The sequence below is a fragment of the Perognathus longimembris genome, chromosome 6, assembly GCF_023159225.1.
Source record: "Perognathus longimembris pacificus isolate PPM17 chromosome 6, ASM2315922v1, whole genome shotgun sequence".
Taxonomy (NCBI): Eukaryota; Metazoa; Chordata; class Mammalia; order Rodentia; family Heteromyidae; genus Perognathus; species Perognathus longimembris.
Window position 1 is genome coordinate 1,896,658 of NC_063166.1, and position 70,974 is coordinate 1,967,631.

At 53.4% G+C, this 70,974-nt stretch overlaps 1 protein-coding gene across 1 annotated transcript; it reads right to left on the bottom strand.

Moving 5' to 3' along the window:
- Positions 1-9,143: 9,143 nt before the first annotated feature.
- Fam83b (family with sequence similarity 83 member B) lies at positions 9,144-38,409 on the bottom strand. The gene is made up of 4 exons (XM_048347531.1): positions 37,957-38,409; positions 16,666-16,830; positions 15,883-16,007; positions 9,144-11,205 (listed from the first exon to the last, which is right to left on the bottom strand). The coding sequence occupies exons 1-4, from the start codon at positions 38,407-38,409 to the stop codon at positions 9,144-9,146; spliced, it is 2,805 nt and encodes a 934-aa protein (XP_048203488.1).
- Between the last annotated feature and the right edge of the window lie 32,565 nt (positions 38,410-70,974).

The following is a 70,974-nucleotide window of genomic DNA, read 5'->3' on the forward strand; positions in this document are numbered from 1 at the left end:
TGTAGCACAGCGTTTCCTAGAATTAAGCATCATTTTCTTAGCTTCACTGGAAATTCATCACTCAGCAGCCCAACCCTCGGGGTCCCCGGGGCTGGTGGCCAGAGCGCTGCCCGGGGTTGCCCGCTGCCCGCCCGCTGCCCAGGATGCCCGCTGCCCGGGACGCACCGGCTTCGTGGCTCTTGGCTTTCTCTCCAGACTGACTGCCTCAGAAGCCTGGCCCCCTTCCAGTGGCGCGCGGGGCTGAGAAAGCGCCAGAAAGCTCCGCTTTGGTGAGCTCTCCAAGCAGGAGGTGCAGGCTCCAACTTCAGAGCCTTCGGGCGAAACCAGTTCTCATCACAGAGAGCGGTTCGGTTTCGGTGCCAAGGAATCAGCCGCAGCCGGGGGGAACTCGCCGGTGAAGTCCCCGCGCCGCGGTCGTGTTCCAGACGCGTCGAAGTCACCGGGTTGCTCCACTCCTTTGGCCAGCCCTGATGAACTTCCCTCCTCCACAGTTTCTATCCCAGTCTAACTGCGGTGTTGGAAACGGAGATGGATCAGGTGATGAGATACTCAGGATCATTTTAAGCAGCACGATGACACGCACTGCAGTCACACTCAAGGCTTGGCCTGTGCGACGGTGTCAAAGGACCCAAGGCCTTCGTTTGGGGAAAGAACAACTACTCACTTCCTTCACCTGAGATCGCCTCTCGCGGGTGGAGTGCCCACGCAAGCGCCGCCTCGGGCGTCCTGCTGTTCTACAGGCTGTGATAATTACGAAGCAGATCAGGCAGAGACTGCAAAGCATTGGTTTGGACCAGCATTCTGGGTGTTTGAATGAATGTAGAGAAAGCCCAGCTCGTTGGAGAAGAGGACAACCAGAGGGGCAGACACCTGTCAGGGATCATCCCGTAGTGTTCAGGGCCTAAGGGTAGCACTGCTTTTCAGATCTGCCTTGAAGACAGAGGAGACACGGTCACCAGCAAGCCAATCACTTCCTCGTCAGAGTTCCAGAAGGTGGAAGGAGTTGTGTGGTCAGTGATCTCCGGGAAGAACCACCCTGCGGCGTCACTGCTCTGAGATGAACGGATCGTCCTTTGCTGGCACCGGAAGCCCCCAGGTCGGTGCCCGCGAATGCTGAGTTCTGTCCACGACCATGGCTTGCGTCCTCCTGCTGTGACGGTCTACGCTGACTCTTATCGCCACGGCTACAGTGACCACAGGGCCCCCCCCCACCGTGTGCATCACAGAGCTCGCTTTCAAACGCCACTCTCTCTACTCTCCGCTCCTCCTCTTGTGAGATAGATGTGCACCTTTACTCAGCAAAGACGTTCGCTGAGCAGGCTTCTTTTTAGAATGTTGCACCGTTGAGTTTGAGTTTTCCTTATGAGAGGGAGCTGGACAAAGAGACATTTTGAAGACAGACCACACAGGTAGGGAGTCAACAGCCCCAAGGGGCGGCCCAAGGTAGACTTCATGCAGGCCCCCTCCCTGCTTGCTTCCTGGAAGCAAAGGCAGTTTTATGGCCCCTGCCATCTTGAGAAACAGCGCTGCATATGTATTCTCCTTTATAGCCTCAGCATAAATGTGGAAGCGGTATTTAAGATGCACAGCCAGACTCTCGGATTTTTAATCAGGAGTTTCACAGCGAAGGTTTCAGAACTGTCTTGGACTATTTAAAACACACAACAAACCGTCAGCAGGGAAGACCCATTTATTTTGTGGACCTGAGTGGAAAATAAAATGGCTGGAAAAGCACCACTTTTCTCCCTCCTCTCCTCTTTTGTAATTCTTTCACTTCTCTTTCCGTCTTCCCCGGGCCCCCGTGTGCTGATTCGTGTCCTTTTTCTCCAGGGCAGTTTCCACACACACCCCCACTCTCCCCTGAGCTCAGGTACATATTTGGCAAAGGAAACTTACAAACAAGTCTTTCATGGACATCTGACCTGTAACGCAACTGAGACATGGACATCTGACCTGTAACACAACTGAGTGACCCCGTGAGCACACACACACACACACACACACACACACATTCACACACTCACAGACACCAAGCTTACTTCTCCTCTAATGCATGTCAGTGAGGACACTGTGAACTGCCCCGAGCCGATAATTTCATAATCATCTAAAATCTGTCCCTTTTCTGCAACAGAAATACATTTAGGTATATTAGCAATATTTTTAGCTGGACTTGCCAGGGCCCAATCGATGCACCTGAGAATCAATGGCTCTGTCTTCATGGACACCTCCCACAGGGAGAACTCAAGCCTGGTTTAACTGATCCATTAAATAGAGAAAAAGTGAGACCAGTTAGTTCTTGTCACAGGCAAGCCATACAGAACAGCCAAGGTCTTCATCCACAATATCACATTTAGGAACTGGAAGATGGGAAAAATAAGTATGTAAACTTAGAAAGCGCTGTATTCTACCTTTTAAGTTGTTCTTCTGCAGGTCCATCATTTCCTCACATGTATTTGTGAGGACTCTGAGTCCCGTGGCATAGTCTTGGCTTGGTGCTAGGTAATTTAGATTATGCCTCTTCAATTAAATCGCCACTTCATTACTCTCCCATAGTGACAAGTACAGATAAGCTCGTTTCTGGTTGCAGAAAATGAAGTATTTGGGTAAGTACTGAAAAAGTTCAGCATGCAAATGATTGCCAATGGTAATAGATCAAAGAATATTATGGGGAAAAAAATCCTTGCATAAGTTAGATGAGTCAGTATGGAGCCTAACATGGAAGCTTTTGTAGCTAACCTAACTTCTATGCCACCGTGTAGGTAATAAGCAAGCATGGCTGCCCTTCTGTGTGAACACTTTGGCCGCTGGCCACTTGAGGTGTGTTATGATCTTGGTAGTTAGGCTGTCGTCACAACTTAAAACATTCTTAGGGTTCCCCCATAACATGAGATAAAGATATTTGAAGCTGGGCCCTGGTGGCTCACACTTGTCATCCTAGCTACTCAGGAGGCTGAGATCTGAGGATGGTAGTTTAAAGCCAGCCTGGGCAGGGAAGATGATGAGACTCTTATCTTCATCTCACTACCAGAAAACCCGAAGTAGTGCTGTGGCTCAACTGGTAGAGCGCTGGCCTGGAGTTGGTGCCCAGGCCCAGAGTTCAAGTCCCACGGACGGAAAAAAAAAAAAAGATAATTGAAAAACAACTTCCCAGGTTCCCAGAATGTAGATAAATGTTAGAATCTCCTAACCCTGACACACACACACACACACACACACACACACACACACACACGGAGCGGAGAGACCCTGAGAGGCCCAGCGGCTGGGTCCCTGCTATTCCCAGCCTAGACCTGGGGGTTCATCCACCTTGGATCTCATTAGAAAAGCACTTTAAGCAAGATGACATTTAAAAATACATTTTACTCTTAAATACTGGAACTTTTAATTCCCAGCATCTGAGAAACCTTCCTGTCAAACTTTGAATTCACTGGAGTGGATGATCGAAAGAATTTTAAAATGATCGCTATCTTTACCTAAGTAGAAATCAGTAAGATAATGCTATAGGATGTGTGGCTCTCACGGTGTCAATGTGTAACTTGCGCCCTTATTTCAAGGGGACTCAGATCACAAGGCAATATTTGCATACCCCTATGAAATCAGACATCAGTGTTAGTTAGTAGGAAGGAAGCCAAGCACAAAGAGACGCTATGTCAGAAAGTGGCTTGTCAAAGATGAAAGCAGTGTTCAGCCTTCCCCTTGCTCTTGGCTTTTTGTTCTATTTTTATCTAATTTTATTTTAAAACACTGTCTTTCACCTTCCCGTGATTAGAATGTGAAGTGTTCTTCCTTTGGAACTCAGACGAGATGAGCAGTGGCTGCTGTTTCTGGGGGTCAAGCAGAGGAAGCAAGCGCTTGGCGTAATCTGAAGCCTCCAATTTTGTATTGCAGGTAGCTGACTTTTAAAAATGGTGTGGCAAAATTAAATACTTATTTTTGTACTTAGATTAGTAAAATATAGAGTAGGATTTTCTTCTGCCATTAAAAGAGCAATATCATGCTTTGCCTGGAGGAGAAAAATGAGAAATCAAACCAAGAATTTGAATGTTCCCACTTATGGAAACGAGTACTTTTAGTTGCGGTGGTCGCTTCTTTTTCATTGGGATGCTTATTTTAACTTAATATTTAATTCATTAAGCGAGTATTTAATTTTACTGAAATGAAAAGTTTGACAGGTTGCGAATCAACCCAACTACCAAAAGCGTATAAACAAAAACAAAGGAGACTTCATGAAGAAGATGACGCGCTTCTGTGTGTTTCGGGAGTGGGCGGGATTTCGCTGCTTTGTGGTCGGTCTGCCCCCCTGTTCTACGCGCTCTTCTGCTCAAGCACTACGGAGTGCAGGTGAATTTTCCTGACTAGGACAGGAGGGGTGCCGGAGGACTGAGCTTCCCGGCTCCTCCCGGAGGTGGCCTTGGGCCCCAGCAGTCCACGCGCGGGACAAACGGCTTCTCCCAGCCACGCCGCAGGCTCTGTGAACACATCTGCCTGCGCACACTTGCTGGGCGCGTGTGAGCAGCCAGGCGTCCTCCCCCCCCGCCCCCCAATCCGGAGTGCACTAGGGAGTAGATTGCTGGCTGGAGGGGGCCTCCACGAGCGTGAACTCGGGCACGAGCAGAGCTGTGGAGACGACACAAGCCCTGCCATCTTGGCTAACTGGGAATGGGTCGCTGGGCCGCTGTCCCTCTGTCAGGTCATCCCCTGATCGGATCGATTCTCCGGGAGGAGGGGCAGGGCCTGCTCTCCTGCCTTCCCCCTCCCGGGCTCGGTCACTAAGAGCAATCTCGAGCTCCAACCAACGGCACGCACCCATCCTCTCCTTCCCACAGCCCCCCAAGGGCACGCCTGCGCAGTTACTGCACCCATCGACTCAGGGTTTCCTGAAACATCGCCATTTATGATAAACTCGTTTTCATCTCTCTACGTAAGTGGTTAAAAATCACATTTGCCTTTAACAGGGCACTGCTTTTCACTCACAGGGCGCGCTGCTGTTTCAATTACGTCCTAATCTGCTACGCGAGTCCTCGCCTCCTCGGCAGTGTTCAGCTCCCAACAGCCGTCACGTTGCAGGTGAGAGCAGACGCAGTAAAAATACACCTTCAAAATACTGTGCTCAGACCCAATTCGACCGAGTTATATGGAAGTCAGGCTCTAAGTTTTCTTTCAGAGATAGGTCAGGTTTGGAGTAACAATCGTTGAGTGTAACTGCTTTGTTCAGTAGCAACGGAAAGAGAGCAAATGCTGAGTCTCTTCCTAAGGGGCCACGGAGAATGCTGAGAAGTGCATTGCTGGGAATTTCCAGGATCACACGCACGCACACACATGCACACGCACACACACGCACACGCACACACACACACACGCACACACTGGCCTCATCCGGCTTGCTGCACACCCCAGCGGTAGCATGTGTGGCCACTGGTCCTGGACTACAATCTGCATGCCCATGACCTGGCCATTCTGTGGACAACTGTAGCCCCGTGGCACATGTGTGTATAAATAGCTAAGCATGGAGCAGTTCAACAAGACCAGACAACGGGCATTTTCGGTTCCGTGTATGGGACTCACCGTTGACCAACATACAGCTATTGTGTAGAAGAAAGTTCTGTTGGTGAATATCAATATGGAGAAAATAGAATTGCTAATCACAATAAAAGTGTTTTAGGCTAAGATTTCAAAGTTTGTGGAGAAGTATTGTAAAATGTGTAATAATCTAAATTACTGGCTAAAATAAAATTTCTAAGTGCAGAAGTGTTTGAATACCGAAACAAGGAGTATTAAAATTTAGAAAGAAATGACAGCATGTGAATTTTTGTACAAAGTCATTTAATATTCATTTTTAAAAAATCTAAAACCAAAAATAATTTGGAAGAATATTTCTTTACATCATTGTGCATGGGTATAAAAAGTTGACAAGATGACTCTTTGGCTTACTATTTCCTCTTTTTGTTTTAAATATTTTAGAACCAAACTGAATCCTAATCTTGTTCTTAAAAGACATCACATGTAATTTTCTATCATCATAAACTTGACACTATTTTATATCCCTTGGCCAAAGCCATAGTGGGAATTAACGGACAATCACATAATACAAATGCTGTGGAAGGTGAGTGCTAGGTTTTGAAGGAGGGTGAAGATGCGCCCATCCCAGACCCAGCCTTGCTCACTGCTTGTCTAGGTCACCTTGGACATCATCTTCGTGAAATTAAGCACCCGCTTCCACAAATGAAGACATGAGGTTCCTCTCTAGCCTAGGTTCCCCACCTAGCCTCATCAAGACTGGCAGCTCACGGGGCCTTCCAACCACATGGGGCCCGGACACTGCCTGGAAGCCAGCTGACAGGAGCTACTCTGAAAGAAACTACACCCATTCTCCTGAGGTTCTGCTTCTGATGAACTTGGTAGAGAACATAAACCGTTATCACCAAACTTTACCCGCAAAGCACATCTAAGTGAGATTATCTTTCCACCAATATTAATATGGAGAAGGAAACACAATGTCTGAAATGATGACATCTCCAAGCTTGAGGATTATCTATTTAAAGCAAAACACTGGTTAATTTTTTTTTTTTCTGAAGTAGTAGGTGTTTTCTCAGCCCACGTTCACCTTGGGAAGTTTCTCAGCCCAGTTTGGAAAGATATTTTTCACAGATTCTGATATGTGTGTGTTTCTGGAAAAAGCTAAGAGGAAAACAATCAGAGAAAAAGCGCAGAGGAGAATAAATATGTTGTGCAAAAGCCTAAATTACTGGTCAGGAATAGAAGAAATAAAGCATCCTGTTTTCCCCAATTTCATCCGGAAGAGGAGCTCAGGGGCTATGTGAAAGCATTTTCCTACAAGCTGTGTTTCCAGAAGCTACGGTCTTGGTACAAAATGCCAACAGGCTTTTTCTGACAAGTAAACATAATTGGACATTTCACTCTTTATCTCAACCTTCAAGTGACATCGCACCCAACGTTCTAGCTTTCAGCTGCCGGCCAACCATTTGTTCACTGTTCTCTCAGCTCTGAAAGACTCCTGGGCCAAGACGCTAGGAAAAGCCAGGGTAGCTGTGGAGTCATTCCCCGCGCTCAGCCACAAGTTCTAGGCACTGGAATGCGGGCAAAGCGCTCTGGTCCAGGAGGACGGAGGAACTGTGCTGAGGGCAAGATGATCCACATCTACCACTGAGCCCCAATTGTCATGCTTCTCAATAGTCTGTCAGAACGCTAACCAAATAATATTTCTCTTAGTGAAATAGAACACATCATCTGATTATAACCAACTATCTATCCCAAGGTTCTTTTCAAGGAAAAAAAAAATCTATGAACATAATTGACTTTCTTGTGATCAGTTTTCTTTAAAAGTAATTAATTTAGTAGGGAGTGTGCAAAATTTTGAAGAGATTCCACTTACGTCTCCAAAACAAGAACAGCCTGATGTTGCGGCACCTGGGGATTTCCTGCTCAAATGGGAGCTTTAACGCTACTTCTGCGAATGATTCCTCAATGGGCATGTATTTTGAACTTGTATTTATTAAACGCAATTTCTGTATAGCTGCTGACATATTGCCGCAGTTCGTAAAGCGAGACAAATTACTTTCAATCTATGTGCATCAAGCAGAGCAGAAGAGAAAGCAGCAAGGAAGGGTATGGAATGTACTAAAAATCTAGATCTGTGTTCAAATCCCTGCTCGGGCAGCTCTGAAATCCCTGCGGAGTGGCTGGTTTTCGGCAAACGGAGCCCTTCCCAGGGCGCTGGTGCACGTTTGCTGAGGAAAGAGACCCCCCACCCAACTCAGTCCACCTCACCGGAGGCTCCGGCGCCTGCTGCTCCCTGCCTCAACCGTTTAAGGAGATCCGAAGGGCTGCCTTGCCTTTTAGTACGGGAAGACCGTACTCTCCGTTACACCTGACCTCACCTAAGCCCGCTGGGTGGGTTGTTACTGAGTCAAGAAGTAAACACTGATTCCGTCAGAAGGCCATGCCACCTGACAACAGGTTAGAGACTACTGAGTGCCACTCCTTATAATCCAGTGACCTGGAACATTCTCTGATTCAGTGCTTTCAGTGTCATTTCAGTCACCTCTAAGTAATGGGGACCATATTTCCACACAATAGTGCTGCCTGTTAGGTGTCTTCAAATACAGCCCAACAGTGGCGAAGTTGTCCAGCTCATGGTCTGGTCGGCAAATGCAGACCACTGCTCAACACATGCTACATTTTCTTTCTCCATTAGTCATATTTCTTCCATGTTACTTATCATGGAACTTAAATAAAAATTATTTTTGTGACATGGAGATTTTAACTTACTTTAATGTCATACTCGACTGAATCTTATTTTTTAAAATTACAATATTCAGTCTCACAGGGCAACCTAGAAGATGTTAAGTAATAGATGTGAAGTAGTGTAAGCATTTTGCATTTTTCTCATGACCCTTTGCCCCTTGAGTTCCAGGCTTTGTGCATAAAACAAAGCCAAGTTAAAGTCTCTACGGGGAATGTAAACTTGTATTTCATTATGGGAGGAATGGCAGAGGGGATCTTTATTACCCGAATATCATGGCCAAAGTAATCTAGAGAAAGATTTAAGACCAACCAGTTTCCAGACTAGTGGAAAGTCCAAGCCTGGATCTTATTTTCAGCCTAGGACAAACTATCCTATCAAATTTGAGAAAAACTGAACGGGACGCTTCAGCATTGCTAGGCTAGTCAAATGTGAGCATTTAAGCACAAGTATATACTCCTTAAAAGTTATCTAAAAATAAAAAAGTGAGCAGACCCCCCCCCCCCTTACTTCAAATCCTGCCGATGTAAAATAAGGAATGGTTGCTGGAGAGTAGAAGGGAAGTTTGGGCCCATATTGTAAAATATCACATTCTAGATGGTTCTCGGAGGATGAGCTCTAGGACTGCAGGCACCGTGCAAAGGACTCTCTGAGCTGCACAGTTTTGGCGATGCTCCTCTTGCTTAAGAGTTGTTCAGTGCTTCATAGAAAAAAAAAATAGACTCTTATTAAAGAGTCCTGTCCTGGTGCCATTGCCATTTAAAAGTCATCGTGTTGCCCGGGAAGCGAGCAGGGCGGCAGGCCGGTTTGAGGGCGCGGACGGTGGCCGGCGGGCGGCGATCGGGCCGGTCGGGGCCGCCTCGGCCGTGGGGCCCGGGGCTCACTTGCTTTTGTGGATGAGGTTCCCGAACTTGTGCATGAAGCCGCGGAACTTGTTCTCGCCGCCGGGCGGGTAGGCGTGGAGGCCGCGCGCGCCCGCGGCGTAGCCCGGCAGGGGGCTGGCGCGGCCGGGGCCGTAGCCGCCGCCGCCCCCGGAGGAGGCGGAGGCCGGGGCCCGGGGCGCGCTCCCCGGCGCGGCGGCGCCCTCCAGCCTGCAGAAGGGCTCGAAGCGGCTGTAGACGCGCTGGTGGGCGGAGTGGGAGCGCAGGAGCTCGCCGGCCCGGGCGCGGGGCAGGGGCTGCGCGGGCGGCGGGGGCCGGGGGGGCGCGGGCGCCGCCCGGGCGTCGCGGAACTGCATCTGCTCGGTGTTGAAGCGGGGCGCCGAGGCGTCCCCGGGCCGGTCCCGCAGCGTGCGCTCGGCGGGGCCCGGCGCGGGCGGGGCGGGGCCGCGCGGCGGCTCGCGGGGGGCGGCGCGCAGGTCCTCGCGGCCGCCCGGGGCGGGGGAGGCGGGCGCGGCGGGCGCGGCGGGGGCCCGGCGGGGCGCGCGGGCGTCCTCGCCGCCCTCCGAGGCCAGCGACTCGGAGCTGCCGCACAGGCGGTAGAAGGCGGGCGCCTTGCTGCGCGCCAGGCCGTCCCTCCGCTCGGGCGTGAGGCTCAGCAGGGACCGGAGCTTCTGCGAGCCCTTCTTGAGGAAGCTCGGGGAGCCGCGGCCCTCCCTCCGCGGGCTCGGCTCGCCGCCCGGCGGCTCCTCGCGGTGGGCGTCCAGCAGGGCGGCGATGGAGATGGCCTTGGTGGCGGCGGCGCGGCCGGGCGGCGGCGGCCCGCGCGCGCCCGCCTCGCCCGCCTCGCCCGGGGCCGGGGCCTCCTCGGGGCCGCGGGCGACGTCGTGCAGGCTGCGGGCGCCCTTGAGCGGCTCCGCGCGGGGCGGCTCGGGGGCGCGGGCGCGGGCGCGGGCGCGGGTGAGCGTGCCGTACCCGCCGGGCTCCACGCCGGCCCGCGCCAGCTCGAACGACGGGAAGCTGCGCCGCTTCAGCAGCTGCTCGGCCGGCGCGGGGCTGGCGGCGCGGGGCGCGGGCTCCGCCGCGGGGCCGTGGGCGCCGGGGGGCGCCGGGGGCGTCGGGGGCGGGGCGGGCGGGGCGGGCGGCTCGGCGGGGGCGGCGCCGCCCTGGGAGCCGACGACGGTGGAGTTGGAGGAGCCGGTGGCGCCGCTGTTCCCCTCCCGCTGCTCGGGCAGCGTGGGCTTGAACACGAAGGAGGCGCGCAGCCGGGAGTGGGCGAGCAGCGCGGCGGGCGCGGCGGCGTCGGGCGCGGGCGCGGCGGCGTCGGCGCGGTCGTTGAGGTAGGACTCGAGCCGCCAGGTGCGCAGGAAGGAGCGGGTGGTGCGCTCCAGCGTGGGCATGCGCTGCTGCAGCCGCCGCACGTGGCTGTCGGTGCCGTGGAAGGACCGGCGCGCCGGCGCGCCCCGCTCCGCCCGCCGCTCGGCCCGGCCCAGGCTGGGGGCGCCGCCCCGGCTGGAGGACGCGGCGCTCAGGCTGAGGGCGTCGGCCGGCCGCGCCCAGGGGCCGGGCGGGGGCCCGGGGCGGGGCGGCGCGCGGCCCGGGGGCGGCGGGAACGGGGCCGCCTCCGTGGGCTCCCCGGCGTAGCTGTGCCGCTTCCGGTGCCCGTCGGGCGGGCCGGGCGGGAAGGCGCGCGGGGCGTGCGGCCCGTTCCCCAGCGGCGCCAGGTGGGGCTGGTAGCCGAGCGTCCCCACGCTGTACCGGTCCCGCTCGTGCCGGGCGAGGAGGCCGCGGGGCGGGAGCAGCCCGGGGTCGGCGCGCGGGGCCCCGGCCGGCCGGCTGGAGAGCGAGGCCAGGGAGGAGACGCCGGAGCGCGGGCCCAGCCCGTTCTCCCAGCGCGCCCGGCCCGCGCCCGGCCGCGCCCGGGCCGGAGCCTCGGGCGCCAGCGCGCGCGGCACGCAGGAGCGCGCGTACAGCGTCCGGAACTCCTCGTCGAAGCTCTCCACCAGCTGCCCCGAGATGAGCTGCGCCATGCTCACGTGCGCCTTCTCGAAGGACCACATGTAGCTGCGGGAGGGAGGGAGGGAGGGAGAACGGTCAGACGGTGAGCGCCACGGGCCCGCTTCACAGGTGACCCCTGCCCACACACTTTATCCTCCTACCGGGACGGTAACTGCTTTCAAAGTTCTGCATACAAGCTGAGCTTCCAATAATCTATCCATCAATACAAGGTTAGCATCAAATAATGTGTATCACCCAACTGGGGTGGATGCAAAAGGACCAAGAGACAGCGACACTCCCCAAATATACATATATATGTATATTTAATGAACAGAATAACAATTTAAATTACACAAAGTTTATATAAAGCAGACACATCCTGCTCAAGTGTGCAAAGAACGGTCCTCTCCAGGTCGGATTATGTTTAAATCAAAATCGAGTCTTAAGGGAGGTCGGACATTCTGCTTGCAGTGGAATGAAGCCAGAAATCAATAGCACGGGAGAAATTGGGAATTTCACATGTTTTCAAAAAGTAAGTAATACGGTTTGAAAACCCAGTGGATCAAAGAAGACTCAGGGGGACTTAGAAAATCCGGGGAGACAGGAAAAGCAGAAACACGCCCTATTCAAGTTCATGGAGTGCCATCAGAGCCCGGCTAAGCAGGCATGGCCCACCATTGCCATTGTCTTTTTAAATCAAAGCACACTTGAGAGATGGGCGTGACACCGATCAAAAGGCACTGTACGCACAGACTGACATGTTGACTTGAAAGACAGTAACAAAATAAATTCACTTGAAAGTGCACTTGGGCAGATTGTGGAGACAGAGAGACACAGAAAATTAAATAAGCAAAGATGGGACCTACAATTTAACCAATAAAGGAGGTACTATAGCTCATGACTTTCATGCTCGCTCCTCAAGAGGCTGAGATCTGAGGATCGTGTTTCAAAGCCAGCTGGGGAAGGGGAGTCCATTAGACTGTCATCTCCAATTAACCAGCAAAAATCCAATAGCAGAGCCTGGGCTCACATGGTAGAGCACCAGCTTTGAGTGAAAAGGCTAAGGGTCAGAGCCCAGACCCCGAGTTAAAGCTCCAATACACACACACACACACACACACACACACACACACCCCCCACACACACCCCACACACAGATTTACGAGATCGCTGATTAAACCACCCAGGAAGGTGGGACCCTGCTTTGCTCCTGATGCCAGGCCTGCTGGCCCAGACTGTACATCTCAGATTATTTGTTAGCAAATGAGCTTTTGGAAAAGTCATTCATAGGCTATAAAATCTCAGTGGCCAACTAGACCAAAATAAAAAACAACCCATAAAAATAGATAAGGAGAAAACAATGGTAAAAAACAAAGGCAAAAATAAAAATAGATATTAAATTTTTATTAAAAAAAAAAGTATCAGGGATGGCTCACACCTAGAATCCTAGCTATGTCAGAGGCTGAGATCTGAGGGCTGTGATTTGTGGCAGCCACGGCAGACAAATCTGAATGACTCTGGGCTCCAACTGAGCAGCAAAAAGCTAGAAATAGAGACACGGCTCAAGTGGCAGAGCTCCAGCTGTTTATGGAGAAGGCTGAAGGGGGACTTGAGGCCCTGGGTTTGTGCCCTGGTATCAGATACACAGGACAATGACACATACCACGTCACAACAAAATAACTCCACTGTTCACAATCGCTCGATTCTGACATAGTTCCAATAATATAAACCTGCATTTTTCATTTTACAAAAATCTTTTCTAAATGTATATTGGGACAAAAAGGACAGTGGATATTGATAAGAGCATTACAGACTTCATCAATTACCACAATAAGAAGCCGGGAGGCAACAACCCAAATTGGTGAGTTACGAAAGTGCAGTATAACCACTGTATTTAAGAGAATGCAAGAAAATCAGAAGAACCAGACACAAGAATTGAATGACTGCATCAGGAAGTCAGGACCAAGGGTGCTATCTCAAATCTTGTTACTATTTAAATTTTGAGCCTATGCACATATATTTACTGGTGTAAAAACATTGTTCCCAAATGCAAACGTATTGGTCATGAAGGCGGGAAGCCAGGGCGCATGACGTCTCAAAGAGTGGTTCAGAAACTTCTAGATTCCTTTCAGGAGGTTAGAAATTCAAGGCCAAAGGTTGTGCATAATTACTGCGTAGGGGGTGTAGCATAAACCTCACATATGATTATCTTCACGTCTGATCAGATATGGCTTTTGAGAGGCCATGTAACTTAAGCACAGCTCTTTAAAACATGAGATTAAAAATCAGACATTTATAAAAATCCTTTCTCAAGCTCAATTTTGTGTACACTATGCCATATTTACTAAATATCTTGCAGATTTCATAGGATGATGTGAGATGGGACGATCAAATCCAAGACATTACCCATACTCCCTGACAGGAAAGCCTGCCTGTCATCACTTCAGGGGTGGTTTCCTGCTGAAATTAAAAGCCATGGCCCAGTGAGGCTGAAGTAGCCGCACAGGCCCCAGGCCCCCGACAAAGGACCAGAAGTTGGGATCCCATCAAGTCCCACATCAGAACTGGAAGGGGAGAAGGGGTCCCGGCAGCCCGAGAGGGCCGGAGGAAAGCCACGGGGCCCCGGCTGAGGCTGCCTGAGTCACACGGCAAGATCCTCTCCCCAAAGCAAACCCCCCAACGGCCGTGGACGTCACCCCGTGGCAGAGCGTTTGCCTACCTGTGCCGGGCCCTGGGGCAAACCCCAGTGACAGAAACAGTGCTTAGCGCAGTCCATTCCTCCAGCAGTCAACAGTGGAAATACTAACATAGCAACGACAAGGGCTGTGGGCAACCAGAAGGAAACTCTGCCTCTGTTACATTTACCAGTAGGATCTGATCTCACAAGGAACCCTGGACCACAATCCGCCTAGTTAGGACTCCCTCCGAGTGAGGGTGACAGGGCCCCGTTGCCCTGGCCTGTGTCACCGTGACCAGCCTCTTCCTGATTGAGATGGGAGTCTAGAACTCATGTTTGGGCTGGCCCAGAAACACGAGCCTCCCAATTCCAGCCCCGCTGGGGTGTCTGAGATGTCCGGTGTGGTACCCCCGGGGCCCAGCAGGTAAATGGCCATGATGGATGGATACATTCTGTGTCCCGGGACGGTCCACTTGGGTCAGAGTTACGTCTGAGATGTAGGACAGAGACACTTGGGTCAGTGTTGTCCCTGGTCTGCGTACCACTGCCGTCTGCTTTTCTCTGCCTCAACCTAAAGTGGTTGGGACACCTTGGTCACACTTCGCCCCTGTGAATACCACAGGCGCCAAAACAAAGTGGAAGCGCATTGACTACTGAGAGCACCAGGAAAAGTCTAGCTAAGTAACAACGTAGAAAGCATTAATTAAGCTAAGCTTAAATGAGAGACGTCATGTTATAAGTCAAATAAATGCTCCATTTTAATTAAAATTTCCTTTAAAAGCCCTCTCCACGAAGCGTGTCTGAACAAACATATACACGCAAATGAGGCTTTAAAAGGACTCATTAATTCCAAGCCGTAGTTGTAATTTCTGCTCTTAATGAGTTTCATTCGACACGCCACACGGTATTTACCAGGAAGAACTTTAAAAGTTCCTGGTTTTAAAGAGAGCGTTAGCAGAAAATAACGGCCAGAGAAAGGCAGAGTCCCAAGAAAACGCCCGCCAGGCAGGGGGAGCTGGGGAGGGGTGGGGGGGGCGTCACGCGCACGCGCCCATGGGCGTGTCTCTAACCACTGGCACACCCCGACTGTGGCGTTCACCCAGGGCCGAGGTGGGGGCGCGCGAAGGGCCCCGGGCCGGGCGAGCCTCCCGCGGGGCCCCGGCAGCAGGGCCGTGACAGCTTGGTGAGAAGGAACGCTCACGCGGCAGGCTCCCCAGGCGTTGCACCAACAGCTTCCGCAGGCCAGGATTCCACGGGAGACACGCCACGTTTGGGTCAGAGAGCCGTGGACAGCCTCCGCCATCGCTCACCCCGCCTCCAGGAGGAGGAAGCCGAGCCTACACGGCCGCGGCCACTTGCTTCCCGCTCAGATATTTGTCTAAGGAGCACGAAGACCCACAACTGACACCCACGTAGCTAGGTCTCCCCTCTTCCCCCCCCCCCCAGCTCTCTGCTCTCTCTCTCTCTCTCTCCCTCCCTCCCTCCCTCCCTCCTTTTCCTAGTCCCAAGCTTGGGCTCCGGGTCTGGGCATGGTCTCTGAGCTCGTTTGCTCAAGGCTGGCGCTCTACCACTTTGAGCCACAGCACCGCTTCCATTTGCTCTTCTTTTTTTCTTTTGTGGTTAATGAGAGGTAAGAGTCTCATGGATTTCCTGCTCAGGCTGGCTTTGAACCTCAATTCTCAGATCTCAGCCTCCTGAGTACCTAGGATGACAGGCGTGAGCCACCAGCACCTGCCTTACCTTTCTTTCTTATTTTTAAGATACGACCCAACCAACCTTAGTAATGTTTCTAAAAAAATTAAAGTCATTTAAACAGGGCTGGGAATATGGCCTAGTGGTAGAGTGTTCGCCTCATATACATGAAGCCCTGGGTTCGATTCCCCAGCACCACATATACAGAAAACGGCCAGAAGCGGCGCTGTGGCTCAAGTGGCAGAGTGCTAGCCTTGAGCAAAAAGAAGCCAGGGACAGTGCTCAGGCCCTGAGTCCAAGCCCCAGGACTGGCCAAAAAAAAAAAAAAAAAGTCATTTAAACGACAAACCTGAAAACAACCCGACGCACTTACCTGTAAGAACCATACAACACTTTCTGGCAGTCGACTAACAGAAATTTCTGCTCCAGTTTTCCATGGAATTTTGCTCCAGTTTTTGAAAGGTAATCTTGGCCTTTTACTGTCCGTACTCGAATATTCTAAATTTTATATAAATGTAAAATTAAGAAAATTATGTCTGGAAGGGAGATAATTTCAAAAGTAACATATATATGTATTTTTTTGTCAGTATATTTGGAGTAAACTTAAATCGCACTAAAAATCCATGGAAAAGCAGTGTCAAAAAATATTTCTCCTAATTCAGATCCCCAAGGAAAGCATTTGCAAAGCGCATTTTAGTGCAGCTTAAATTGGAGCTGTTTCCACGGACACAGCGCGGGCTGCTAACCCCCGTGGGCTCCTCCACGAGAGTCCCCAGGAGCCAGCGCGTCAGCCAGGGGGTCACACCGGCAAACTCGGTCTTCCTCCCACCAACCAAACTCGGCTGAACACGCTTGGCCAAACGGTTCTGACAAAGCAACCCACGGCATCACAGTCACTCGCCAGAAGGTTCCAGGTCATCTGTGCGAAACTGATGCTGCGCTTGGCGGGCCTGGCGGGCGAGTCAGCTCAGAAAGGCCCAGCCAACACCCCGAGAAAGATGCGGCGGAGCCCCGGCATCCTCCAAAGCCCAGCCACACGCCCCCTCCAACACATACGCACCGCTCCAACGTGGCTCCCATCTACCCGAACGGGACGTCAGCCTGGCTCCCGTGAGAAGGGCACCGCAAAGTACCTGAGAAGACACGGAACTCTTACCCGGAGACGTTGAACTTGACAGCCCTGCCGCTCAGTCATCTTTAGAAAATGACCAAAGTTGGACTCGTCGAGTAAAATGTACACGGATACTCCTCGCGTGGACGCCTCCACTATTTCCTTGAAGATGTCCACATCCGTGAATATGTCCATCACCAGAGCAATGACCTGTGGACGATGAGAATGTGAAACAAGTTCAGGTGCACGGTCAAGATGGCTGCTTTCTGCCAAGTGGAGATGGCGGAATGCATCGCGAGGCACGAGGCGCCGGAGGAGCGGGTCAGAAGGGGTCCTCACGGCACGCGAGGCGCGGGAGGAGCGGGTCGGAAGGAGGGCGGGCAGGCAGGCAGAAGCTGCCCCCAGGGCAGAGGGGGGCTTACTGTGGGCAGAGAAAGGAGGAGGCGGCTAGAAAGACGCCAGGCAGTGAACCGGGCCAAACATCAACGAACTCATAAAAGCGAGATAGAAAAGAATTATAAAGGTCCAGGGTCTCATATGCACCCTAATGCATTTACCTCGCACCGCATGCATTTACAGATCCAAATGTTTCACCTCCTATTTGCCGCACATTACGAGACGAACACAAATTAAATGTGAATTAATTGTGGCCAAAGCTGGCTGACTGTTCCCATAAAACTAAAAAATTAACAACAATAATAAGGGACACCACTTGGCACTAGCATATGTCCGATGCAGTGCACAGCAAACAAAGGCCGAGGCAGCGGTAGGAAAGGGTCTGGATTGCGTTGGGGAGAGTCCGTGTGTCCAGGCACACTTGACAGGACATGAGTCCAAGTCCATGGCCAAGCTAACGTACAGCTTATCGGGAGGAAAGACAGGGAACTGGGCTTTGGGAAGATCTCCTACCTTACACTTAAATTGCATGGAACGGAGACTAGAGTGTTACTGGAGAAAGAACTGGAAAGCAGAGTCCAAAATGTAAAAAAAAATGGGAAAAGGGAATGCAGGGGAACAGGTTTTGTTTTGAAGAAAGCCTGACCAAAGGCTGCTGGCTTTCATTTCACTTCTTCATAGTGCATGTAAATTCTGCCTGAGGTAGCCCGCTCACTGGTGCTCACGTGGTACTGAAACACTACGAATGTCGCCAGTCAGTAAATGTGTGTCAGCTCACAGGCAGAGCATCAGCTAAGCCATTCAAGAAAGCATCTGATCAGGTAGTAAGCAATTCACTGTCACAGTAACTCAGAGAACGAAATGTCAATCTGTATGTGTGCGGATGTTAGGGGCAGGTAGAGAAATAGGAAATAGATGGCAGGGCTTTATTAGTAAATAAAGATGGTTTTCATTTAATTTGCGGGGGGAATTGAATCTGGAAAACTAGCATCACAAAGGCACGGAGGTAAAGACTAGAATGAAATGAAAATGACAGTAATACTTTTAACAAATGCATACTCGGTGAGCGTTGGAAGTTAAGCACAGAGGCCACTATGCGTACAACCACGGAGCGAGGTGTGATGAGCCAGTATTTATGTAGATCACGAAGCACCTTGGAAACCTGATTACATTTCATCTGGAGCACAATCTAAGTTTTGAAGAAGGTGTTACCTGAAGAGTATCTGGGAACTGGGTAAGAGGACGGGCATCCATCTAAGTTCTGCTGCATCACCTGATACACAGATGTGCAGCCTTCCTGACAACTTTCATGGTGATGTTCATGTCTGTAAGTGCACAGAAGTCCCCGCACAAGTGTAGCAGAATGGACACTTCAGGGCAGGGCTCATCAGAGCGCTTCCTCAGAACCAGGCTTCCGTGTATTTGATGCTCCGTGACCCTTTGTGATCTACTGAGATGCAAAGTATTGGCAGTGTGCTTTGATCTGCCCTAGATGCTTAATGAAATGTAGGTGAACTTCGGGTTAATGTTCTACTGTCAACGCTGTCATTATCACCCTCCGAATGGAGTGTGATACCTTTTAGGCTTCATTTGAGGGGACTCCAACAACTGTGGTAAGTGTCTGAATAGAGACATGAGCATTTATTTTTTTTTCCAACAGAAGAAAAACTAGTAGGGAGCTCAACTTCTTAAAAAATGATTAATAGAGCTCTATAATAACTGTATTTATAATAACATTGAACAAAACTGGAAAACTTTAAAGAACTGAGTAATAGAAATAAAGGGAAATGATCACTAAAGGGATATATATTTCAAAGTCTGTAAAAACTTGTCAAAAATAATGTGTTAAATGGACTTGGCTGGTATGAAGAATAGCTGCCTTTGGCCTTTGTTCAAACTAAATAAGAACCAATAGTTGTCACAATATATCAGCTGTCTTGGTCTGCCATCAGGGAGTCATCTGGGAAAGTCAGAGATAGTATATCAATAAAACCAGAGGAGAGCTTGCGTGTACCAGGCTCTAAAACTCGACCTGTAATAACTCCACCTCACTCCTGATGATGAGTATTAAATTAACATGAGTGATAGAATCTAGAGCTTTATCCTACCTGTTACCAGGAAGCTCCACTCCCACATGTGAAAACAAGAGAACTGCGCGGATGTCAAAGGATCTAGACAAAGGGAATGTCAGAAGGCATTGGAGACAAAGTTCATGTCAGAAGTTCTAGACGAAGTAGCTGTCAGAAAATCTAGACAAAATGGGTGTCAGAGGTTCTAGACAAAGTGAGTGTCAGAGTATCTAGACAAAAATGGGTGTCAGAGGGTCCAGAGATGAACTTCTTGTCAGAGGAGCTAGACAAAGTTGATGTCAGAGCATCCAGACAGACTAGGTGCCAGAGGTTCTAGACAAAGTGGATGTCAGAGGATTTAGACAAAGTAGATGTCAGGAGGCCTGGAGATGATGTACTTGTCAGAGTGTTTAAACAAAGCACATGTCCGAGGATCCAAACAGAGTAGGTCTCAGAGGTTCTAGACAAAGCAGATGTCCGAGGATCCAAACAGAGTTGATGTCAGAGGATCTAGACAAAACAGAGAGTCGTGAAAAGTGACGAAACCCAAGACTCACCTGCCCTCCTAACACCAGGATAAAGGAGCCATACAAACACAGGGCCCGCCTTGCAGAGAATAAGAGAAAGCTCTGGAAGGCCACGGAGGGCTCACTCAGGCCCACTCGGCCCAACCCACCCTTACAACGCCCCTAAGTGCGCAGCACTGCTCTAGCGTATGGGGGGGAGAGGGGGCAGGTTCTCCCACGAGGCTCCTGGTGAGGTCACAGTAAGCTACCGTCTTCCCACAGGGAGAGCCACCTCTATCTAGAAGACTGGAGAAGACCGGCGCTGGTGAGAACGAGGAGGAAAGAGACCCTTCTTGCCCAAGGTCTGGCCGGTGACTCAGAAAGACAAGCAGGCAGGGCCTCACTCACCCAAAGCAGCTGGCTGCCTGGACGCCTGGGGTCGCGGCTGCCACCCGAGGCGGGGGTGGGGGGGGAGACAGAGGTGGAGACGGAGGTGGAGGCCGACCCGCCCGCAGGTCGCAAGTGGCAGTCGGAGGGGGTCAGAATGTGCGGTCTGTCATTGGGGGGGGGGGGGGATGAGTGCGGATGGAGATGGTACACCTGGCACTTCAGGATGCAAGAGTCAAGGATGGTTGAGCTGTCTCCGCCATCAAGACGCCGCAGGTGTCGGGGAAGTGACGCTCAGTACGGATGCACTGCACACGGCACCCCGCCCGTAGGCACCTTTCGGTGCTTCGTGTGTTTCAGGTAACACGCACTTAATGTTCAGATTAAAAATGGAAACTGCTCCTATGCCATGGCAGAACGAGACATGACGCTTTTTAGAAGTGTTGCTACCCAAAAATGAGGATCACATTTTAGTAAAATTCTAGCAGTAAAATTCTTTACAGTTTTTTAATCAACAGGAGCCTGCATATCAAGTCTGTATATTCATTAGGAGGTAATGACAGACTCAGTACAAACCATGACACGCCTATCAGGTTTCACAGGGGACGAGTGTAGCTTTAAGATGAGAAGACACGGATTCCGGCAGGAGGAGCGTGGGGTTGCCTCGGGAGGAATGGATGTGTGAACCTGCGTGTCATGTTTACAGGTGACTACTGACATTTCATTTCCACCTTTATTATTAAAGCTTCCAAACCTACGGAAAAGCTGAAAATAAACAGCCAACTGCCGGCACTTTAAGTATACTTGCTCAAATTTTGTAACGTTTGATTTAATTTTTACCGGTATGTGCTGTGCGGCTTGAGATGGAACTGTAGGCTAAGATCAATGAGACGGTGGCTGCAGTTTGCAGTCGGCGCTGGGAGGGGGTACAGCGGGGGTACTTGAGGACGCGTGCTGAAAAGAGGGTGCTTGTCAGCCACCAGAGACCTTCATTAAAAGAATAAACATTTTGGTACTTAATTTCCTAATAGCTTGCTACGAACCTTTCAATTTCGCATCTAATTGTATGCGTAATTGGTTATTTTCACTGGTGATATTTAAAAGAAAACTTACCACAGTGAAAATGAATGTATTATAATATTCATTATTTTAAATCATTGTTCTGAATGAATTTTTTATCAATCATTAGGAAAGCAAAGGAAGTAAATTAAGAAACAAAGAATGATTTCAAGTACGGGAAGAAGCCAAGAGGGAGAGATTTGAAGTTCGATTATTTTTAAAACAGAATATTTCAGAATGACATGAAGACATTTTACGTGAAAAGCAAAACCAACAAGAACGACCCCTCTGAGTTAGACTGAAGCGTACCTGATCCTTACCAGGCCCGTGTGCTGTGATTACGGTTGTGTAGATTTTCCCAGATCTAACTTTACAAAGCTCAAGTGCATTGACTCAGTTATACCTGGTTTTGGAGTAGACTCGACAACAGATGCTCAGTAATAATAAACCGCAAGCCTGCGTGTGGTCTGCAGGGTCGTAACGCAAGGCGTCAACGCGATGCTTGCTGCCGTAAAGCGACTGCAAAGGACGCCGGGAGAATCGCAGTCTCTGACCAAACAAAAGCCCTGTGTCCGGCGTCAGCGCGTCCCTTCCCATCCAGTTACAGAAGGAAGAGGGCAGACCATCTCTAAGCGCTGCAACACAGTGTCCCTGAGCAGAAAGACGCGGGCAGGCACGGCAGAGCGGCTGCTGGGGGCGGGGCCATGGCGCAGCAGCGCAGGGGCGCCCTAAACCAGGGCTACGGTCGCCGTCGCCATCGTCCCCGAGGGAGAGTGGGCGCTGGAAGTCACCAACTGGATCTTCCGGTGACGTCGGCCAGGCCAGGTGCGCTTGGTTTCCTAACAGCATCTGGGCCACATGGTTTGCTTTTATGGCCCTCGAGTACCTCGGGGCTGCACTTCTACAGCCATAAACAGAAGGTGAGCCTGCTGGACAGCGGAACTCCGGCCGTGCGCGGAGCCCTCCGGGGCCCGGGCCGCGGAGCTCTGCTTTCCCGCCCCAAGTCTTCATTCTGAGGTGCAGAATCTCAAGCATTACAAAAGAACTAAGATCGACTTCTCCCAAGACGCCTTTAGAGGGAGAGAGGCTTTTTCCTGGGCCACGCACCACCGCCGGGCTGCAGGAGCTGTCTTCGGAACCTTGGCGACAGAAAGGCCCACCTGCCGGGAGCAGAGGCTGGAGGAAGCCCACAGACAGCGAGGACAAAGAGCAGGACCGGAGTAAGCACGCAGAAGTGTTGGGAAGGTACAGAATGCTGCACCGGAAGGGAAGGGGGCTGGGTAAGAGTTGCCAAAGCACTCTGGGTCTACAGAGCCCAGAATCTCCCGGCCCCATCCCATGGAGGAATGGAACCCTGCGGAGGAGGAATTAGCAGTAAGGCCAGAAGGATTATAATGCAAATGTGGTCCAGATGGTGGAGCCCCAGCCTCCCATCCTAGGCCAACTACAGATTCCAAGAGCCACCCAGAAAACAAGAGGCTTTCTAGTTTAAAACTGCAAAGCCCAAGAATTATGCGATTAAAGTAATACCTTAGAAGGTTAATGCGCTTGCACATATGGACGCCGCGAGCAAGTAGAGGGATTAGGGGTCCTCGGTGGCAGTGCGACATGACATCCAGATGTGGACGGCAGAGGCCGGACCAAAGGCCCAGGTCAAGCACCCAAGGGAGACCTGGCCAGGCTTGCCAGCTGACCGCTGTCAGGGGGAGGGAGGAAGCCAGCCAGCTCCCCAGGGCTTCCAGGCCTCTCCCGCAGGCTAGAAGCAAACCGAATGCTGCCATGTTTTCACGCACAGGGAGAGCCATCAGACTAGGTGAAAATGTGGTCGAAATGATACATTTCTCCTCTCTTCTCTGTTAGCTCCTGCGACAAGGATTTTCAGGCGGCGGAAGAAAGGGCAGTTACAAGCCCTGGGAAAGGGGAGCCGCACTCCAGGGAGATCTATGGACTGGGTGCGGTGAGCGCAGAAGAGATGGTCCTGGAGACGGGCCATAGATACATAATATAGATATACAATACACAGACATACAGTATGGACACAAGAAACAGCAAATTATCTTCCCCGGGGCTGAAAATGGCACATTTCATATTTTATGGGAAGTTTGTATTTTCAAGTCTTCAGAACGATGATTAAAATCTCCCTGTTAAATCTTAAATGTCTTCCACTAGGAAAATTATAAAATAGTCTTTATTTACTTTCCTACAGGTTCACAAAAAGAAACTTAATGTCCTGGAGGAAGACATTATTTTTGTTCACTGCATATTTTAGAGGTAAAAATTGATGTATTCAAAATTGAGACTGCTTCTAGCAAAAGCTGTAACATTATATGTATGTCAACAAACAATCTGTTAGACTACACTATGAAATTAAAGAAATTACACATCTTTGGGTATTCTCTCTCCTGGATATTTCAAATGGACATATTACCTGAATCTGGAATAGATTCCAAATAAATCTATTCTGGGGCAGAGTCAAGCTTTCAAGGCAGCAGAAATGGAGGCTGATGATTACAGAAGAGAATGGGATCATTAGAATAAAACAGAGGAGAAAGCCTCCGTCTTCTCTTGGAGCAACTCATTAAATCTGGTTACTGTACCAAAACTGAAAAATGGCATTTTAGAACCCTCTTAACTTTCAAGCATTTCTGAAGGCCGGTAACTCCATCTTGCATACATGAGGACACAAATAACACTGAGAAGGAACCACCATTCTGACGCGCAAAATCCAAGGTGGAATTCAAGCAAAGTGTAACTTTAATATGACCGTGGTTGAGGTTACTTGGGGAAACAAATCAAATGGCATAAGAAAATTGCACAAAGGGGCACTGAAACATTTATGCAAGTCACAGTAGAAGAAAAATGTATCCAAATTGTTAGAATATAAATGAGTTCAATAAGAAACCTAACCTTTGGTGTTGATTACCAAGTTGCTCAAATGCACGGGCGAGGCTGGGGGCTCAGTGCTCTGAGAGCAGAGGAGGAAAAGCCATGCAGAACACGCTGCTGCATTTATCACACGATAGAAGACGCCCTCGGTGAGTCACTGACGTTCACGTCGAAACTAAGTGACAGTCCGTGAGCACCTGAAAGTCTCTAACCCCCCATCCCTTAAGATCATTTTGACAGTGAGGGCACTTTCTGTAATTCTAAAATCTCCATTATAAAAACAAAACAGAAAGTAACATTCTTAAGACGTCTCTATCATACACACAGGAGTAAGGGAAAAGAAAGAAGGAGAGAACAACAGAAAGACAAGGATTATTAGCTATTCTCTTGTGCATTTTAGAATAAGGAGGGGGGAATACTAATTTCACAACCAAGACCATGTTTCTTTGTTCTTGTTTTTCCTTTCATTGTGGCATGTGGGCAATTTTGTTTGTTTGTTTTTTTTTTTTTTGCCAGTCCTGGGCCTTGGACTCAGGGCCTGAGCACTGTCCCTGGCTTCTTTTTGCTCAAGGCTAGCACTCTGCCACTTGAGCCACAGCGCCACTTCTGGCTTTTTCTATATAGGTGGTGCTTGAGGAATCGAATCATGTATACAAGGCAAGTACTTTAACACTAGGCGATATTCCCAGCCCCTGTGGGCAATTTTTTCTTACAAAACTGAGATTATTATATTTACCTGATGGCTTTGCGAGACAGTATTTTCCTCACTACAGGCTGTTGTAATATTACATGCACAAAAGACATTTCCTTACAACAGTGCAAAGAATGTTATCTGCACGCAAGGAGAGGAATGGAGACCTCCAGAAAGAAGACTCTAACTTACTCAGCGAGGGGGTTAGATCACTGGGGGCTCTGGAAGGAAGCCAGATTCTCTTAAATGTTTTCAGTACTGAGACATTTCTGAGAAGGTCCTGGAAGTGAAAGGAGCCAGAGAGCGAGAGCTAGAGCTCTGGCACTTCAGCAGAAAGAATAAACAACCACACAAATGTGAAAACAACCCTCCATCCTCCGTCCGATGGCTCCTATTGGTCAGAATAGAGTTGTGGACAGCACCCGGGGCAGATGAGAGACAGAACAGCTTGTTCTGCACTTCCTGTGCATGTATGTTGTTATACCAACGTGGACAGACGGAATCAACCTCAGAATATGAAAATCATTAGATGGGACAAAAGACAAAACAATGCGTATTTTAAGTCAGACTCGGAGTTGCAGCTAAGGAATCCTTGTTGTTTTTTAAACAAAATTACCCTTGCAGTTTTTGCAATACTCCCACTTCTGTTGTGTCGTTTTGTCTTTGCTGGTTTGGAGAGGCACCTGTGCACGGAGGGCAGGGTGTTACACATACATATCACAAATCACCTATTACATTTGTGAGGCAAGAGCCAGAATTACGGCTTAATCCCTGAAAATTCTTACAGAGGAAACACCTGGGGAGATGAGATGCATGAGACTAATTAATGTGTACTGCCCTTTATGCCTTCCTAAGTGCATCTCTTCCCTTTATCCTTTAACTCGTGTCGCATCTCACACCGAGTCAGAATCCACTGTTGCTATTTCTCGTTTTGGTTTCAGAAATACGTTGGACATGTTGGACATGAACACCCGCCTCACGGTGCGGTAAACATTACAGGAAATACGCAAGGGCGCTCAGCCAAAAGAGACACAGGAGAGGAGCAGTATCCGAGTTCGAATCCAGGATCCCGCACTTGACCCATGCCCTCAGTCCTAAGAGAAGAAACTTGACCTAAAGCCTGAAGAAGAGCACAGGTCCACGTCGAGAGAGGGGCAGGCGCTCCTGAAACGGGGCAGGTGGGAGACCACGGGTCTCTGCAGAAGGAAAGAGGCTCGAGGCCTGGAGAACGCGGAGCAGGCCTCGGTGACACACGCGGCAGGGGCAAGCGACGCCTCTCGGCGAAAGCCTGCGTGGGGCTGAAGGCGGAGGGGAGAGGAAGACGCGGGGGGAGCTCCGCCATCTCCACGCCGGGGACCCAGGACGGCAGCGCTGGAGCCGTGACAGGCCGGGCTCCTCACGGTGGAGCTGGCACGGGAGCCCCGGGAGCCCTCGAGGCCGCCATCGGGCGGGGCCCGGGGCTGCCACAGGGCCTGCCCTCCCCCAGGGAGGGAGGGAGGGAGGGGGAGGAACCGTGCTGGACCTGCAGCCAAGTGTGGTCATGGAAATCTGAGCCTCGCTGGAGGAGTGATTTCCCCGTCTATGCCGCGTGACGGGCTCAGGACGCGCGTCAGTGCCTTAAGGACCTTACCAGGGCGAGACCACGGCGACGGCTGGAATCCACCCCGCACTCGTGGCCGGGCTCCCTCGGCGGCCTCCTCACTGGCCACGAGAGCTGCGGCCACGGCGTCGGTGGCCGCCAGCTCCAGCCCGGAGGCCCTCAGGTAAGGACCAGCGGGGAGGCCACCAGGATCCCAGCGACGGGAATCGTCCTGGGAAAGGAAGCGGAGCGACTCCCAGCTAAACACTCAGCGGGCGGCGCCAGGTGTGTTTCCACACTAGACCCCCGACCGTCTAGACCTCCTTGCACTAGCCCACGGTGCTTCCTTTTCAGAAGGCTGGTTTTTACGACGCAAGCTGCTCTCGAGGATTTTGGCTAACCTATATGCACACGCTCGAACCAGGTGAGATCCCCCGACAGCTTCAAGTTCCAGCAGACCGCTGTCATTTTCACCGTCCACTTTAAATGGAAACAAAACCCCCCACCAACTTTTGGACGTAGGGTATTCTTCCCTGACCTCTCAAAAACAAGTATCCAGAAATAAACACGGTGCCACGTGAACGTATCTGAGGAGGACAACAGCTGCAGACTCCGGGCAGCGATGGGAGTTCTGTCTCGAGCCTTTGTCGCGGCGTGGACTCCGTGGGCCAGGCGAACCCTCGGAAGGCGGGCGGGCTCCAAACGGTCGTGCCGCGAATCTGTGTGCCGTGTGAGCACGTGTTAGAACGCCCCAACGGAACAAGTGTGCTTGCACACACACAGCTCGCAGGGGTTGAAAAGAAAGCAGCGAGCAAGCACCAGAATGCCCAAGCGGCCGTCTCCCTGAGGACACAGAAGCCACACGCACTGCACAAACACACACGCCTGTGAGGCCGTCGGTAGAGGAAAGGGACGCTGCCCGGAACTGACGGTATCCGCTGCGCCTCCCCCACCCCGGAACTACCCCCGGCCTCAGGTGTCATTTCCCTCCATCCCTCCTGAGCCACAGGATCAACTTCTCGTGCGGCATCTGTGTCTTCCTGCCCGTGCTTGGGTTTGAACTTGCGACCTCGCTTGCTCGCTCAGCGGGCGTTGTCTTACTTGAGCCACGCTTCTAGCGCGGCTTTTTTCTGGTTGTGGTTAGGAGGTGGGAGTCTCCGATTCCCTCTGCCCTGGGAGTCAACGCAAACTGTAATCCTCTGCATCTCAGCCGCCTGAGCAGCTAGGATTCCAGGCGTGAGCCACCGGGGTGCAGCTCAAGGGACTTTCGAAGACGCTGGTCACCAACCATGTGGAAACACGGCCTGCGGGGTTCAGTCTGAAATCCACTGTGATGCTGACAGTGAGCAAACTCCTTCCCATCGGGAAATATGGCCTAGTAGCAAGAGTGCTTGCCGCTTTTATTTTCAACCGGAAGAAAATGAAGGATAAGGAGTGGCTTATCTTCCGACCGAAAGGTCCACGGAAATGCTCCTAAGCACCCGTCACCGCGCACCGCGTGCCCACGAAAAGCCAAGTGGTGGAGCAGCGGTCCAACGCCGGGCGGTATGGCTGGGATCTTTGCTCCTCGCCTCTCTCTACCCACCTCTGCAATGCTGCTATGTGAACATCCTCTACAGAACACACCCTCTCCGCCGGGCCCCCAGGGCTCGCCGCTGTCGCCCTAGCTACTCAGGAGGCTGAGGTCTGGAGGACTGTCGCAAAGCCAGCCCAGGCGGAGACGGCGGCTAAGCTCCATCTCCAACGCAGACAGCAAAAAGCAAGGCTGCAAGCGTGGCCCAGACGGCACGGTGTCGGCTGAGCAAGCCGGCAAAGAAAAACTAGTGCAAGGCCAGATTTGTGGCTGTTATTTCTAAAATATTTTGGCCAAGCAAAAGTCTCTGTATTTGAATTCTGGATCTGAAGGGCCTGTTATTTTTTCTACCGTGTCATGCACGAATCTGAGCGGGTTTTATATTCTACTCCAGTGACACACAAAAATGTCACCCCAAACACCAGATGGTGGAGGACAAACCCCGGCAGAGTCCATCTCTTAGGTTCCCCAGGATGACACATGCTCTTAATTAACATCTCCTCAAGTGTGTTTTCTCCCATGTCAGCCGCCTGCGTGCACGGGACTGCACTTGCACGTTCCGTCCCGCGCCTGCGTACGCTTCCTTGGCAGACGGCAGACACTTGTGTTACACGACAGAGCGCGGACCGCATTTGCTCAATCTGTCTACGCCAACTGTCACTCTCAGGAAAACCGAGGGGCACGCCACCGCCGGCCGCCGCGCCCTCTCTGCTGGGGAAGGGCTTCTGGGCCTCGCGCCTGCCTGCCACCGCACGCCCCTGGCTTGCTCGCGGGGGCTGAGGACGTGGAGGAAGAGCCGCTCGAGTCAGTGGGTGATGCAGCCACCAAAGGACCCGCTCCGTGCACACCATGGACGTGATTCGAACCCGCAAGCACTCGGCTCCGCCTCACCCCCGCGCCCCCTGCCCCTCTGCACCGGGGAATGGGAAGGGCAAGAGGGGGAGACCCTCGGACCCCTTCTACACACCACAGACACACTGCTCTCACTACCACAGGAGAGAACAAGGCAGCCACTCTTGGTGCGCATCACAGGTAAAGTGACGAGAATGCCAAGCCGCTTCTAAGACTGAGAGACAGTGGATGGCTACAGGAATTTTCTTTTTTTCAGTGTGGACATTAAACCCAGGTCTGCCAGTCTGCCTACACGTGAGACCGGCACAGTAGACCCCCACCCCCTCCAGTACCAAACACGGAGTCTGGGACGCAGGGACACAGGTGGCCGCCAGTGCTCTTCGGGAGCTCCTTTGATGTTTCTGTGCCGAAAATAATCATCAAAGGAGACTCGGGTGTCCATGCAGAACACAGTGCCCATGCACGTTTGCCCTTGGATTCACTGAGAAACCAGCTTTGCATAATGCTTTCGTAGCTTTGTGTATCAAACTCAGGAATGTGAAATTTAAGAGGCTCGGTCTGTAGCTTTGTCCTTGTGACTAGAGCTGCTTCATACGAGTGTGGTTGTGGCTGGGAATATGGCCTAGTGGCAAGAGCGCTTGCCTTGTATACATGAGGCCCTGGGTTCGATTCCCCAGCACCACATATACAGAAAATGGCCAGAAGTGGCGCTGTGGCTCAAGTGGCAGAGTGCTAGCCTTGAGCAAAAAGAAGCCAGGGACAGTGCTCAGGCCCTGAGTCCAAGGCCCAGGACTGGCAAAAAAAAAAAAAAAGAGAAAAAAACACCTGTAATGAGTGTGGTTGTGGAAGCACCTCCAGTGTGGACATATATCCACACGTTTACACATACATACATGTATGCATTCATTGAGATTTTTGACAATAGCTTTTAAGAACAACTAGAGGACGCTAAACACACTAAAAACTACCCCAAAGGAGGGTCAAGATACTTAACCAATGGCGGAATCAGGGCTTACGCTATAAAAAGTTTACAGACGTACATGCTGTGTTCAATAATTTAGACTTGCAAAAGTCTGGATAATAAGGCAAACTACAAAATGTGTCCACAAATGACCACAATATGAGTGGCGCACCGGTGGCACACGTGAGGTCTCCGAAGGGGTAAGGAGCGTGGAGCGTCGTCTCTGCAGTCAAGACCGGCTCTCCCAGAGGCTCCGCTGCGACCGGGAGGCCAGCTCGGCGCCAGGTGCGAGGTCAAGGGCCGGGCCCGGCTCTGCCCCCAGGCTCAAACGCCCAGCCCGCCACTCCCGGCTTCTACAGCACAGGATCAGTGATCCCCCCCCCCCCCCCCCCCCCCCGACAGGAGAAGGAAGATGACGCGACAGGATCCCGGAGTAGACCTGGAGATGGATGAGTATTCTTGAGGTAGTGGTCACTAAGCAGGGGAGAGACCGTGGAATTCTGGACCCCTCGTTTCTCTCTGCCTACTTGCAAAAATACGCACGCCAGATATATCTGTAAGAATTTCAGCTAGCTTAACTATGGCTACTCTGACTCAGACACTAATTCTTTTTCACAATTATGGATTTTTTTCAGTGGCACTTATTGGATTGATATTTACCCAAATGGCAAAGTTTCTTCTTGTGCATTTATCTACTTGTTTGAAATATTTCCTGTGCCTGAATTCACAAGGGGGGGGGCGAAATAGAAATATGGTTATTAATGAGAAATTCATATAACCTAAAGGGAAATATTCACTTGTGAAAGTAAAAGTAGACTTCCTGGACCGTGGTGCTTTTAGAGCCTACAAGATAGAAGCGATTATGTCCCAGCCAGGCAAACAAGTATGAAGTTGATTTCGCTCCTACAGAACATGACAAGAGTCTTGTTACATAAGCGCTGTCCTGCGGCGGGCAGAGCGATGATTAAGAGCTGGGTGGGGGCAGAATGGTAAACTGTGTTATCACCGTCTACCACAGACAGTGTATGCTGTCATAAAGGGCAGCAGCTGTGTCTACTGAACACTGTGGCTAACGTCCCTGGGAGCAGGGCCTGCTGGGAACCAGGCCTGAGCAGGCCTCCCTCCCCACCCACCCGGTCACGTGACAGCAACCCCCCCCCACCCCGTGCAAGAGAGACATTGTTTCATTTCAGAAAAAAAAATCACACCTGAAAAGGGGCGATAATTTTAAATGTTATCTAACATGTTTATATGTATATATATATATATATATATACACCTATATTGTGTCAGACATATTGCAACGTAACATTCTTTGCAAAGTTCCACACAAGACATTAACATGCACACACACATACATACGTACACATACGCACATAGAATTGCGTTTATGCACACACATCTCTATCTGTTTATCTGGGAAGGCAGGAAACTTCTACCACTCGCAGAGTTCATTATCTGCAGTGTGTACTGTGATTAGATGTTACCTGCTCAACTCTTTTTAACTCGGTATTTCCCCATGCTTTCCACAAAGAATGGAAGTAGTGATAAGAAAAAAAACAAGTCTTCAATATCAACCCGCTGCTTGAACTCACAGTTGGCCCGTGATTATTTTGGTCGTCATTTTTCTGCTTGGTGTTTTCAAGAAGGATCTCTGAACCCACCGGATGAGTTAAAAGACGGGGAGAAGCCACCTGAAGCGTGGCGGCACCGGGCACGGTGAACGAGGCTCGCACCCCAGCGGTTCATCCGTCCGCACACCTGCCACGAACCCCACCCCACGCCCCGATGCGCTCCCCTAAGCCGTTTTCCCACTTTTCATCGACTTCCCTGCGTGCCTTGCCCTGGGCCGGGCCTCCAAGCCTGTCGTGTATACGACTGGACCTTTTTGTGCAGAAACATGTTTTATTTGAAATTCAGATGGTAGTGTCTTTAGAATAGCTTTAGGCTCCAGATTAGTCTCACAGTATGGGGGAAAAAATTTAAAAGCAGGGATTTCACCCCAAATGGCCACCGGGGCCGAGCCTCAGCCACCTCAGCCTCTCCACTGTGTCCTGCTCCTTGCTGCGCATGAGAGCAACCACAGCTGGGGAATTGATCTGCTTTGCCAGGTGAGTATCAGGCCCGGTTTGTGCTCCACCTTTACCCATTCCTTTGCAGGAATAACTCCAGTTACTTCTGACAGAGGCCCTAACGCCGGGCCGGGGGACCACTCTGTGCGTCCTGGGGTGAACTCCAACCTCTCCACCCAGACATGTCAGGAGAGGGGGGCCGGGCCGTGGGTCAGCCACACCCCAGAGGCTGCGCTGACCCGTCCCGTCTGCCCCGCCGGCTTCCTGCTTCCGGTGGCAAAGCCACCATGCTAACGGCTCAGCCTGCCAAGGGCGGACGTCCCTGGCTTTTAATCAACGCATTTCACGCTCCACACCTAACCACCAGCCGCGCGTACCCACCAGCTAGCCATCGCTCCGCCGCCGGGGACACCGCCGCTCCGTATCTGAAATGTATTATCAGCCTTACACGTGTACGGCCCAGTTTTCAGTACGGCAGCAAGAGGCGTCCTTTCCAAATGGGGCGCACGTCACTCCGCGTGGACCGGCAGTCACGGGGCAGAGGCCCCGCCGCTCAGGGTGCCCACGGGCGAGGGAAGGCAGGGGCCGCCCACCCCCAGCCCGGCCTGCTCCTCCACTCCCTCTGAACACCACGCCCTCCACCCCTCAGCCGCCTCAGCCTCCTGGCTTTGCCTGGAAAGCACCCGGGTCGGTTGCACAACCGAGTTCTGCTCCTTTATAAAGGACAGACCTGTCTGTAGGAAAACTCTCGATTTCAGGTGGAGTTTTATAAAGACAAATTCATCTGCCATTCCAACAAACTACCGTAGGTGTGTTACCAGCAAAGCATTAAACATTTCAATAAGGGACTGGGGGTTTGTTTTGGTGTTATGCCTGTGATGGGAAAGAAAATGAGCCAATATAAATAATCATCAAGACAGTCATCCCGAACTCCAATAGCTGGAGAAATATGAACAAGAACTGACGAATGGCATTGCGTTAAATTGAAAAGCGTTGGCACAGCACAACAAACCACCACCGGTGAAGAGCGCCCACAGATTAGAGAACATGATCACCAGAAGAGCCTCACGTTCTTGTGGTGGGAATGGAAATGAATCCAGTCGCCACAGAAAGGGGTGTGGATGATCTGAAAATTAAAAAAGGACAAAACCTCCATATGGCCCAACTTAATCATTTCTGGGTATATACCCCAATGAGTCATTCAACATACCAAAGAATGGCCTGAATACCATGACGGTGGTGGAACTGTTCACCACAGTCCGGTTATGAAGTCAGCCAAGGGACCCACCAGTGAAGGACGAATATCGCAAATGTAGTACAAGCGTGCAACGGGTTGTTAGGTGGCTGTGGAGGAGGAGGGAAGCGGTATGCGGTTTGCAGGAACTGGAGAGAACAGGAGACCATTATGTGAAGTTCCCACATCTCCTCTCACACATCGAGGGCGGGAGGGGGGGAGGCTGAGAGGCACATTGGGTATGTTGAGGAAGCGGAAGGGGGCGGGGACAGGGCCACACGCAGCACAGTACTGGCCAGTCCTACCGCGGTGCCCCAGGAAAGCGGAAGCTCCTTAAACTAGAGGGGTGGATTAGGCTGAGCATCACGTAGCCTAGTTACCGCCTTCCCAAATGCCCACTGGGGCAGGGAAGGCAGCTTTGTGGTAGAGCTACACAAGTGGAGTTGACTGAAGCTCTGACACCAAGATGACGGGTCTGTAGTGAATACAAACGTCAGAGATTTGTAAACCCTGTGTGTGTATATATATATATATATATATGCATACATATATGTGTGTATGTATATATATATATATACCTTGCGTATTTATGTAGTATATTTTTTAACATTTTAAAATTTGTACATAAAAGTATTTTTTCTCCTGCTCAGTAGAACACGTCCCTTTCATTTAAGCTTTCTATCAAGGTCCTCTGTCTTCTTAAATATTCAGGTGTTTACAGGACAAATTAGTATCTAGCAATTTTCTTCTTCAACACCTGTTTTCCATAAACCAAGATATCTTCTTTGCACATCCAGAATATAAATCCTATTATGAGGATAATAGGATTTGCTTTCAAAATCTATATCTATGTTGGATCATTTCTTCCTAGTTTGGACCTTCTACACAATAAATTTATTTTGTAAATTATGTGTTTCTCTACTACAAATGAGGCACACTGAAGCAAGGCCATACTTCAGAAAAGCATGAATGGTTCTGCCACAAACCACCTACGACAGCTGATATTCCTAGCAAGACACTGTCTCATTCACTACCAAGCTTAGCCAGAGGCTCTCCTCCCCATAAAAGAACAAATGCCGAACCAGGCTCTGGTGGCTCACACCTGTAATCCTAGCTACTCAGGAGGCTGAGATCTGAGGATCCTAGTTCAAAGCCAGCCTGGGAAGAAAAACGGTGAGTCTTATCTCTAATAAACTACTCAGGAAAAGCTTTAAGTGGCACTGTGACTCACGTGATAGAACATTTGCCTGGAGCAAAAGAAGTTCAAGAACAGCACCCAGGTCCCGACTTCAAGCCCCAGGACTGGCACACGCGTGTGCGCGCACACACACACACACACACACACGCCAAACTAGAGATGCAAGAGTATAAGCTGGTGGATTCCTCAGAACACAGGTTTGGGAGGGAGGGGGAAGGGGAGGAGGAGGGGGAGGGGAGGGGGAGGGGGGAGGAGGAGGAGGAGCAGGAGGAGGAGGAGGAGGAGGAGGAAGAAGAGGAGGAGGAGGAGGAGGGGCGGGCTTGAGTACCATACAAGACTAGACCTCAGGTAATTCCTCTGGGTCCCACGTAGCAGGGACACCTTGTGCGGTGTGTCATGGCAGCATCTGGGGCTGGGGAGGGGCCTGCGCTGGGGGTCAGCCCACCATCCCAGGGGGCCTGACCTGGAGGTGGAAAGTGACGAACAAGCGGACACCTTCCTGCCCGCACACATTACCAAGCGACCAAGGAAGTGAACCAGTCTCTCAGTGGGGTCAAAGGTCTCTCTAAACTGTGCTGCCTTTCCGCTTCCTCTTGAGTCACTATCCAAAACAACAGCCTTACTCTCTTCACAGTGAGCGGTAGCAGAAGCAGCAAGCAGGTAACCAATGAAGAAGGGGCCCGTGGGGAACTCTGTGTGTGCGTGTGTGTGCGTGTGCATGCGTGTGTGCGTGTGTGTGCGTGTGTGTGTGTTATCTGGGATTGAACCCAAGGTTTTGTGCATGTTAGGCAAACTTTTTCCTGCTGAGCTACATCCCCTTCTAGTCAGTGTTGCCTCCCTCCTCTCTCTCTCCCTTTCCCTCTCATCCTCCTTCTCTCCCTCATCCCTTCCTCCCTCCTGCCTTCCCTCTCTCTTCCTTTTTCCTTCCTCCCTCTTTTGCTGTCCTCTCGCAACCACACTCGAGCAGAACATGTGTTAACACACAATGCATTTTATCATGAAGGAAATATGTTCCCTTTAACACCACAGGGCAGCAATGTCATTACATCGGAACTAAGCGACGTGTATTTCCTGGAAGGAACTAATTTGGAGTCAGGTTTAAAGAATGGAAAGGATCCGTAGGGGAAGTTGGAATGAAGATGCAAGGGGAAATCCTCAATGAAACACTGAGACGATTGGGGGAGATGACCTCAGTCTAACAAAGGATGGTCAGCAAACGGACGTCCACGTGCCAGAGGACACAACCGAGAGAGAAACGCCACCATGCGGTGAAACCATTCATACTGTGAACTTTGGCAAAGCAGGCTAGCACATACCATTGGAGGCCAAGATAAAGGTGCTTGAAAGCAAAATGCCAAGAGGCTTTTGAGTCGTTTCTAAGTGAGGGGGGGGCATTTTCTCAACGTCAGGAGCACAGTCTGCGGAGTCTGGGCAAGCGGGCCTCCAGCCTGGCGCTGTGTGTGGATTATCCCCTGGCTCCCAGGACGCCCCCCCCCCACCCCCCATCACCTTCTTCCCCATGTCTGCGGGACTGAGAGGCAGTGTGCGCTGATTCACTGACTACTCCCTAGGCCGCGCGGACCCGCCCAGAGCCGTGACTCAGGCAGGCCCAGCTCCACTCCTGCAGGACGGGCCGGGCCACCTCAGCGGCCCCTCTGCCCTAATTCTCACCGGGGTTTTGCTCAGGTCTCTTCTGGATTCCACATTTCACAAGACAAGATCCTTATCTCACCCGTGAGGCTGGAGTTAGGAAAGAGAGATGCAAATGGCATTCCGGTTAACGATTTGCATACTCACTATGATCTGTAGGAAGAACTGAATACAGACTACGGACTGGCTGAGAGGCAACGTTTCCCCGAGAGGCCATACTGGGCTCTACTGCTAAGCTGCACCTCTAGTCCTTCATTGCACATTATTAGCATTAGCATTATTACTACATAGGGCCTCACTTGTTTCCTGGACAGTCACCTAGACTGTGGTCCTCCTATTTTTGTCTCTGTCTCTCAGTCTCTCTCTTCCCCCAGCTGTCTCTTTCCCAGTTCTGGGTATCAACCTCATGGCCTTAGTATGCTAGGCAAGTGTTCTGCCACTAAACTACATCCTCAGCCCCCCAAGAAGCCAACTTTAATGACAGATGACTTTTTAAGGTAATTAGGGGGGAATGTTCTCGTAAGAGGAGTGCACAGTAATTAAGAATAGATGCATACATCATCTTGGAAAACCTGAGAGACAAATAATTACCTGGGAAAAGTTACGCCAGACATTATCAGAATTTACAAAGCTGAGCCAACTGCAATTATGTCAGCCACACAAAGCAAAATAGAAAGGGGTTACAAAAATAGCCACTAAAGTAAAATATATCCCTTTAGGGCACATGTAAGATAACATTTATAACTGAATTTCCTCAGTGGTAAGTTCTCAAACAATGAAGCCACACACACTGCAAAAATGCCTCAAAATGATTTCCAAATGACAACTGCAAAAAAATAATATACGAAATCATATTCTACTTGGAAAGCAAAGTGACCGAAAAAGGCTGTAGCATTTAAAATAGAAATAAGAACACAATGGTGCAACGCTAAGGCAAATTAATTCATTAATGATATTACTAGCAAAAGCCAACAAGCTATCACGCCATTTTTCACTTCTTTCCCAAGACTCTGGGAGGTTAACCTGGTCCTCCGAACCGGATTTAAAAATGGAAAGCGAAGTTCACCCGGGGGGGGGGGGGGGGGGGGGCGGGTCCTTCACGACTCTTCCGGGGAGTGCGCTGCGAAGCGCGCGTGTGGTGCGGACCCCGACCCCCCCGGACCCCAGCCTTGGCCCGCGGTGCCCTCGTGGCGCCGGGGGACCCGCGCGGCTCCCCGCGGTGACGGTGACGGGTCCTCGAGCGCAGCGGCTCGGGCTATGAGATCAAGCCGGGAGGAAGGGGACCGGCTCGCGGGGCGGCCCGCACCGTCCTGGGGCTGCGAACGCAGGGAGGGCTTCCCGGAGGGGAGGCCGTGCGGCTCTCCACCCGCTCATTCGACGCAGCGCCGCAGGGGAGGCCAAGGCCCGGCGGGGGGTCCCGACCTCCGACCTCCGACCTCCGACCTCGGGGCCCCGTGACAGGGCGCCTGGGCCCCACACTAGGATGTCGGGGTTCCTGTTCACCGTCTAGCAGAGGGCAGTGCTCCCCGGGGAGTCCAGCCCCGAGGTAGCCTGCGCAGGCGCAGGTGCAGCAGGTGCACAGACCCAGGCGCAGGCGCAGGTGTGGCAGGGTCCCAGGTGCAGGCGTGGCAAGAGCCCGGGCCCAGGCGCAGGCACAGGTGCAGCAGGTGCGCAGGCGCAGGCGCAGGTGTGGCAGGGTCCCAGGCGCAAGCGCAGGCGCGGCGAGAGCCCAGGCCCAGGCGCAGGTGCAGCAGGTGCACAGGCCCCGGGCGCAGGCGCAGGCGTGGCAGGGTCCCCGGCGCAGGCGCAGGCGCGGCAGGGGCCCCAGCGCAGGCGCAGGCGCAGGCGCGGCAGGGGCCCCGGCGCAGGCGCAGGGGCAGGCGCGGCAGGGGCCCCGGCGCAGGCGCAGGCGCAGGCGCAGGCGCGGCAGGGGCCCTGGCGCAGGCGCAGGGGCAGGCGCAGGCGCGGCAGGGGCCCCGGCGCAGGCGCAGGGGCAGGCGCGGCAGGGGCCCCGGCGCAGGCGCAGGCGCAGGGGCAGGCGCGGCAGGGGCCCCGGCGCAGGCGCAGGGGCAGGCGCGGCAGGGGCCCCGGCGCAGGCGCAGGGGCAGGCGCGGCAGGGGCCCCGGCGCAGGCGCAGGCGCAGGGGCAGGCGCGGCAGGGGCCCCGGCGCAGGCGCAGGCGCGGCAGGGGCCCCGGCGCGCAGGCGCGCAGGCGCAGGCTTACCTTCCTGGCGTCCTTGATCATCTTGCGCACGGTTTCCTTGACGGTGAGCGGGTGCGCCCGGGGCGGGTGGAACAGCAGCTCCACCTGCGTGCCCCCCAGGAGCCCGGGCAGCACGTAGGGCCAGCCCAGGTCCAGGTCGGGCGCCTCCACGTCGGACTCCAGCGGCCAGTAGGTCCCGGAGGAGGCGTCGTCGTCGCCGTCGGGGCCGTCGGGGCCGCCGCCGTCGGGGCCCGCGGCCGGCCGCTGCACGTGGCGCAGGATGTACTCCACCTCCTCCTCGGCCAGGAAGTCGGGCAGGCGCTCCTGCGCCAGGCAGTCCCGGTAGGCGGCGGCGCCGCGCTCCACGAGCGCGTCCACGGCCACGCGGTAGCTCTCCCGGTAGTGCGGCTCGAGGCGGCCGGCGGCGGGCCCGGCCTCGTCGCTCAGCGAGGACAGCAGCGAGGCGGCCTCCATGCTGCGTGCGCCGCGCCGCGCGCGCCCGGGCCCTGCGGACGCAAAGGCAGGCAGGTCAGCTGGTTCTAGAACTCTCCACCGGGCGCACGCACTGACCCGGCAGCGTCGCCGGGGCAATGCAAACGCGCGGCTCGCGGGAACTCACCCGCCCGTGGAGCTGGGCATCCCCACGGGGACGCCACACCCACAGCGACCCCCCGGACCGGAGCCCCGCACGGTTAATGGCCGAATGAGTGCGTGTCTGCACTCACTCAGCGACGAGCGCCTAGATTCCCTGCTTTTCAGATAAAAGCAAGTGGACACCTCAAAGGAATTGGGGGTGCCGGGAGCCAGCTGCTCACCAGAAAGGAAGAAACGATGCCATTCCCTGCCAGGCAAAAAGGAAGAACAGAAAGGAGGGGGGTGGGGGGGGACACACAAGGCTGGTATGCTGGAAAACAGGTTTCCTCTACTTGGGGTAGGAGATAAAGTTGAGCAGACAAAATGGCAACAAGTCCTGAGGGACAGGAATTTGTGATCAACAATGCTGGTGGTGAAGACCAACCGTCAGACGACTGGAAGGGTATTTCAGGGCTGAAACAGAAGAGGGGAGGAGGGGAGGGACCTACGTTGGCAAGAGAAGGATCTGAGGCTTGGTGACTGGACAGAGGACAGGCACCCGAGACACTGAAGGCACCAAACGTCGCTCAGAGATTTCGCTTAAGAATCAAAACCCACCCTTCTAAACCCACATCTTCGCCTTCACTGCACTCACAACGAAAGTTTTGTTCAACCGTTCACTGACGGCTGCACTGCATGAGAAGCTGGGCTAACATTAGGTCAGAAGAGGGACTTCAGTGCCCCCGAAGCCATGCAGGTGGGGTTCAAGCGAAATACGACTCCACCAGCACTGATGATCTGAGCCAAGCAGGGTCCTTTCAAAAGGCCCTGCCCCCATCTCCAGCCCCCACTAAACTCATCCTGTCCAGAGTCTAGGCTGTGAACATTCCAGTGTGACGTAGGAGAGAAGGCCCGGCCCTCTGTCCCTGGCGAGTCATGGGGATGGAGCGGGCTGAGATGCAGGAATCAGGAAGGACCCAGCACCTGCCATGACCACTGGGGGCACGTGGGAGGCCGGCACCCCCTGCCCACACCTCCTGGAGATGGGCTGGGCCGGGAACTCACACCGAGGTCTGCCTCAAAGGACTCACAAATGAGAGCAGGGCGTGTTTCCTGTCTCTCAGGGAGCCCTAGGGTTGAGTCCTGTATCGAGGAAGCCCAGACAGCTAGAGCTGTCCCTGAACCCGGCTCTGTGCTGTGACATGACGCAGGCCATCTTCCTCCCCAGATACCAGGACAGCCCTGCACACAACTGTACTCCTCTCCAAAGGAAAAGGACAAACCCTACCTGCCAGTGTTGGTGGTAGGGAGCAATAAAAGGTTTCTTTCGTCACCTAGTTAAAAGTAGCCCAGTGTCTTGACCAGCACCAGGAACATGCACTGAAACATGGACAAAGCCGTCCATCACTGGAGAAGTGGCCGCCTTGTCCCCAAACGCATCTCACCCAGCCAGTGGTTCTCAATAGGGGAAATTCTCCCCCAAGGAGTAAGGACTAGGGGTCATTGTTGAGGTAGAGACTGGATGGGAGAAAGAGATTCTAGGGGATCTGATGAGCAAGGAGACCAGAAAGCAGGACAGACACGCAGCCCACCTACCATTTGCATTGTTCAAGTGGTAGCTATTGAGCGTTCATTTTTTTAAATCCAATTTTCTGGGCATTTGCTTTTTTTTTTTTTTTTTTTTTTTTTTTACTTAGCCCTTTAAAATTTATTTTTTTACATCCCCGTAATATGTCATGTCAAATGTGTGAAGTCTTTTTGGCATGTTAAACATATAAGGTGCTTTGATTCTAGTATTCATTTTGGAGGGTTATCTGTGCAAATACTTTGCAACTGTAAAACATTCAGCCCTGAACTACATGGACGAACTGAAAAATCAGAGATTGAAAAAGGATGATGAAAGCAAAGTACGACCATGCAACCTCATCCAAAATTCACTGTGAAGGGGGGGAAATGAGTTACAAATGAGATACTTTGGGTTTAATGAAACAGTCAATCCCAGAAGCCCTGCAGGGGAAAAAAATGTATTATAGGAAAAATGTAAACACCATGAGCACAGATTGAAAATATTATGAACAAGGCCGAAGACAATACGCGTCCTCGGTGCTGTCCTGGGGGGTGGGGGTGGGGGGGAGGGTGGTGCTGTCCTGGGAGGGTGGGGGTGGGGGGGAGGGTAGTGTTGTCCTGGGGGGTGGGGGAAGAGGGCAGTGCTGTCCTGGGGGGTGGGGAGGGGGGAGGGGAGGGGAGGGCAGTGGCCAGCCCACACTGTAGCCACTGTCTAGAGATCCTGATTATCATCAGAGCTGTTTACAAGAATCACTTGCAAAATGAACATCTACAAAGAAATTTTAACAGAGAATGACAAGCAATATCACTTTCGTAAATAAAGACTTCAATAAAATAGAACCTGTGCTTCGCTCCAGACAATATTTCAGTGTCAAGAGAGTCACTGAATATTAGGAAAGTTTTATTAGAGGACAGAATTAATTAGGTGTGGTATTAAACTTATAAAACCAAGGAGTCATCTTATTAATAACTATTACATACTCCTAGGAAGTATATATTCTTTTAATGTGGAATTAATGGGAAGAGAAAAATTAAAATCTCACTATAATATAAAGGCTGAGAAGATCACTTTCCAGATGTGACTCATTCCAGGAAAAAAAAACACCACAGACTTGTCTTAAAACTCCACGGCTGGCTTAGGCACGTGACTCACACCTACGTTCCTGGTTACCTCAGGAGGCTGGGATCTGGAGGATGGCAATTCAAGGTTAGCTCAGGCAAAAAACTCTGTTAGAATCTATTTCTAATCAGCAAAAAGCAGGGCTCGAGCCATGGCTCAAGGCCTAGCGTGTCAGCTAAGCAAGGAAGCCGAGTAAGTGAGAGACGCTGACTTTAATATCCTGTCCTATCAGTTGTGAGGCACTGGTGGCTCACGTCTGTAATCCTGGTTTCTCAGGAGGCTAAGATCTGAGGATCACGGTTCAAAGCCAGCCCAGGCAGGAAAGGCTGTGAAACGCTCATCTCCAGTGAACCACCAGAAAACTGGAAGTGGTGCTGTGGCTCAAAGCGGTGGAGCCCTAGCCTTGAGCTGAAGAGCTCAGACAGCGGCCAGGGCCGGAGTTCCGGCCCCACAACTGACCTCCCCCACCAAAGCATCATCAATTGCTTTTCACATAGAAACTTCAGCGTAACTTGTAGAAAGTGATAATAGGTCATCAAGGTCAAAGAGTGGCTACCTGGGAGGGGACCAGATGCAGGAAGGGGTAGAAGATACTAAGGGGAACGCCCCAGGACATTTTATAGGTAGGTACAGGGCATAGGCAATCTACTTATCTGCTCATATTACACACACACACACACACACACAGCATGATGAAACCTGCCAAACGCTGTCTGAAAAGGAGGGGGGAGGTGACGGGGAGGTGAATTTGTTCGCAGCACATGCACGGGTGCAAATGTCACGATGAACGCCCTCCGCGGTACAAGTGCACGCCGACTGGGTTTCAGCAGTATCTTCCGATCAGCTGAGTAATTTGAACACTGATTTCTCACGAAGAACACGGCTCAGAAACAGCCAAATGGGGTGATGCACAGGAGAAGGGGGGCTGACTCGGGGCCTCTGGGGGCCTCGCGCGTGATCTTCCGGGCCCACGGAGGTGTTCTCAGCCAGGCAGGACCGCCGCCGTTTCTGTTGGTTTGTGAAGGTGAACCACGCGATCTTAGCCACAGCCATGTCCACAGGCAAACACAAAACAAGAGCGCCAACGGCTCGCGCCACTGGTGCTGTCCCTACCAGGAAGAAAGGCGCGGACTGCAACGCGACCAAAGAGCAAAGTCCCAAGGGGAGGAAACTCTACCAGAAACCAAAGGCAAAACCAACAGAGAGTGAGGATGGCGTCCTCTGAGTGGACACCCTGCTGGCAGGTCTTTTTGTTTCATTCTTTTCACTTATCTATATTTAAAAAAACACGTCTCCATGAATATGTGAATGTGGAACTTGGCAATGGAGAAACGGAAATTTTTGGAAGACGACCCCCGGTAGCTTTTTTCCCTTTTGCTGTCTTCCTTCTCCCTCACGCACAGAGCCGATGGCCGGGGCGACAGAGCGCTAGGCCCAGGACTCTAACGGAGGGAAACGCCCGTGCAGAAGAGCCAGACTCTCCAGCTCCCTGGATATCAGAACCATGAAGGAAATCGGGTAGAATAACGAGATGGACTCGGGCAGAACCCAGTGCGGAAGGAAGTCTCTGTTAATACACAGGATCATCCCTAGAACTCAAGGACGTCCTCTGCCAGGCTTGTGGCGTTGTCATAGCAACCCTGGGCGATGGCTGCCGCCCAAGCCGCGTGCCCACACGCCACTCTCCACCCCTCCACCAGACTGCGGGCTCGCGAGGGCACGACTGGTGTCTATCCAGCACAATTCACAGTATCCAGAACACGCTTATTAAATAAGAATCCGATCATGCACCTGCCTAGCAGCTCGTGATAACAGAGAGCCGATTAAGGTAGGAGAGGCAAGAAAACACTGAAGCAGACATTTCAACGTGTTTAAATACCAGGGCACAGCTTGTTTAGCATCTCAGCACATATTTGTGCTCAGTTCTTACTCGTTGTGGAAGCTTGTCTTTTGGTAACATAAAACACTACTCATTTGTAAAGAGCTTTCGAAGGCACAATTAGAAACACCTTGAGTAATTAGATGGCTCAATAGAGCTGTGCCTACAATAAATATTAGCTTCTAGACAAAACTTGTGAGAAGAATAGAGATATCAAGGACCTGTTGAGGATTCTCCTAAAATTTTTCATTTTTCATTTGTTAATTATGCTAAAGTCATTCTGCAGTTTTTACAGAAGGGAATTAATCATGATGAAATAAGGTTCTAAGTCATGTTTTGCAACACAAGCAGAGAGACAAATTAGCTCAAAAGCATGACTCATTTTAGTTTCTGCTACTGCTTTTGTTTTCATGTAAACTTATTTCAAAAGGAAGATGATAAATTGAGTTTTTTAAGTTAATTATGAATATGGATGTGGTATGTCATTAAGGTGAAATTGGAGAAAACTCTATGGAGTATTTCCTGGAAAGTCAAGATCATTTTGCAGCATGTGGAACCTTAAGTTCGTCCACGAAACCATCCACCCATGGCCTACACCAGGCCTCAAGAATGGCTTCCCTGCCGGGCACAGCAGCTCATGCCTAAAGTCCCAGCTACTCGGGCAGTTACTGTCTGAGGATCGGGGTTCAAATACCAGTTGGAACAAGGAAGTCCGTGAGACTCTTCTCTCCAATTAACCAGCAAAAAGCCGGACGCAAAGCTCTGGTTCAAGTGATAGAGTCCCAGCCTTAGGCAAAGAAGCTCCGGCATAATACTCAGCCCCTGAATTTAAATCCCAGGACCCCCCCACACACACAGAGGAAAAGAAGAAAAAAAGAAATGTCCTTCCCTTGAAAGAGAGACAGGAAATGCAAGTTAAAGGAGTTTGCCTGCAGTGTGCTCTAGGATTGCATGTTGGAGCTCTGCTTAATGCTTGCCTTCTGTGTGGACCATACCCGGATTTCTAGTAGGATTTCTCTTTCCTTTTTTTTTTTTTTGCCAGTCCTGGGGTTTGCACTCGGGGCCTAGGTACTGTGCCCTGGGCTTCTTTTGCTCAAGGCTAGCACTCTATCACCTGAGCTGCAGCGCTATTTCTAGCTTTTTCGGCTTATATGGTGCTGAGGAATGGAACCCAGGCTTCATGCATGCTAGGCAAGCACTGTACCACTAGGCCACATTCCCAGCCCTCTCTTTGGTGCTTCTTTTCCTGGTCTTTCCTCTACTCTAGCTCACTTTCAAACACCCACCCACAGTCACCAAATAGCACAGGATGGACGGCTAAGCAGCACCAACGCTTCGAGAGCCTCCATAACATTTAGAACAAAAGTACGTTTAGACAAAAGCATGAGTAACAGCCGCCCTTCACGGGGCGCTAAGTGTTGAGCACCGGTCCCCTGCTCTCTGGCCTCACCTTTGGAATCTATTTAAGAAAATGAAAAGTCAATCCTGGTACACATTGACATTTATAGAGCAAAGCTATGGGAAAGCATAATAAATAGATGCCAAATATGAACACTTAAATGGCAGTCCCGGACGCCCTCAAAAAGAACAGAGCATCTTACCCAGGAAAGAGGTGACAGTCGACAATCAGCGTAAGGAAATGTGCTACCAGAGTGGCAAAGGGTTCCATTGTAGGAAGCAGGAAAAGAGCAACGTCGGGGAACTGAAAAGAAGTTTGACAGCAGGACTGTTGGATGGAAACTGTGTACGGCAGAAACACGTATTAAGTTAGGATGCCAAAAGCAAATATTGATAATATAGCTGATGTGGAGAGGCATCCTGTAGCCTGGATAAAGGAGCTTCAAACATGAGGCTATCCGATGCTACATCAGCATCGGCCACCTCCCCAGTGGTTTCCTTTAGGACTCACTTTTAATCAAGGTGGCGGGGCTAACTGTGTCATAACTCGAACGCAGCCCTGCCACCTTTCCATCCTAGCCCTAAGAGGAACTAGCTCGCTCCAGCTCTTGACGGTTTGTCTTTTCTGAAGAACTTTCTTCCTTGGCTCCTCTGGTCTACTCGAAGGCCTGGAGCACACGTGGAAGTTAGTGAAGCTCCGATCACCCAGCGGGCAATGCCGCCCGGGCCTCTCCGCGCGCCTCCAGGCCTGTGGGTTTCCAGGAACTGCACTCGGGGGTCCTGATGGGCTCAGCTGTGAGGCCCCCGAGCACTGCCAGGCAGAGCCAGCCACGGGGGCGTGCAAGTGTGCACACCGGGCTCTTTCCCACTCCTTGGCAGTGCAAGTTCTAAAAGATTTCCAAGGCCAGCATGGTCTCTGGCCCCTGGATCTCCCTTTCCCTGGAGGGAGCGAGGAGGCTACTTTGTAGCAACTGCTAGCTGGAGGTCCACTCTAGGAAGACATGTTTCAAATGCCTTGGCCAGCTTCCCATGGTGGGCAGACACCTCCAACCATCCACTCTTTGTTTAAACCATCTGCTACACAAACCAAGACAAGTGCTCACGCAAGAAGTAAGTGAATTAGAGCGGGGTATTGGTGGCTCACATCTGTAATCCCAGCTACTCAGGAGGCTGAAATCTGAGAATCATGGTTCAAAGCCAGCCCAGGCTTTAGAAAAGTCCCCATGAGACCCTTATCTCCGTGTAACCACCACAAAACCAGAAGTGGTGCTGCGGCTCAAGTGGTAGAATACTAGCCTTGAGCAAAAGAGACAGCACCCAAGCCCTGAGTTCAAGCCCCACCACTGACAAAAAAAAAAAAGTACAAAATTAAGTGAATTATACAGAGGAGCATGGTGGTGACAGGTTGTTCCACTGAAATTTAAAATGACAATTAGTTAAAAAATAAAATAACAGAAAATAAAATAAAATATATTCCCAATGGGAAAAAATAGTGACGATTCCTTTCTCTGACTCAAGCACCCAATGTTTCTCAATTCGTTTATGGTGACCCCCGCAGTGCATCTGAAAGCGCTCGGCGGGTTTGGGGTAACACCTCCAAGCACAGCTTGGATCTTCTGACCTGGGACACACTTAACTTTAAAAAACAGAGTCTGATTGTAAGATGCACAAGATCGAACAGGCCCTGTGCGAGCGACTCCAACAAGGGAGCCGACTGCTCAGCCCTCAGTGCTCGTGACCGGGCTGGCTACCCGCCTAAGTGCTCGTGGGGCAAGTACTCATTACACGGGGCAGGTCACGGTTTTTTCTTGACATGGTCAGACACAGAGGTTCAGATATATACCGGAGTTCTGACTTTCATCAGTCTTTGTTTCCCTATGGAAATGCTTTCTGAAGAAGGCTTGGCTGCACGCATGAGTGAGCTCCAGCTTGTCCACAAATTATAGACACTGACTCTCAAAATATAGACTATTTTATTCAAAATATAGATTCTTTTGTCATCCCAGTCTTTAATCCATCCATCGTGAGTATTCCAATTTACATCACACTGGGCTGTCAGCTTGGTGTGCTCGTCTAGTATCATTTCCATCTTATTACTTTAGACAGACACTGACGTCAATGTTGCAATGCAACTCAAATGGCTAAGTTTTAGGGAAATGGGAAAAATTCTTGATTTTTTTAAGTGATGGTTGTTTCATAAGATGAACATGATTTAAGCAGAGACAAATCATTAGAGGAGCCAAAATACAAACACTGTTCATCTCAATCAGATAATCATTGTGGATTTTTAAATATATAAAATTCTAGACATGTGTTGTTCGAAATTGTACTGCACATTCAAAATGTAGTTGTCCATCTTATTGATAACTTATTTTAGACAGGAAGAAATGAAGTTTTCCTTATAATAGGTTTGTTGCTTTGACTTCCTAGCATTTTATCAACTTTTAGAGATGTATAATGAACTAAAGGAAAATGTTGCCGACAGACATGACAGAAATAAAAACCTACATAAGTAACAGCTGAATACATGGGGCAATAAAGAGACGGGGATGGAAAATGGGAAAAGCGGAAAAAGCAGCAGCCCATAGGCAGACCAGAGAAAGTAAGAGAGAGGATGAAAGGAGGGTGAGTTCGAGGAAAAGGAGAGCGTGAAGAAGGGAAAGGAAGGAGGGGAGGGGAAGGAAGGAGAGGGGAGGGGGGGTGGACGGGACGATAGGGAGACAAGGAAAGGCCACCGAGACCCAACCTCTCAAACCAGCCGCGCGGCTCCCAGGCTCCACGCCCTCGAGCAAAGCACAACTCTCAGCAGCCCGGGGCGCGGGGTGCAGCGTGGGGTGCAGCGCGGGGTGCAGGAGTGGAAGCCGCGGTGGCCGTGCGCTTGACAAACGGTGACCACACAGACCTCCCGGCCCAATGCCCCCCGGAACCGTCGCCCAGCCTCCGTGCTCGGCCATGGCCTTTCCTCCCCGAGGGGCCGTGTTCATTCACGCCCATGCCGCTCTGGGAAATGGAGCCAGGAGGGCGGTAGTTGAAATAGCGGGCTTGCTCCAGCGGTGCATGGGGGGGGCGGGGGGGTTCCCCGGTCAGGACTGTCTTGTTTTCCCAGCCCAATCCATTGGCCGCCAGGGGAAAGGCTCCCAAGGCCCGTATCACTTGTCCAAACCCTTGACCTGATCTGCCCATGGTCAATGTCACACAGGCCCAGGAGCTTACACGGCCGCCGCCGAGGCCTTTGGAGAATGAGAAGTTCAGCAAAGCAGCAGCAGCGTGCACTTGTGTGTGTGCTGACAGTTACTTTTAGGTCAGAACGGTGGGCCTCTTGCGTGGCTTGCTTCGTTACTATGCTCACAAGGGGACAGACTGTACTATATTTCATCGACGGTATAGGACGCACTCTGCAATCGTGAATATCGGTAATAAGAGCAGGCAATGTAGGCACGGGATGGTCAGGAAGTTCCTCCGACGTCATTGGGGCTCTGGACGCGGGGGGGGGGGGGGAGCTTTGCTCTGGGGTGGGGAGCTGCCACGTGGCTTCTAGGTGACTTCAATGGCAAATGTCCCGGGCCCTTAGGGGATGAGTGACCCCACTGCTAGGGACAGTGTAAAAATGAAGCCAAATAAAGCTTGCATAGCAATTCGATGCCCCCAGAGGGAAATCTCTCTCATGTCATCCAAGACGATCAAAGTTACAAGCCTGCCAGCCGTCCGCAGGCCCAGAGGACGGGACCTGTGCTCATCTCGCCCCCACCCCTCCCCCCTCAGAGCGCCAGAGCCGCCCCCACCCCACCCCGCGCCCCAGTCTGGACCACTGCCCCCCCACCCCCCCCTTCCAGGCACAGCCCTCAGCCAGACAGGAACGGGCAGTGCCATCCCAGAGGCCAGGGGACTGAAGCAGGGTGCTCGTCGCCTCCAGCCCTCCTCCACAAGAAATCTTCCTCTCCAGACCAAAATACGTGCTCAGAAAAATGGGGGCGGCTTTGAGTTTGCGGGAGCTCGGGTGCTATTTGTACCAAGTGCCACCGGGCGTCCTTCAAGCTGGGCTCTGCCTAGACGCCTGTTTTGATAGTGAGGTGGGATGTATGGCAGTTTTTAAGTGATAAACTCAGTGGCAAAATGTGTTTGCTCGGTGGGCAGGGATTGAACCGGGGATTTAAGGTAGCGCTCTAGACCCGTGTGAACCCCCTGAGCCCCGCCTACTCCCCTGCAGCCTGATGACAGGTGTGCACTGCCGTGTGTGTGTGTGTGTGTGTGCGTGTGCGTGTGCATGTTAGCACACATCCCACATGCAGACACAAAGTCCTCCATGTCAGAGAGAACAATGCCATTGCACGTAACACACCTGAATTGTGAAAGAGCTCCGCTTCATTCAAACTTTGCAGGGTGCGAAGGGACAAATGTGCGAACCTACCGAGCAAGCTAGACAAGGACAACTAGTAATTCACCAAACAGTTCATTACATTGTGCTAAGTGGAGACTTTAAAAAAAAAAAACACTGCTCCTGCAACCAGTGAGGACGGAGACGTGCTTTACAAGAAGGGCGACTTACTGGGATCGAGATTCTACAGATAAATGTAACAATATTACATCTCCTGGAACGAGCATTGTCTAATTAGCTGCAAGAAACAGAAGCCCATTGCCACAGGGTTCGGTGTGCGGGGCCAGTGGCTCACCCGGTAATGCGGGCTGCTCAGCAGGGGGTCACTGGGAAGATCCCACCTTAAGGCCAAGCTGCGCACAAAGTTAGCAAGACCCCATCTTGACCAACAGGTAGAGAGCGGCGATGCATAGTTATAATCCCGGATAAGATACCCGGGGGGCAGGAGGTGTGGAAGACTGTGGCCTGGGCCTGCTCTGGGTAAAAAACGAGGACCCAGCCAGGAAACAACAAACCAACGACAAAAACCACGCAAGAAGCAAAATGGGATGGGGGTGTGGCTCAGATGGTGGAGCTCCCGACTGGCAAGCATGAGGCTCGGAGTTCAAGCGCCACCCCTGCCAATAAGGCAGACTAACCTGGCCCCCCGCGGCAGGGCGCAGGCGGAGCGGCTGATCAGCTCAACCCCCCCCCCCCCCCCCCCCGTGTGCGCGGTCAGTCACAAAGCAACGAACCCCAGGGCTCGCCCGGGGCGCCCCGGGGTGTGGCCGGTCCGGGGGAGTCCGGAGTGTCCTCCAGGCCTCCATCCCGCCCGCCGGGCCCCGCCCGCCCCCAGGCCGGCTCCGGGGCGCAGCGGGCTCCCTTCTCCCCCAGGCTGGGAACTGAACCCGTGCAGAGGAAGGGCTGCCCTGAGGGACGGGGGCGGCCGGCAGGCGGACTGACAGCCCTGGAGGACGGCGGGGGGGGGGGGGGGGAGGAGGGAGGAGGGGGGGGAGGAGGGAGGGGAGCGCCCTCCGCTCCCCAGCAGCCCCCCAGCCGCTGCCCCCCCCCGCCCGGGCCGCAGCGCCCCGCAGCGCCCCGCAGGTGGGCGGCCAGGGCCAGGGCGGGGGCGCACGGTCTTCCTAGGGGCGCCGGGCCCCGCGCGTCCCGCTCCCCGGCCGCAGGCCACGGCCCCCGCGCCCCAAACCACGGCCCGCAGCCCCGGCCCACCTGGCTCAGGTGCAGCCCCGCCCCGCGCCCCCCCGGGCCCCCCGCGCCCCCCGCGCCCCAAACCACGGCCCGCAGCCCCGGCCCACCTGGCTCAGGTGCAGCCCCGCGCCCCCCGCGCGCCCCCCGCGCCCCCCGGGCCCCGCGCCCCCCGCGCCCCCCGCGCGCCCCCCGGGCCCCGCGCCCCCCGCGCCCCCCGCGCGCCCCCCCGGGCCCCGCGCCCCCCGCGCCCCCCGCGCGCCCCCCGCGCGCCCCCCGCGCCCCCCGCCTGCGCCCCTCGCCGCGGGGTCCCCCGGCCCTCGCCCCGCGCAGGCGCCCGCCCCGACCCCCGGCCGCCCCGGCGGAACTTTTCAAACTTTCCCCCCGGGCGCGCGGACGGGGCGGGGGGCGGCGCACACCGGCCCGGCCCGGCGCCCCCTCCCCGCCGCGCCCCCCGCCCTCCGGCGGCGCCCGCCCGGCCCCCCGCGCCCCCCGCGCCCCCCGCCCGGCCGCGGACCCCACTCACCGCGCGCCGGTCCCCGCGCAGCCGCGCCCGCCCGCGGCCGGATCGGCTCGGCTCCCAGGAAGCGAGGGGAGGGCGGAGGGGGAGGGCGGAGGGCGGGGCGGGGCGGGGCGGGCAGAACCTGCGCGGCCCGCGGGCCCGGACCGCGCCCGGGGCCCGCGGCCGGCGAGTTGCCACAGGTCCCCCCCCCCCCCGACGGCGGCCCCGCCCGAGCCCGCGCCCGCCTGAACCCCGGCGCCCGGCGGCCCCCACCCAGGGCACAGCCCCCCTCCCCGCCTGCTCCCCGCCTGCTCCCCGCCCGCAGGGGGCGGAGGCCCAGAGGGAGCCTGAGTGGCCTGGGCCCGGGGGGGGGGGGGGGGGGGGGGGGGGGGGGGGAGGCTCACCTGGGCTGGGGGAGGGGGAGGCTCACCTGGGCTGGGGGGGAGGGGGAGGCTCACCTGGGCTGGGGGGGAGGGGGAGGCTCACCTGGGCTGGGGGGAGGGAGGAGGCTCACCTGGGCTGGGGGGGAGGGGGAGGCTCACCTGGGCTGGGGGAGGGGGAGGCTCACCTGGGCTGGGGGGAGGGGGAGGCTCACCTGGGCTGGGGGGAGGGAGGAGGCTCACCTGGGCTGGGGGGGGGAGGGGGAGGTTCACCTGGGCTGGGGGGAGGGAGGAGGCTCACCTGGGCTGGGGGAGGGGGAGGGGGAGGCTCACCTGGGCTGGGGGGAGGGAGGAGGCTCACCTGGCTGGGGGAGGGGGAGGGGGAGGCTCACCTGGGCTGGGGGAGGGGGAGGCTCACCTGGGCTGGGGGGAGGGGGGAGGCTCACCTGGGCTGGGGGAGGGGGAGGGGGAGGCTCACCTGGGCTGGGGGAGGGGGAGGGGGGAGGCTCACCTGGGCTGGGGGAGGGGGAGGGGGGAGGCTCACCTGGGCTGGGGGAGGGGGAGGGGGGAGGCTCACCTGGGCTGGGGGAGGGGGAGGGGGGAGGCTCACCTGGGCTGGGGGAGGGGGAGGGGGGAGGCTCACCTGGGCTGGGGGAGGGGGAGGGGGAGGCTCACCTGGCTGGGGGAGGGGGAGGGGGAGGTTCCCCTGGCTGGGGGGAGGGGGAGGTTCACCTGGCTGGGGGAGGGGGAGGGGGAGGTTCCCCTGGCTGGGGGGAGGGGGAGGTTCACCTGGGCTGGGGGGGAGGGGGAGGTTCACCTGGGCTGGGGGGGAGGGGGAGGTTCACCTGGCTGGGGGAGGGGGAGGGGGAGGTTCCCCTGGCTGGGGGGAGGGGGAGGCTCACCTGGCTGGGGGAGGGGAAGGGGGAGGCTCACCTGGCTGGGGGAGGGGGAGGCTCACGGGGGGGGGGGGGGGAAGAGCCTCTCCTGGGGGGGAGACTGCCTGTGGGGGTCAGGAGGCGTCTCTCCCCCGGGCTTGGGGGAGGGGACTGGAGGAGTTGAGCTGGGCTAGGGTGAGCACGCCCCTCCCCCCTCCCCCAGCTCCAGCCCCTGCGCTGCTGCCTCACGGGTGGACAACTCGGGGACAGCGCCCGGGCCCCGAGTTCAAGCCCCGGGACGTCACACACCAAGCACACGCGCAGGGCGAGCTCCTCTGGGAGCCTGGCTCTCCCGTCTCCATCAAGTCCGGATGGCGGCTTCCATGAAGACATTAAACACAGAGCTGCAGGAAGCATCGCTCGGGCCCAGAGGAGCCCATCGAGAGTCCCCTCCCCGTCGACCGGTGACCCCCGGCCCGTGCGGGCGGAGCCTGCCCCCTGCCCCCTGCCCCCTGCCCCGGGGCGAGCCATCCATCCCACCCCTTCCACCCGAGACCGCGGCGGGGATTCCCGGAAGGAACTGCACACCGTGCTTCTAGACTTCCAGAGCAGCCGGGGGACAGGCCTCGCGCGGGGGGGGGGACAGGCCTCGCACGGGGGGGGGGGGGGGGACAGGCCTCGCGCGGGGGGACAGGCCTCGCGCGGGGGGGACAGGCCTCGCGCCGGGGGGGACAGGCCTCGCTCCGGGGGGGGGACAGGCCTCGCGCGGGGGGGACAGGCCTCGCGCCGGGGGGACAGGCCTCGCGCGGGGGGGACAGGCCTCGCGCGGGGGGGACAGGCCTCCAGGAGCTGCCGCGTCCCCGGAGTCGCTGCATCCAGCCGGTGAGCGTCCATCGAGGGTTTGGTGGTGGTCACTGGTTATTTTAGGGACTGGAACTGTGTGAACACGCGACGGCGAAGACCGTGTCAGCGGGAGACCGTGGTTTATGTTCAGACATCCTCGTTTTTAAGCATCTGTAATGACGGGCGCGTGGGAGTGCACGTGTGACCGCGTGGTAGGATCACGTGACAGGACACGTGGATGCTGTAAAGGTAACGCGGCGACTTAGAGGCAGAGCGCAGACACCGGGGCGACCGCCCGCTGCATCTCCTACAGAACGGCGGAGAGTGAGGGGAAGGGGCGGGCGGGGGGGGGGGGGGGAGGCGACAGGGACCCATCGGATGTTCTTTGGGAATCTAGAGGCAAATTCTGCCCGTAGCTGGAGCTGCGATGGCGCCCGCCGAGGCACCCCTCAAAGCACGGGGGTCAGAGCGGAGGAGGTAAACCGGGGGGCTCACCAGGCTCTGTGACTGACGCGGAGGGGAACGGCGCCAGGCCACCGGCGTCGTCAGCGCTGACCCCGCACGGCAGCCTTTAAAACCCAAGTCTGGGGCAGGGCAGGAGGGGGCGAACTGCTTCCGAGCGCCCAAAGAGCTGCCCACAGCATCGCATGCCAGCAGAGACGCCCCCGGGACCTTGGCTCCTGCCCTGGGGTGAGTCACTGGGTGTGTCTGGGGTGCTGTTTTAATGACGGCATAAAAACCGCTTACCGTGCGAATGTGATCCAGGGCTGAAATATAGCGATGCCATGAAAAATCTCCTGTCAACACTCCATTCCTGTGGCGTTACACCTGCCCCCTCGGCGTGGTTCCACCGAGGCGTCCTCCTTCCCCGGTGCCTCAGCCCCACAGGGACGCAGGAGGTCGGCCTGACCGCAGGTGGGACTCCATTCCCTTCCACAGGGCGCGGGAGCCCGGGAGGACCGGGCCAGGCTGCCATGGTTACAGAGCTGCAGCCCACACTGGCCCGGATCTGCGAGATCCAGGGACAGGAAGACGCGGAGGACACGGTAGGACGGCCCCTGGGCTTTGCTGCAGGGCTGAGGAAATGGTCTCAAGGGTCGAGAGCAGAGGTGGCCAAGATGGCGCGCACCGCTGCCGTTCCACAGGGCTTGGGAGACTGAGGAGGTGCTGGTCTCAGTCTGAGGCCAGCCTGGAAAGAGGCGCATCCGAGACGCCCTCTCAAGTCATCACCGTGGACAGTGGGGTGTGCCCAGGCCAGAGGCTGGGGTCCGGTGTGGTGGGGCCAGGCCGGCCCGGGCAGAAAGGTTTCCGAGGTCCCCATGGAAGGGAAGCTGGGCGCTGTGGCCCGCCCCTCCACCCCTGCCCGTGACACCAGCAAGGCCGGGAAGGGGAACTGGAGGCAGATTGGAGCCCAGACAGCTGTATGGACAGGAAGTTAGACAGGGGGGAAGATAGGTAGATAGGGAAGATAGACAGGTTCATGGGCAGGAAGTTAGACAGGGGTATGGACAGGAAGTTAGAGAGAAGTATGGACAGGAAGTTAGAGAAGGGTATGGACAGGAAGTTAGACAGGTTCATAGGCAGGAAGTTAGAGAGGGGTAATGACAGGAGTTAGACAGGAGTATGGACAGGAAGTTAGACAGGTTCATGGGTAGGAAGTCAGAGGGGTATGGACAGGAAGTTAGAGAGGGGTATGGACAGAAAGTTAGAGAGAAGTAAGAACAGGAAGTTAGAGAGGGGTATGGACAGGAAGTTAGACAGGAGTATGGACAGGAAGTTAGACAGGTTCATGGGCAAGAAGTTAGAGAGGGGTATGGACAGGAAGTTAGACAGGGGTATGGACAGGAAGTTAGGTTCATGGGCAAGAAGTTAGAGAGGGGTATGGACAGGAAGTTAGACAGGAGTATGGACAGGAAGTTAGAGAGGGGTATGAACAGGAAGTTAGACAAGAGTATGGACAGGGGGCTGGGAGTGTGGCCTAGTGGCAAGGGTGCTTGCCTCCTACACATGAGGCCCTAGGTTCAATTCCCCAGCACCACATATACAGAAAACGGCCAGAAGCGGCGCTGTGGCTCAAGTGGCAGAGTGCTAGCCTTGAGAAAAAAGAAGCCAGGGACAGTGCTCAGGCCCTGAGTCCAAGGCCCAGGACCGGCAAAAAAAAAAAAAAAAGAGTATGGACAGGAAGTTAGAGAGGGGTATGGACAGGAAGTTAGACAGGTATAGGACAGGAAGTAGGACCTGCCCTCACATCAGCCATTGCGAGAGGGCTGGAGGCCTGGCCCAGCTGCATCTCACTCCGTCCCCGGTGCCACCGAAACCTCCGCGACCTCTACTGTCCAGCAGCAGCCAGCCAGGCGAGAGGAAGGCTGGACCGGGTGCACCTGGCCCCTCCCACCCCTCACCCAGGCAGCTGAAGCCAAGGCAGGCAGCAGGTGGCCAGAACCAACACCTGTGAACACAGAGGCCGCGACCCCGCCACCCTAGCGGACAGACACATGGCAGGAAAGGCATCAATACGGAGATGGAAAATGAGTGCCAGTGTGCAGAGCTGCAGGAAGCCTTTGGGTCCTCACCCTGTTGTCTTTTGAAGCCAGTGACCCCCTTGCGTCAGCCCTCTGTCTCTCTAAGTCCACTTCTGCTTCCTCGTGTACTTGCATTCTACTAGTTGTGTTCTCTTTGCTCGTAGCAAGATGTTCCAAGTAAGACAGCTGTGTAGTTATAGTGACTGTCAACGCACTCATGATAACACTACCGTGAGCTAAGAAGTAGCAGGACGTCGCATGGATTTTTCCGTGTTTGCTACGGCTTTGAGATGATGGTATTCATGTCATTATTCCAATAGGACAGAAGTGAATATTCTCATACATCGTCACTTGCTGAAGCCAACCACATTTACCAAGGAAGTTACCACCGCAAACTGAAGTACCAATCGATATTGAGTGTAAACAGCGATGTCATAAAAGATTTCTAATGAAACAGGTGAGGCAGGACTCGGTGAGCTCTGTTCTTGGCATTAGCTAGCGACTAGCATGGCCTGGACCGGCGCAGTGAATCACTGGGACAGATCTCAGGGGGTCGGAAAATTCTACCAAAAAAAAATAAAATAAATCAAAACCCATGGCACCAAGTGTGTTTTAAATTCTCAGAGAAGAGTCTGCGCGTGTGCAGAGAGAACAGGGAGGGGGCTCGTCCTTCCTTCGGGCGTTTCCTCGGGTGAGGCTCTGACGTTGAGCAAAGGCTTCTATGACTCAGACAACCTGGTGGAACGTGAAAGAACAACTTTGCCCCCAGCTGAAAAGCAAATAACACATCTGGAGAAATATTAACCCTGGAGGATCCTGATGATGGCGTGACCCACCTCGTGTCATGCTCTAGACAGGGTGGGTTGGAAATCCCTGAATCGCGTCGCCTCCCTCTGGCCTTCCGCCCCCCGTGGGTACCATTCAGAAATCCGGCGCTGCCCCCGCGGGGCCGGTGTGGGGGCGGCGGCCTCACCCTCGTGGTCACCGCATCGAGGGCCCGGGGGCAGCGTGTCACACCTTGTAGAGAGGCCTTCCAGCCGCGTGGACGTTGGTTTCCGCATCGCCCCTTCTGGCAGACGGATCGCTTTGATTTCTGAACACACGCCACCCTGAGCACCTTTCTGTCTTCCCGGAGCACTGGATGAACACGGGAGGACTGCATCAATCCTGTGAGGAACTCGGGATCGGCCCGGGCGCCCAGGTATCCGCGTCCCTAGGGCAGCTGCGTTTGAAGGTGCATGCGGAGTCTGGCCATCAGCCTTCTTCTCTTTCTCTGGCCATTGTCATCTCTAGACTTCCACATCTCTCAGTTTCCTGATTCTACTACCTAGCTTACTCACCGGTGCTCAGTGAGGGCAAAATCCACACAGATTTCCCAATACCCGGAGCACTTTTCAACCCCGATTCACTATCTTCTCCCTCCCTTCATTCCTCCCTCCCTCCCCCTCGTCCTCTCTTCCTTCCTTCCTCCTTCCTCCCTTCCTCTCTCCCTTCCTTCCTTGCCTTCTTTCCTTCATTCCTTTCTTCCTTCCTCCCTCTTTTCCTCCCTCCCTCCCTCCCTTCCTCTCTCGCTTCCTTCCTTCCTCCCTCTTCTTCCTTCCTTCCTTCTTTTCTTCTTCCGTGCCTTCTCTTCTTCCCTTCTCCTCTTTCTCACCCTCCTTCCTCTCCTTCTTTCCTCCCTTCCTTCCTCTCCTTTGTGAGTCCAGGTTGTATTAACCTCCCAGCCGCCTGTGTGGGCCTCATCGGCTCTGGGATTCTCTGGGCACAGCATGAAGTGCGGTTTTATCAAAGAGCCTCAGCCTCCAGCACAGCTCAGGTGGCCGCCTCCACAGTCCTATCTTGCCATGAACAAGGCTGCTCCACCCAGACCCCCCGCCCCCCAGCCCCAAAGCTCAGCCCCGGGAAACCCACATTCCTGGATCCTCACCTTCCCTCCTGCCGCCTTCACGCCCCACTCCCCTCCCTCCTCCTGAGGAGAACTCCACGCCGCCGCCACTGCTTCGGATATTCACGTTCAGTGTTGACCGTACGGAGTCGCCTCAACCCAACAGCACAGGCTCGCTTGTGATGGAAAGTAAGAATCACCGCGTAGGCCAATTGATTGATTGCCTTGTCTCAGTAAGACGGGTGCTAACCAAGAATGTTTTAAATGGAGTTTTCCTATTCTTTGTCTCTCAGCCCCATCCAAACATTAATGCCTCAAACGCTGGCCCCCTTACAACGAAAATTCATCTTTCATTTATCCAGGCAGATTTCTGTCACAGTAATGAATACACGTTTTTGTTAATTTTATTACTAAAGAATCTTACCATCAGGAAAGAAAGCGATGACAACCCTCCAAGTGTGAGAATAAATCTCCTGTTGGAATTTATCCAGTTTGGAAGATGGATGAATTTCTATAAACTTGTAATATATTGAGAAGTTTAGTGACAGGCCAGTAATTATTGGAAGGAACACGCTCTTTACTCATTAATATTTACTGTATTCAAACACTCCAGAGACAGAAAATATTTTTCTAGTGTCAATATGGATGAGTTGGAAATGTGAAAATCTTACATTTTTAGACGTTTTGAGGCATTCAACCTGCGTGTGTCTCAGTAAACACCAATTGCCCAGCTGATCACCGTTCTCTGTGTCATTTTTGGACCCCCTTTGAGGAAGACTGCTCTGTAAAAACTATGCCTGAAAACATCTTCACACAGAAGTCAGGATGCGTCTCTACGAAGGCGTCATAATTAGAAAAGGAGGGTCGCCCCTCCTCGTTGAAATGTTTTCCAGCAACCATATTTACAGCACCTTTACAACGAACATTAGGGATGTTAAATAACAGCACCACGTTTGGTGAGGTGCTCAGTTTCCTGCACGACGGCAATGCGTGCTTGTGTTCATCCTCACTCCCGTTAGGGCAATGGCCGCACTAGTCATCGGTAGTAACTGACAGGCTCTTACCACACAGGCAAAATTGAGAATATTGACAGAGAGGCTGCTTTGGGATAAAGCCAGGTGCCGAGGAATTTTTATTCCTATCCAGCGCAAAGTCCCTTCCCTAGCTAGGTGGTGAAACCTGGAGGACTCGGAAAGCTGAAGAGAGAAGAGCCCAGACCTGAGCTGGGTCCAGAGGACCACACGTCCAGAGCAAACCTTTATGTTGGGGGTGGGGGAAGAAGAAATTCTACCTAATTTTTTTAAAGAAATGGATCTATTTGGTCCTCCTGTGGTAGGTAGAAGTTACTCAGGAAATGCTCATGAAAGGAAACGCATGAAGTCCAAAGTGTGGGAAAATAGGACATGGACGCGGCACACACGGCCCCTGAATAGGACGGAGACGCGGAAAGCGATCCTCCTCGCGGTCTTCCCCGCAGTCCTCCCCACGGTCCTCCCCGCAGTCCTCCCCGCGGTCCCCCGCGCGGTCCTCCCCGCGGTCCCCCCCGCGGTCCTCCCCGTGGTCCCCCCCCGCGGTCCCCCGTGCGGTCCCCCCCGCTGTCCTCCGCGCGGTCCTCCCCGCGGTCCTTCCCGCGGTCCTCCGCACGGTCCTCCCCGCGGTCCTCTGCGCGGTCCTCCGCTCGGTCCTCCCTGCGGTCCTCCCCGCGGTCCTCCCCGCGGTCCTCCGCTAAGTCCTCCCCGCGGTCCTCCGCTCAGTCCTCCCCGCGGTCCTCCCGCGTCCTCCCCGCGGTCCTCCGCACGGTCCTCCCCGCAGTCCTCCCCGCAGTCCCTCCACTCAGTCCTCCCCGCGGTCCTCCGCTCAGTCCTCCCCGCGGTCCTCCTCGCGGTCCTCCTCTTGGCCCTCCCCGCGGTCCTCCCCGCGGTCCCCCCCGCTGTCCTCCGCGCGGTCCTCCCCGCGGTCCTCCGCGCAGTCCTCCCCACGGTCCTCCCCGCAGTCCTCCCTGCAGTCCTCCGCGGCCCACGAGCCCCTGCGTGTCTCACCGCAGAAGCACTGAGAACGCCACTGTGCCAAGCGCCCCTTCGCCCTGGCCGTCAAGAAGGCCTGCCTGCACCCCGCAAGGAGGGGCCCTGCCCAGGGAGGGACCCCCCCGAAGTCTCTAGCCCGCCCTCCTCCCGGTGTCACTCGCAGCCCCCCTCTGGGCCGTGGGTCGGCCCTCGCTGCTCTCGCAGTCACACAGGTGCTGGCGGGGCTTTTTCCCATGTGCTGCGTGAGCCGTGTTCTTCCGACGTCTCCCCCCCCCCCGCCCCCCGCCTGTGTCAGGCCGGCTTGGGGGCGCTGCCGGCTCAGCCTCTGCGAGAGGGGGGCGCCCTTGAGCTGAGCTGTGGGTGGGGCGAGGAGAGCGAGCGTGCCGTTGTCCCCGCAGAGGAGACCTCTGAGGGCACGCGTGGGGCGTGGCACGGTCTCCTGGCGGCTCGTGGGCGGTGTCGCGGGGTTATTCTTCCTCACCCCAGGCCTTGGAAGGAGGAACGCAGGTGGTGAGTGGCGAGGGGAGAGAGGGAACGGGAGACAAGGAGGGAACAGACACGGTGCAGGAGCTGAGCTTGGACCTGACACCTGCCAGCGCAGCCCCACTGCCTGGCACCTCGAAAGCAGCAAGCAGTTAGGAAGAAGAGGGGGGGACTGAGGGCTCTTCACCCGCCCGTCCTGGGGGGGGGCCTCGGTGTCAGTTCACCAGGCTTTCTGGGTTCTGCGCGTCGTCTGGGCTTGGAGTGCCGAGGCCCGGCGGGCTCTGAAGCTCCGGCCGCCGGTCTTTGGGAAGACGTACAGAGCAGGAGAAGGGGGAAGCCCGGCTCTCATCTGTCCTCTCTTGTCTTGGCAGTTGGGGTGTAAATGTGCAGAAGGAAAAGGCCCTGGGGCGTCCAGCACGGCTTCCAGTCAGTGTACTCGTTAGGGGTCGAAAATACAAGCATAGCTCGGCGGGTATCCGAGGGCGGACGAGGGCGCCGGGGCTGGGAGAGGGAACGTGGACCTCGCACACCGGACACCGACGGGCAGAGCGGAGCTGCCCCCGCGAATCCATTTCCTTGGTATCGACAGGAAAACCGGTGAGGAGTGGGTGTTCGCTGTGGCTTCAGCGTGGAGACGAGGCGACTGGGGCTCTGTCAAGATAGGCCGCATCCACGAGGAGACGAGGTTGCTATGGAAACCATGGACCTTCCCCGGCACTCGGTAAACACACGACTCCAACGTGACTGCACAAATGCAGAAGCAGAGAGAACCCCCGGGGGCCTGTCCCGCGGAACCACAGCTGCGCCCAACTTGATTTGGACAATCCAAAGTCCTGTGGCATTGAGGGTTTCTAAAAAAAAAAATTATTCTTCTCAGAACAGTTACCAGGAGGCCACTGTCTTGGCTAAGGACGGGTCCGACATGGTGGGGAGCTGCTTCTCTCACTTAGCATGGTGTCCTTCCTGTTGGATCACATGGCAGAATTTCTTTCTTTTTAGGCTGAATAATATTCCTTTCTCTCTCTCTCTCTCTCTCTCTCTCTCTCTCTCTCTCTCTTTCTCCCGCCATGTCGTCAGCCATCCCTCAGGGGACGTTCATGTTGCTTCCATGTTTTAGCCATTGCCAGGAACACTGCTGTCATCACAGAGCTGCAGAGAAGCCATTGTGTGCACGCAGAAAGCCCCCGAGGCCTGCCGGATGGGTCCGGCTCCGCGTCCGCTCCGGGACGCCCTGCTTGCCCTGGCTGCAGCTTCAGTTCACGTTCCGCACCGCAGGGTCCAATCCCTGCCGGCTCCACGAGGTCGTCCTCCGCGCACCGGGCGGAAGTCCTCCCGCCGGCCGCCCGCCGCCTCCCATGCCTGGCGCCGAAAGCGTCCATCTCCCTCAGGAGCACTTACCGCGACCACTTTAAAATACAACTTTGGGCCATTTTTACGTCTTCGGAGAAGTATTGCCTCACATATTTGTCTAGTTAAAAGTCAGATTTTGTGCACGTGTCTGCGTGTGTGTGCTTGTAGGCGTGTGCGTGTGCATGCGTGCGCATGTGCGTGTGTCAGTGTCCGGTTGAATGGGTTCTTTATAGCTTCTTGGTAGAATGTGCACAACATAGTGTGCACTTGGTAGAAGGTGCTACGACGTGGTGTGTAACACTCGAATACACACATATATGTATATATCAGACACACTTCACATAGAGTCTATGACATATGTCTGGAACAGGACTTAATAACCTAGCAAACAGAAATACTGGGTACTCTGACTTGACATTCAGATAAACAGCAGGTCTGTTTTACTATGAGCATGTTGCCACAGGGCCCCATGGACTTGTAGTTTAGAAACTGTCTAAGGTTCACCTTGAAGGGGCTTAGTTTTTATTTTTATCTCGGAGCCCGACCTGGCCCTCGTTTCCCAGCTGACCAAGCTTGATCCCCACCCAGGTGCGGTGGTCGGAGACCGGGCATCCTCTGTGTAAGCCGTTGCTTCCGGCCCAGTGTCTGCGGAGCCTCCGTCCACTGAGGCACGACGTGTGCAGTCCTGTCCAGCCTGAAATGTGTTGGCAGTCTGCTGTTGCTCTCCCGAAGTTCTTCCTGGCTGAAGGAGAGGCTCGGCCCTGCGGCCTGGGAGCCGGGACGGGTGCGGCTGGAGAGGTCAGGGCGAGGACCGCGAGCGGAGAGACGTGGAGAGATCAGGCCAGCGCCAGCCCTCCCCATCGGCCAGCCTGGAGGCATTTCCAGTCTCCACTGATAATCGGAGGGAGGGCCTTGCAAAACATAAGCAGGGTGGGCACCGGGCAGCAGCGTGGTGCCGAAAGCAAGAACATTTTGTCTTTATTTCTGAGAACGAAGAACTCTAAACAAAGGAATCGAGAGGAAGTGTACCATTTCCTAATTGCGTAGAAAGATTACTGCTTTGGCAAATCTATTTCTAACAGCACCTACGCTAAAAGAACCATTTCCAACCTGTGAGTTTTCTGATAGTTTCCACCGTTATTTTTTTTTTATTTCCTCTGGCTTGATCTTGTTAACAAATTGCTTTTCCTCCTTCAGATTTTTAAAATTTGAGCTTTCCCAGGTCTCAAATAATAGCTATACTCTGTGAAAAAAAGGAGTTATCTCCGCCTAAGAGAATTCACCCCAGCTGTCAGTCAAGGGAGCTCCAAAGACACAGCCACTTGGGGTTTCTGTTCCATTTGAGCCTCATCCCTAGCCCAGTTGCTGACGGGGTAAGTGATAGGAGAAGAGCCATCGATGGAACATGTGTAGTCATAAGGTTTCCTTCGAATAAATAACCAACCTAAGCCCGCTCAGAAATCAGAGGCAGCTACCCCTCCATACCTCATACGGCTGAGGCCAAGGATGGCAAGCCTAAGAAACAATTGGGAGTGGGGGGGAAATGCCTATCCCGTGGACCCAGCAAAATTGAGGGGAGAGCTTGTGTTGGGAGGGATGGGGGGAAAGAAGAGAGGGGTGGCACTGATCAAGACGCACCGTACGTATAAACTGATGTACTGATCGCAACACTTGGGTACCATGACTTAAAGATACTACAAATTCATTTTTAAAAGAATGGAATTGACCATTACAGATTCCACGGACAGTCTATTGATCTTATCTTCCAGAGCAATGCATTTCCTGAATACGATGGACAAATGCTAACCCTAACCTTTGCATCGTATGACCTTGGTTTACTTTGATTGTTGTCCGTACGTTTAAGGGAAAGGTACTGATTAGGAGGAGGCTGATATTATCGCTCTTACATACTGCGCATATTTAAAAGCAAAACATCACGCTCTCGGGACCGATCGACTATTGATTAACCTAGAAATTCCTATCAGGCCTGTGGGTTCTAAAGCCATGCATCGATTAGCGGGACCCACACAGGACACAGCTCCGAGGGATGTGCTTTGGGAGCACTGGGCGATGAGAAAGTAATCCTGTGACTGAATGCCTCCCAGAGAGCCCCACCTGCCTGGGTCATGACGGCTTCTGAGTCACAAGAGCCAGCCGTGACACCACGTGACGCTGCGGGCAGGCAGCGCGTCTATGCCCCGTGTCACCTCGGCCTCCTCTGAGATTAGGAGGAGGGCGGGGGGGGGGGGGGGGAGGGGTTAGGGCTTCCCGCATAAAGCCAGCCACCTAGCAGATGTTTCTGTGGTGATGAGTGGAGGTCACGTGAGGTAAGGCTTCGTTGCTGAAGAGATGATGGCTTGTAGTTTGCAAAGTCCTGCTCTGATCTCTTGCTCCTTTGTACAAGCGATGGAGCTCACCGGTATTTGCGTGCACGCGAACGTATGCAAATGTCCACTCATCCTTTTCCTTCCCAAGATGCCTCTCTCTCCTCCCACTCCGATCATCACCCCCTTTGTCAGTCCTCCACAGTTACTTTCTTGTTTCCCTCTTCCGTATGCCTCCCTGTCTAGATTCTACTGTTCCATTATTGCAATTATTCGCTTGCATAAACGAGGGAAAGCATGGTACCCGTCCTTCTACCTGCAGCCCACGGGATGTTACCCACGTCACTCGACACGGCTTCAAGTGACGAGGCTTCGGTCATTTCTCCGGCTGAGGAGGCCAAGCACAGGAGATTGTTGGGGCAGTGAGATGGCCCCGCGTAACGCTTCGTGTGAAGCCGGGTCACGTTCTTGCCTAGCCCCGTCGGTGTATAACACGGCAGATTCAGTACAAACTCCATGTTTTGGTGACACTGATCTATCAGTACTGGCTCATTAATCGTACCCCGTACAATATACTAAGAGGACGTAACGCAGGAAATAGCAGAGGGAGAAAGGAGAGCGTTCTACCACCCCGCCCTGGCGGCAGAGGCTTTCCTGTTCTCCACATCCCTCCCAGCACTTTTCCTTCCACTTTTTGGTAATAATGATCTTAACAGGTATCAAGATTTTACCTTGCATTTCCCCGATGATTATCAGCCATTGGTTTTCCTTTGTTTGATAAATGTATCTTCAGACCCTCATCCGATTTTTAGAGCCAGGCTGTCTCCCGGCTGTTGAGTGCATGATTTCCTGATGCATCTTGGATATTAGCTCCTCATCGATGACACAGCTGGGAAATATTATTCCCAATTTGTAGGCTGTCATTCAGCTTGCTAATTTTTCACTTTGATGTAGTCTTCCTTGTGTATTTCTGCATCTGTTGCCAGTGCTTTAAAATCCTCTGGCTATAAACGTATGGAAACCTTCCCCGCGTCTCCAGCTGCTCTGCTGCCGTGCCTCGGTTTATGTCACAACTGTGGCGCTTGGTGGTTGTGGCTTTGTACGGTAGTTTGAAATCAGATCATGGGATGCCTCTCGCTTTATTCTCTGTCTTCTGGGACATTTGATAGCTCCAGGTGAGTTTTAAGTTTGACATGGTTCTTTAAGCTTAGCGTCACTTTAGAGTAGAGTAGTACCCCTGTACACTGAGAATCTTGACCGACGTTCTTAGATAACTGCTATCGGTCCTGTGACTTGACTTAATATCCAAGCACTTCTAAACGCCTGCACCCAGTCAACGCCTGAGTGGCAAAACGTGATTGGCTGGTCGCTCGAGACTTGATTTCCAGGTCCCATGGAACAAATATGTGCGTCCTAGCATTCTGATCGCGGTTGGCAGGGCTTCAAGAATATCTAAAACACTCAAGTATGGAACTCTACACTAGAGTGGCATTATCTTCATAGGCAAAAACGACAAGGGCATACTGTCTACAACCAGACTCGATGTTCTTGTTATCATGACTCAAGCCATAAAGTCCTGTGTAAGTGACTTGTGTGTTACCTGGCATAAGGAAGAGTAGTATTACACACACTCCTCATCAACAGCCCCCCCCCCCCGACCCCCCGCGGCTCCAGAGGCTCGCTGACTGGAGGAAGAATGTCTACTGCTGTGATTCTTAAAACGATTTTGTAAGCAACACAATTATAAATAAGTAATTACACGTGTTCTCTCCTTTTCAATATCTTCCATACTGAAGGGAAACAGGACACAATCCCCAGGGCTAAGGAAAATATTCGTCGATTGCTGGCTTTTACACCGTATGCAGTAGAGTTCTATTTAATTGTTAAATGTCATTGCCAGAAACGATTCACGAATTAATGATGCACTACTCTGAAAAGAAGTTTCTGGAATGTTGTTAGTGGCATAAAAATCTTTCCCGATTATTTGTAGGAGGAAGGACAAAGCAAGGACAAGCAATCTCTGCCTACCTAGAATAGAGAGGGCAAAGATGGGACATCAACATTTTAATTGATATACTCATAAAAATGTTTATATTCCCAGTTACAGTATTATTGCCACAGTATTAATCCCATTATTAATTTCCTCATAAATTTTAGTAAGGAGTGTTGGAAAGATATGTAAAAAAAAGTGGTCAGGTGAAGTTTCCTCGTACAATTATATCTGGACACAGTTGATTAGTAACTGCTAAAAACTAAGTGTATTTAAGTAGTGTTTACATCATTCTGACTTATACAAATAAAAAGGTATCTTTAGTATGGCATACTATTTAGTCTTAAGAATTATTTTGTGCTCCCATACATATATTAAATAATTTGAGACACAACTCATCGACATTTTTCAGCATCATTAGATTTGAAAGTTGAGCTTAAAAACTTGCTCATTAATAAGTAGATTTATTGTTGAGCTTGGATGTTTGTTCAAGGTTAGATGCATGACACAAGTAAAGCTACATTTAATCACTGTGTTAATTAAATCAACGGAAAACAACTTGATTTATGATAGTAATACTTTTCTGGAAGCATCTTTCCCTAATCACAAGAGTGCCTATTGCTACATTGCACACTTAATTTATGTGAACTTTTTTTTTGTAGTGTCCTTGGAAAAGTTCAAACTATTTCTGAATATTTTTTAGTAGATAAAAGCAATACAATTTATTAAATCATGTAAGTGTTTGAGATCCAAAGAACAAAAGTTTGGATAACATTTAAAGCAACCCAAATCCAATCTTGGCCAAGCCCTCCTGGGTCTTGGTAGCCACCCAAGGCCACCGGGTGAAGGAACACCCCGGAATTCACCAGTGGCTGAGCCTCTTGGGTTGATAGAGCTCAAAATCCATGTTCTGACCATCTCTGTCCTTGGAAGACAAGCCCCCCCCCCCCCCCCGAATGCGTAGGACGAGCCACAGAGCCCTGTACTCACAGGGCAGGGATTTCCTCCCGTGTTCAGGTGCAGAGTGCAATTCAGGACCACATCCCAGCTCGCCAGCCCATCTCTGTGAGGTGGAAATACCACAGTAAACAAGAGCCTGGGAACCTGGAGATGCTGCATGAGGAAGAGCCCTAGAGGGGGAGGATGGGAGGGGAGGAGGCGGAGGAGGGGGAGGGGGAGGGGGAGGAGGAGGAGGCGGCCCACAGCCAGGCCTCTGGCCCTGTTCTGCCAATGCCATGGAGAGCTGGCGGCTCCTGGGGCTTTCAGCACCTGGAGAGGGCAGCCCCAGCCGTCCTTCAACCGCGTTTCTACAGTTCCAGAGCTGGAGAAATACGCGTGTGGAGACAGGTTGCTGCGACCATCGGGGAAGTCTAGAAGTAAGCGTATCCACCCCCTCACTTCCATTTGGAGAAGGAAGAGAGTCACCTTACACAAATTCTCCAGCGGAAAAACCAGCTTTTCAACACTGTGGAGCATAGGAAGCCGGCTGCATTTTCAGTGACAATGAAAACTTAACCCGTTTTTTTTTTTTTTTTAATGGATGCCATGCCTCTGTGTTAATGATTTAAAAGCCGAAAATAATATTCTTAGTGCTCATACTTGTTCATGTTTTAGTGACCATTTTTAGGAAATTAGAATTGATTTATAGTGCAATATGGTATGAAGACATGAATGTGGTGTGTGAAGCAAAAGTATGTGTGTTTAGTACATGCATATGTGTCACACATACATAAATAAATCATAGGTTTATATGGAGCAACAAGGACAAACTGTAATTAAAATTTTTAATGTGAGGTCCTTAGATTTCTGTCAGCTCCTTTTCCTACATCACGCGTGCCAAAATGAGTTCAGGCTCTGAATCTTGGTGGTGTACAAGGTGAAATGTCATCCATTAAATAAATAAATATTAAGGTCTTCGCAGCCCTGGCCTCCTCTTATCTGACTTCATGCTTTGTTATTTTAGTGTGACTGTTGGATTTTCTTTGCACAAACAAAGCTATGTGAGTGAACAGACTTTAGTTTTTGTTGTGGACGGTTTTTTTTCCCCTTACACTATAATATATTTGCTCAACCGGAATAACATCATTCCCCCACCATGTGTTAATTATATCAGCAAAGAGAATCGACCACTATAAATCGCCCAGGAAGGACCGGACTGTCTTCTAGCTCATTCTCTACTTCCTGCGTCCTCCCTCAACCTGGGCCTCCCGACAGCCCAGCGGGGGCTCGGGGCCCAGCCTGGAAACCCTCCCTGCTTCCTGAAGCATCTCACAAGAAGGAGAAGAAGAAGAAGAAAGACCTGATTCTATACGGCTTAAAATGTAAAACAACACGTTAAGTGCTTTAATGTCATAATTGGGAAAGTAAATCAAGAAGTCACTCTGTTCTGTTCATGGAACAAAACCCAGACGTAAGTCCACCTGCAGGGAGGCGGTGTCGAGCCTGGGCCTCCCCGGGGGAGGTCCTGGGCCAGTCTTGGGGCTCTCCTCTCCTCTCGAGTCCCTGCCTGGAGACCAGGGCATCCTCCGGAGGGGCTCAGCCGGGCCAGGTCCCTGGAGACCGGGGCATCCTCCAGAGGGGCTCAGCCGGGCGGGGTGTCTGGAGACTGGGGCATCCTCCGGAGGGGCTCAGCCGGGCCTGGACACCGGGGCATCCTCCGGAGGGGCTCAGCCGGGCCGGGTCCCTGGAGACGGGGCATCCTCCGGAGGGGCTCAGCCGGGCCTGGACACTGGGGCATCCTCCAGAGGGGCTCAGCCGGGCGGGGTGTCTGGAGACTGGGGCATCCTCCGGAGGGGCTCAGCCGGACCGGGACACCGGGGCATCCTCCGGAGGGGCTCAGCCGGGCCTGGAGACGGGGCATCTGGAGAATGCAGACTGCTCTGCCGGACATGAACTCTCCCAATTTCCTCCTCCAACAGTGACTTGTGTCAAAAGTCATGCTGACTAGGTCACGGATCTGCCTGACTGGTTACTCTGCGCTACGTTAAGCCAAACCTTGGTCACGCTTTACAACAGTCCTGACAGGCTCCTGAGGTCACAGTGACTGTTCTCCCAGCCAACGGTCGCCTGTGGTAATTCATGATGTCCAGAATGGGTCGCCATCATTTTAATTTGCCCCGGGTATCCACTTGGTAAAAGTTTTCCTCCAGATCTTGACATGATTCCACACCTCACTCGCTATGGTAAACAGATACTTACGTTAGTGAAGTTATAATATAATATTGCCTAACTACGTGGTGAAGTTATTTGGCTGCCTAAATAGATTAGGAAGTGCAAGGTCTTATTATTCTTATTAAATATTGGATTAAGACGAATTTGTTCCTCTGACTGAGTTTTGGGCCGACTAGCATTGGAGGGAATTATTTAAGTTGTTTATGTATTTTAGCTACATACAGGAGAAAAACGCATGCATGTTTTAAAGTCATGGCATAATTTAATTCATTAATATGATTGCTTAAAAGGATCTTCATAGCCCAGGAATTTCTTTTCTGATATGCTTAAAAAAAAACAGAGACTCTTTGTTTCCTCTCTTCAGGTGTTGCTTTTTAGTGTTCACACTAAAATTTCATCTTTAATATGCATTCAAGTGTAGCAGGCTTTCCTCTTCCAAGCAGTCAAATCTCACACAATTTTTATATGAAAATGAACAGAGATGCATCCCCACGCTTAAGGGAGGCGTGTCAATACCACCCCGGGGCAGATCACGCACCCTCCACCCTCCGCTCCAGCCAGGAGAGACAAGCCAGCCTTCTGTTATTTTTCTAATCTCCTGTTCTCTCCCTCAGCGCAGACTGTTCTAGATTGTATCCATCTACTTTGTTCCTCTGATTTCTGTCTGGCACAGAACCGATCTTCCCTGGTGTCCAGACGGGTGACGTCATAGAACAGATTGCTTTAGTCGGACACAGTTGCTTTCCATGCCGTCTTTGCGTGTAAAGGGAAGGAGGGTTGTGTAACGGGGAAGGGGGTCGTGTAACGGGGAGGAGGGTCGGGTAACGGGGAGGAGGGTCGGGTAACGGGGAGGAGGGTCGGGTAACGGGGAGGAGGGTCGGGTAATGGGGAAGGGGGTCGTGTAACGGGCAGGAGGGTCAGGTAACGGGGAGGAGGGTCGTGTAACGGGGAGGAGGGTCGGGTAACGGGGAGGAGGGTCGTGTAACGGGGAGGAGGGTCGGGTAACGGGGAGGAGGGTCGGGTAACGGGGAGGAGGGTCGTGTAATGGGGAGGAGGGTCGGGTAACGGGGAGGAGGGTCGGGTAACGGGGAGGAGGGTCGGGTAACGGGGAGGAGGGTCGGGTAACGGGGAGGAGGGTCGGGTAACGGGGAGGAGGGTCGTGTAACGGGGAGGAGGGTCGTGTAATGGGGAGGAGGGTCGTGTAATGGGGAGGAGGGTCGTGTAACGGGCAGGAGGGTCGGGTAACGGGGAGGAGGATCGGGTAACGGGGAGGAGGGTCGGGTAACGGGGAGGAGGGTCGGGTAACGGGGAGGAGGGTCGGGTAACGGGGAGGAGGGTCGTGTAACGGGGAGGAGGGTCGTGTAATGGGGAGGAGGGTCGTGTAATGGGGAGGAGGGTCGTGTAACGGGCAGGAGGGTCAGGTAACGGGGAGGAGGGTCGGGTAACGGGGAGGAGGGTCGTGTAACGGGGAGGAGGGTCGTGTAACGGGGAGGAGGGTGGTCTCCGTGGCTGCACTGGCCGTGGCTCCATCTTTGCCTCCTCGCACGGGAAGGAGAGCGACTTGTGCAGCGCTGGGGTGAGCCGGCAGCGTGGCTGGGGAAGCAGCTCTTTGGAGTCCCTTTCAGTCACCGAGTCACAGCCCCACGGCTGCCGCGAGCCGCCCCTGAGGGGCGCGTGGGTCCCCCGGCTGCGTTCCCCACGGAGGGGGCAGTCCCCGCCCGACACAGGTTCCAGACTCTTCGGGGTCACGGTAGGCGCACATTCTAGAACGCGTGGCTCTTCCTAGGGGGCGTTCTTGTATGCCTTTTCACCCCCCACGCCTGGTTTAGGGGGTCGCACCGTGGATCCTGCTCTTGTTTGCCTTATTGAGTAACGTTGCTTATGACACTTTCCGCGCAGAGGACGTGGCCACGGGGTTCCTGTGGCATTCTCGCCGCAGCCATCTCTGTGCCTGGAGAGGGGCCTCCCGTGAGACCCCGAGCCGTCCACCCCGCCAGACGGTGGCCTTGTCAGAACGACAGAATGCAGACCCCCGCGTGCACAGAGAGTTGGGTGAGGGAGAGAACCGGAGTTCTCCTGCGAGGAGACCCGGGATTGGTGAGCCCCCCGAGGGCCGGGACCTCAGACTCACGGGGGAAATAAGCACTATCTTAGGGCCCTCCGCCCCGAAGGGTCATCAAGAAGGAGCACAGCACTCTCTTCACACACTGTGCACTGAGGGGCGCTGGGGGCCGGGGTGACCGACAGGCCACTGGCGAAGGCATTTGCTGAGATAAAGACACAGCCTTCTTCTATTTAAGCTATGGAGCATTCGAGTCTTCTTTTCTGATTATTCCTTTTTGTTGGCAGTGCTGTGGTTTGAACTTAGGACCTTGTGCTTGCTGCACAAATGTTCCACCGCTTAGGTCATGGCTCCAAGCCCTCGAGTATTATAGGAATTCCCCTCTTTCTTGTTTTCATAGCAGCAGCATTATTTATCTTTTAAGTCCTCTTTTTCAAATACTAAACCTCAAAACTTCCCACATTACCTCCGATGTTTTTTTTTGGGGGGGGGGGGTCCATCATGGGGCTTGAACTCTGGGTCTGAGCGCTGC

Bases quoted from the DNA above. Each gene is read 5' to 3' on its own strand.
- Fam83b (XM_048347531.1), bottom strand. From the start codon at position 38,409: ATGGAGGCCGCCTCGCTGCTGTCCTCGCTGAGCGACGAGGCCGGGCCC. The intron at 16,008-16,665 runs GTAAGAGTTCCG...TATAAAATTTAG, and splicing joins GTCAAGTTCAACGTCTCCGG to AATATTCGAGTACGGACAGT. The intron at 11,206-15,882 runs GTAAGTGCGTCG...TCCCTCCCGCAG, and splicing joins GTGTTGTATGGTTCTTACAG to CTACATGTGGTCCTTCGAGA.